The 62857-nt window shown below is 34.8% G+C and overlaps 4 protein-coding genes across 6 annotated transcripts in view; 2 read left to right on the forward strand and 2 right to left on the reverse strand.

Annotated features, from left to right (window-relative positions):
* Nucleotides 1-911: 911 nt before the first annotated feature.
* On the reverse strand, nt 912-3766 carry LOC110463956 (putative glycine-rich cell wall structural protein 1). Its single transcript, XM_021518923.1, has 3 exons — nt 3706-3766; nt 1494-2237; nt 912-1021 (listed from the first exon to the last, which is right to left on the reverse strand). The coding sequence occupies exons 2-3, from the start codon at nt 2224-2226 to the stop codon at nt 1002-1004; spliced, it is 753 nt and encodes a 250-aa protein (XP_021374598.1). The 5' UTR covers nt 2227-2237; nt 3706-3766; the 3' UTR covers nt 912-1001.
* Nucleotides 3767-13763: 9997 nt separating this feature from the next.
* Nucleotides 13764-47395, reverse strand: LOC110463957. 2 transcript variants are annotated; one of them, XM_021518924.1, is made up of 36 exons: nt 47298-47395; nt 46912-47007; nt 41372-41467; nt 40573-40754; nt 39426-39561; nt 38985-39083; nt 38786-38803; nt 38246-38362; nt 37798-38009; nt 37194-37341; nt 36475-36570; nt 35605-36252; nt 35227-35274; nt 32648-33286; nt 31972-32025; nt 30999-31649; nt 30157-30195; nt 27482-28339; nt 25861-25983; nt 25083-25465; nt 24716-24802; nt 24061-24480; nt 23710-23786; nt 23315-23378; nt 22284-22559; nt 22021-22123; nt 21487-21595; nt 21031-21167; nt 20364-20479; nt 19647-19790; nt 18829-18994; nt 17654-17856; nt 17240-17470; nt 16712-16832; nt 16086-16230; nt 13764-15298 (listed from the first exon to the last, which is right to left on the reverse strand). In XM_021518924.1, the coding sequence occupies exons 2-36, from the start codon at nt 46979-46981 to the stop codon at nt 15187-15189; spliced, it is 7128 nt and encodes a 2375-aa protein (XP_021374599.1). In that variant the 5' UTR covers nt 46982-47007; nt 47298-47395; the 3' UTR covers nt 13764-15186. The 2 variants fall into 2 exon arrangements, with proteins under 2 accessions (XP_021374599.1, XP_021374600.1); XM_021518925.1 differs by lacking the exons at nt 30999-31649; nt 31972-32025; nt 32648-33286.
* A 2269-nt stretch (nt 47396-49664) lies between these two features.
* LOC110463961 (perlucin-like) lies at nt 49665-54435 on the forward strand. Of its 2 annotated transcripts, XM_021518932.1 has the most exons (7): nt 49665-49788; nt 50575-50631; nt 52274-52398; nt 52681-52774; nt 53148-53397; nt 53717-53768; nt 54408-54435. In XM_021518932.1, exons 1-6 carry the CDS (start codon nt 49743-49745, stop codon nt 53730-53732), a joined length of 588 nt encoding a protein of 195 aa, XP_021374607.1. In that variant the 5' UTR covers nt 49665-49742; the 3' UTR covers nt 53733-53768; nt 54408-54435. The 2 variants fall into 2 exon arrangements, with proteins under 2 accessions (XP_021374607.1, XP_021374608.1); XM_021518933.1 differs by lacking the exon at nt 50575-50631.
* A 7068-nt stretch (nt 54436-61503) lies between these two features.
* The window catches only part of LOC110463960 (perlucin-like), an 8923-nt gene continuing 7569 nt past the window's right edge, over nt 61504-62857 (forward strand). The window contains exons 1-2 of the mRNA XM_021518931.1: nt 61504-61591; nt 62005-62008. Of these exons, the coding sequence (XP_021374606.1) occupies nt 61537-61591; nt 62005-62008 (59 nt within the window). The 5' untranslated portion in view covers nt 61504-61536. The remainder of the gene's footprint in view (nt 61592-62004; nt 62009-62857) is intronic.

The raw sequence follows: 62857 nt of genomic DNA on the forward strand, positions 1-62857 counted from the left end.
GTATAGAGTTATATGTATAGGTAATACTGTATAGGTAATACTGTAGTAATAGGGTGAACATGTCAGCAAATGTCCCAGTATATACATTATGTATGTAGTATTCCTCTTTAATTATTTTATTTTGTTTATATTTTATAGATGCTTGAAAAATAAACAAGATGTCTTCTATATTAATGCTGCGATTGTCATTACTTCCTTTTTAATTGTCATCTGGGTAATTAATAAAGACATTATTGATTGGTTATTTCTGTATTGGCCAAGTTATTGGTCCTTGGCCTGCTACATTGGCCTGAGGCGAGGCCTCGGACCAACAACTTGGCCGCTACAGAACTTAACCAATCAATAATACTATAGTGTTGAGAATATGATGATTTAAATTTATGTATTTTTATTTTTAACATCTCCATGTACCTTCTGTGATATCAATATCTATTTTAAAAAAGCACCCATTTTTTTCATTATGCTCGTAAATAAACCATGTGTTTTCATTATAAAATCCCCGGTTATTTCTTTTAGAACGCGGCAATAATTTGATTTGACCCAGATTTGACCCAGCCTGTTCCGCCTGACTCAGAAGACTTTTCCTATCCTGGAACACCTGCTTTTATACTTCTTCACCTTCCTTTTCTTAAGGTATTCGTGTAAATCCTTTTCTCGCTATAGTTTCGTCGATTTTGAGTTCAAATCTCAGTTATATTGACACCGCGGTGTTTTATCGTCTTATGACTGCCATTCAGATACCTAGAGTTTTAAGCCTATTTCGAAATCACCTGTTTGTAGTTTAATATCCAAAGAATGGGTACACATACCCAGCGTTCTGGTATTGACGAATCATGTATGAATTACTTTATGTTTTACAGTAAACGTGCATGATATCAGATTTACAGTACAAAAAAGCATAACTTGTAATAGACATTCTTCAAATCTGCTTTAATCATTCATAAACATAAAAAATAACAAAAACGGAACAGGACTATTCAGTTGAGGAGACGAGTAGTTGTTTAGTAGACGAGACCTCCCTCTGTAAGAAACAAGATGTATCATCAGTAATGAATAGCCTAAGAATCCTCATAATACCATTTAGTCTTCTAAATATAGAGACTTGGTTTTCATATTAATGTACTCATAAATTAAACCTCTAATAAATTCATCATGATAATCAAATACAGAAATATTCAACATAATACCCTTTTAAATGAAATCTCTAATAATTTAATCATGCTTATCAAATATAGATATATTCAACTTAGTAAACTAATAAAATAAACCTCTCATAAGATTAATCGTAGAAAGATATCACTAATAAATTAATCATAATAATAAAACATAAAAAAATATTCAACCAATACAGTTCAAAAAGCTAGTTGAAGTAGGTTTTGCATTAATTATCCTTTCCTGTATGATATCAATATTAACGTTTAGACGGATGCTTTTCTATTTCTATAATTCTTTCCGCATGTTCAGTTTTACTGATGCCAGGGAACCATACGTACTTCCTTTGCCAAATCCACGACCTCCCAACCTTATGCCGCCTCCGAATCCTTTACCACCACCGTATGATGGATATGCATATCCCACATTTCCATATCCGCCACCCATTCCTCCGTATCCTCCGCCTCCGATTCCGATCATGTTTCCACCATATCCCTTTCCGTAGGAGGATCCGACGAATCCGCCTTTTCCTCCCCAGTTGCCTCCCTTTCCATAACCATTTCCCCATCCGTTGCCGCTGCTGATGATAACATTTCCTCCTTTTCCGTATCCGCCATATCCCATGTTTCCTCCGTAGCCCATGCCTTTTCCACCTCCAATGATGAGTCCTCCTCCGTAGCCCATGCCTTTTCCTCCTCCAATGATGAGTCCTCCGTTTCCTCCCCCGTATCCACCATACATGTTTCCGTATCCCTGACCGCCATAGCCTTTGCCATAACCGCCATAACTGCTAATCATACCTCCATAGCCTTGACCTCCGTAGCCTTGACCGCCGTAGCCTTTACCATATCCGCTCTGGATGAAACCGCCGCCATAGCCTTTACCATAACCGCCATTTCCGAAGCCACCGCCAAAGCCACCGCCATTTCCAAAACCACCGAATCCTTTACCATATCCGCCACCGCCTCCTGATACGATAATGGTACCACCTTGGCCGCCGCCGCCGCCGCCATAGAAGGAGGCGCAGGCTACGCCCACCAAGGCAAAGAGGACTGCGATTGAGGCGTTCATCATGTAGATAATTTCTGAAACAGTACAATAGTTCACTTTATCATAAAGGATTGCACAGTACAATAGTCCATCCTCAACTTAATGACAAATAAAGGATTCATCCTGGTTTATATTCCTAATAGGGACTTCTGTCAAACATCCTTATATATATATAACAAATACAGTATTAAGTCAAACATCCTTGTCCGTATACTTAATAGAGACATCAGTCAAACATCCTTAATAGAGACTTCAATCAAACATCCTTGTACGTATACTTAATAGAGACTTCAGTCAAACATCCTTGTCCGTATACTAAATAGAGACTTCAGTCAAAAATACAGGTATATATAACTAAGAGATGATTCAGTTAGTCATACAGGACTTTAGCCCTAAACAGGAGGTGATCAAACATCCTTATCTATATAATCGAAATAAGACTCAGTCACCCATTCTCATCAACTAATACAATTGATCGCTATGTCACTTGTAATTCAAAAAAGGTTATACAAATTTTTTACCTATAACTATAGGTACCGATTTAGGAAAAACTTTGATTTGTACTAGAATCATTAATAATGCCCCTGTATTATGTTAATGTATGTAAAAATAGCGAAATAACAGCATGTGCGTCTGCACATTATGGTATTGACCATGCAGGATGAGTTATATATATATAAAAAATAAAGCTATTTAATCAGTTTTCTTTTGCATACGATTTTTATCAAAGAAATTCTATCATTTAATTGGCTAACACTGTGAATAAATCTTAGAAACAAAACCGATTATTAGATTTAAATAACAGGTACGTTAGTATTTCATTTAAACAAATTAAATACAAATTCATTTTATCATTCAATACAATTCGTCGAAATTTATACTGTAGTCAAAAATCTTAAAACAGAAAGTATATAGCCCAGCTTAATTAGTCGAACCCTTAACTTAAGTAATGTTATATCTACTTTAAGTAGTTTGAATTTTAACTTAATGAGTCCAAAACCTTACTTACTAAAGCAGCATAAACACTAATTTGTCAAGACCTTGCTTTAGTAGTCATATATCTAGTTAAATTAATCTTGAATCGAACGTTAGAAGTCACAAATTTAACGTTAGGATAACTGAAAGTAAGTAAATTCTGATATGAACAATATCTAACTCAATACCAAATTGTGAGTTTTACAGTAGAAGCTTTGATAAATAATCTCACTCTGAGACAGAATCAATGAAATAGTGGGTTTATAGTGTAGACATCGGTAATCTTAGTACACCATATTCATAAAATTGTTCTAGTGTATGTTGAATATAAAAATCTGTCAAAATGTGTCCTCTTAACAGAAATTTAACAACATTCTACTACAATTGAATTTCGAACGAAATAATTTGAACACAACCTTGATTTTTTTTAAATGAAGCCCAAAGTATACATTTTCCAACTAAGCTACTTAGGATTTACCGAAATATAGGAGTATGTTACCGACTACTGTTACAAATAAGTGTACTTACGTGCAGGATAGAACAGCTGGAGTGGAGTGCTACTACAGTGCGCACACACAGTATATATACAGGTCTTTGACGTTTTAATGGTTCAATCAAGATTCGTCTCACTGGACATCAGGATAACCTTCGCCGGAACACGGAAGGTGTGATGACTAACCGCAATCAACAATGACCGGTGACACTCCTATATGCTAATGCAGGTATCTGTGTCCAAATGTGCATTGACAATGCAACAATCAACATCAAGTGATGAGCAAGCGATGACAAGTTTATTGCTGACGTATGTGAAGCAGAACTCAAAAATATATCTGTCTGTCAATCAGTACCCAGGAAACTATATCGATTACATGCCATTCATCTTCACTATAGTTCTTTTTGCCTTGACAAGTTGTCACATAGATATTATTATTAGCGACATGCTTACTGACCGAGAGAAACATGATTACTCGTGGTGCAGTCGTCACTGGGGTGTTTGACAGAATTGTTGACAGCCGTAATTAGATTATTAATAAAACTCTGAGCCAAAGTTATATTGATGTACATTTTTGTTCTCTCGTACAAAAAGTTTGATATTTTATAGCTGAAAAAGATCATCCACGTTCTGGAATAAATGATCACCGTAATTTAATTTAAAATGAAAGCACTATAAAATCAGTCGCTCAGAAAAAGTTAGCAACAATGACAACCGGAAACGAAGACACACCAAAAAAACCCCGGGAGATGTCATTGTCCCTTCCCCAATTAAAAAAGTAGGAAGAAAAAAGGAAGTGATGTAAGGTGTCTAGAAGAAGAAATGAAGGTGCTTATACTACAATGTCTAATTCATTATCTACACTGTCAGTAAGTCATTTGATTTCTGTCGGATCATGATAGACATCAATTATCATTCTTTTCCATAATATGGAAAATGAAAATGTTTTTGGTGTATTTAACCTTGCCTAGACGGTCATCAACATGTTGTTAGCTGACCGAATATTGTATTCATTTGAAGAGTAAGAAGGTCGTCTCCGTTCATTTCTCCGGGATAATCATGTTAAAGACCTTTCAGAAGCACACGTGCTTTGAATTGGTGTCAGTCTGGATGTAGTATTTACAATGGGACAAGCCTTAAAATAACCCAAGTGTCAATAGAACCGTAATTCTAACACTAGGTCAAACTATGATGAACTGTTTTTAACAAAAACGGATGTACATAAGCTGTTACAATTTATTTTTTAAGACATTATCCATCAGAAATGGGATGTATGAGGTAGCTGTTAATCACAGTACATTAAGAGGGAGGTGTTAGTATGCGCTTAAACGATAGTGCCGTATGAATGTTGTATCAATAGCGTATTCATGTTAATCAGTGCAAACTTTTCAGCATCCAACATAACAATATTATCAATGGAACATAACCAATATAAAATGTTCAGCACCCGACATGACAATGTCATGCTTGGAAAATTACAACCCCTATAAACTGGACATAGATCAGCTTCTAATTGGCATACTAGGTATTAGTTCATCAGGAAAAGCTCGTAGCATTCCCTCTTTCATTTACAATTTTGATAATAAAAGTACCAGCTTTCCTTTTACATTAAGTTATATCATGCATAAAAACAACGTCAATGTAATTATGATGAAAAATTATTTCAGCTGAATGATACTAATCCCATATGATCTTATTTGACAAAATACAAATATCTCTTTTGTAATCTATTATATATTTTCAATTTTGTTGAGAAAATATTCTTAAGACTGATGGCAGTGACAACTAACGATTTATGACGGCATTAACCTGACAAATATTTTTTTCAATGTTGTTGGTATTTTTGTGTGCTTTCATACCTTTGAATCAACAAATAAACCAATATTCGTCCATCTATCATTAGATGTTACTAACCCATAAACTAAATTTAATCGTGAAATTTCCCTTTCTTGACAGTAAAATCCCTAGTTCCCCGACCTACGATGTTTGCCAGTCGCAGTTGATATGCTATTAACAAGTGCCCGAACATCCGTCATCCATGAAATATTTCAATGGTTTCGAACTTCCAAGACGTGCAGATTAATGAAGATTTTGGATTACTTTCATGGTCTCCATTGTAGTCTAATAACAAATAACTTTTATTCATTATACGATATGTTGACTATGTTCATTAGTTTGTCCTGTGGATTAGTTGTCAGAACCCTGGTTCTCAGTATGAAAATGTCATAGTAATTCATTTTACATAGATAGATATACAGGGCAATTGTTGTCGATGAAGCAAAACTGGCTCATCTTTCCGGAACACTTGGTTATACTCTCCTTTTACCTGTGGAAGGGGCTCCGTGTACATGTTCATTGATCAGTGACCTCTATTTACAGGTAACAACTCTTTGCTCTTGTTTTAGTTTGAGTTCGAATTACGTTTATTACACTACGCGATATCCTGACTTTTGTTTCATTTTGTTTTATTTTTTTTATTCAGAGCAAAAAAATCATTATAAAAAATTATCCAATGGAAGAATAGTACTTTTCAAACGTTTGTGGCATATTATTGACGGCGTTTGTTTATTTCGTTTTAAAACATCAATTGATGTAAGGAATATTTATCCTTTTTTGAAGAAATCTTTTACTACTTTGCACTGTCAAATGCTATGGTTTTATGTATATAACAAACAAATATACCAGTATACATCACGTATACATACGTTTGGAATGTTTTGGCAACCATTTGACTTTCTCCCCCTAACTATATAGGAGGAATTTTGTTGTTTCCTCGTAGAAGTAATTTGCTTTCTCTTGCCTTATTGTCGATATGGTTCCATTTATGCAAAACATCCCAAAGTTGAAATACCGCTTTTTTCGTGAACACTTTGTGATAATAATCACCGTCATGATGTGTGAATGATATTCTTTCTGTGAACTTCACATGAATTTGATAGAAAGACAAGAATAATTTACGGTACAAAAAATAATAAATGATTGGAACAATTTTGTTTCCTATTGTCTCGAAAAATAGTAGCTATTTGCAATTCTAGTTGTGTTTCAAGCTGTCCATCCTGCAGTTTTAGCAATATAAAGGACCAGATTATCATTCCTTTCTTATTCGCTTGAAAGCAATGAATTTTTGCAATAGTTGGAAATAGTGTAAGAACAGCAATGCGGTTTAATATATGCAGTGACATCTATATTTTACGTATGATGTGTGAGTTTCGCACCACATAAATATCAGGTCCGTTTCATCTCTGTGGTTTTTCCTAGTCATTGCTGGTCTTACATATGTCATCGCACATAAACGCGCGGCCTACTTACAGCTTTAGTGCCGCCATCAATCACAGCTGACCGACGAATACTGATGACGGAGCATTCAGAATCGTATATATATATAGCGATCGCACTACATGTAACTTTAAAGTGTTTGTCAAATGTTGAAGATTGCACGAAACGATTAAAGGATTTTAAATTGGTTTTACTTTTTCTAAAGCATACTTTAAATACCTATGCACTTATGCACTAAAACTTATCAATATTATAAAGAAATTTGACTGATTTCGTTTATTAAAATTACGATTGATTATCAACATTTCATTACTATATTTACGACCCAAAACTATGTAAGATAAGGAATAACAAACCTTAGCGTTTTTTATCTTTTGGGTTGAAAATTATTTGACGTGCAACCATGTCGTTTAAATTCGCAAAACATACACGTAAAAGGTAGATACCATAAAGGCACGAACGATAACTTTATAATTAATGATGCACCCCTTCACTTATGTTTAGATTAAATTTATTTGTTTATGAATCGTTATTGAAACATTTAAAACCGTAAAAGAAGAAACTTTGAGCCTAAAATGATATAATTAGATAGAATCGGTCCTATTTTATAATATATAAATAACCACTATAAGAATCCACATAGCTTACATGAAATTCAATTTGTCGAATAACTGCAGTTCGTTTAGCGTTTATCTATGTATCACTTCTCTAATTATATAAGGTTTCGTCGAATTATCGAAATAGTGACAGATTCATAATAACAGGTGGTTGAATCTGCTGGTCGACTACGAGTACCCGAGTTTTTTTCTTGCACAGTTTAAATGAAATATTGTTTCAAGAAAACATAATCAGTTGTATTCAAACGGTGTTGATTTGTTAGGTGACTAACTAATAAGTGGACAGCTCCCCCAGTTTGCTATATGAATTATAAGCTTATATATCGATGTGAATGTAGAACACGCTATCGGTTTTATTTTTGTTTCTTTCTTGATTCTGTTGTCATCCGTATTCTCTTGTCGCTCCTCTTTGAGAATTATGTAAACACCTGTTACCAGGTCATATCATGTACAGGAGTTAATTTAAAGCATTCCAATTATACGGAATGTCTCTGTCATACATAGAAGTTAATTCAAAGCATTCCAATTATACGGAATGTCTCTGTCATACATAGATATTAATTCAAATCATTCCAATTATACGGAATGTCTCTGTCATACACAGAAGTTAATTCAAATCATTCCAATTATACGGAATGTCTCTGTCATATATTCCTTGTCAATCGATCTATTGATAAAGGTACATGAAATTAAAATAAATATCCTACATTGCTTAGCTTATCCAGATATAATCTTTTTAATACAAAAAGTATAAAGAGTGAATAGTAGACGGCTCCATGTTCATACTATATGACAATGTCGACAGCCACCTTTCCACCGTTATTGGACTCTTATTGATAGTTTTGACTGAATTTTCACCAGAGCTAGGGTCAACAGTCAGGTTTTCGGGTGTTATATTTCATCGTGAAATTCACGCGTGCACAACGCTTACAGCATAATCATGACACAGGCATAAACATAGTCAAGAATACCTCTGCTCGCCGTTTCGAAAAAAACAACCTTTTTTAATTGTTGGAAGCAAAGCGCCTTTCATAAGTGTAAACGATTCACTGACCAAAACCTATTGATAAGTTCAGCACACCTGTTTTATAGCGTGCAGCATGTATTGCACGAAGGTAAATATTCTATTTACCCCTTCGTGGTCATGACGTTTTAACTATTGCGTCCATTAAAGTAACCTTTTTTGTAAAGCACAGACATTTGAGGTCTTTTTCATGTAACGTTGATTCCTTTTTGTCAGCTTTTTTATTCAAAAGCACCAACAGTTATAACATAAAATATTTAACTCTAAACAAAAAAATGCATTTTCTTACAGATCTATTGGAGTATTCTAAAACATTTGAGTCTTTTAATTTGAATGGAGGTCAATGTATCATTTTTTCCGGGGAAAAGCAATTATGTAATTCCAAAAACACCTTAAAAATGATTTGGAAGTGGTAAGGCATATACAATGTACAACAAAATAATGTACATAGATGCGCAGTGGCTATAAGGACGAGATTAATTGTATGCTACTCTTGAGATGTTTTGTCGTTATTCTACCTGACTCCAGTATAAAACGTACAAAACCCGACCCTACCGCCTTTCTCCCTCTCCTTGTATTGGCTTGACTATACTGTCAGACAAAATATATCAATTTGTTTATTAGAAAAGCAGTCATTTAATACCTACAGACCAATTATCAAGATCAAGATCTGGTGTCTTTTGTCTTCAAAAAGGAACTTAACAGAACAATTGAATAAAATTGGAGAAACATTGAATGTATTCCGTTTGTATTTACTCTTTTCTTTTACAACTTTACTTTTTTAACTCTTCATATTTTATGCTTCATGAAGCAAAAGAAGCTAACCCTTCCGAAACACCTGGTCTTATTATTCTTGTACTTGTACTTGTTCAAGGATATCCATTTAAAACTTTCTCCTGTTCATATTAAGCCCTAGTGTTTTCGATTTCGAGTTGTAATTCTTGATATTGTTTTAAAGATATAATTAGTTGCCAAGTTGTAGAAGTACGAAAAATCCACCACTGTTTAGAAATATACAAATCGACGTGTACAAATTCAGAATACTCTAATTGGTATAGAAAATTTCACATTATTTCCTGAACCAATCTCGAATAAATTTCTGTTTAGAGTATATGTAAGTCATTTTCACACTTTTTAATTTCAACATATAATATTTAGGCCTCCGATTCTATCGGTGTGTTTTTTCCAAAACAACATGAATGTCAAATGTTAAAATTTGGTCAATGTTTCATTAATTAAGGCCTCAAATATCGTTGTCCAATGCTAAAATTTGGTATTCCGTGTATTTCACTTCTTCTACTAGGTCGCTGTCGCTGCCAGTGGATCCTATGTCCCCGTGGGGATTATCAACATATAGTTTGATTTATCGACGTAATGAATATAAATACCATTATGATATTCGAAAGAGGCCCAGGCTATAGATAGAAACCTTTGGCACACTCTCGTACTTGAGTTGCTTGTTCCGTACAAACTCTCACATTTGAGTTGCTTGTTCCGTACAAACTTTCACATTTTATTTTTTTGTTCCGTACAAACTTAACTAATTATTAAGTTTTATTCTTCTACTTTATATAATGATAATTATAAACTTCATAACACTGACAAATCACTTATAATCACTAACGTTTTCCTTTCCAATGATTAGGATATGTATGTGGCTTTTATCTCAAGCCACATCTTCTTAGTCGAATTATAGATGGCCGGTGGTCACCTTCACTTATTGTTACAATTGTTTTATTAATGTTTTTGTTTAAAAGAGAACTTAAGCATACAAAATTAGCATTAAAATTTGGTTTTGATATCACGAAACCTCCTATATTTTGTGAATCTTTTACTGGAATGATAATGAAAGCTAATTTATACAGATATGCTTGTGGCAATCCCGAGGAACAATATAACAGAATATCGCTTGTTTGGTTACCTTGTAGTCTTAGATGATGCACGCCGATTTAATTAATGACATTGCAAATGTCCATGCTATACCTTTTCCGCATTACCTTCACCTCGGCCATCCATAGCTTAGGTATAACATTCTTACTGACAAACAACGGAGTGTCGGCCAGGTGACACGTAATGGCCTTCAGTATCACTGCTGTCACGGTGATTGTTCTCCCTTCGGACAATCGTTGTAATGGTCAGTATAGTGTTGGTCAAGGTAAGTTTAGTGTTACAACCTAACCGTCCAATATACATATTATGTTACTATCAATCAAGTAGGGGTTCACTGCCAGTAAATATATTTTCAGGGTTGTAACAATAAACACAACTGGCGTCAGGTCACTTGTATACGATACACATCTTTCCCGAGGCGACTTTACCGAGGACATATATTTGATGTTTGATAGGAGGCATGAATTAATAACACCGTACGTCATTATCACTGCTTATCGTGTTCAATATATGATATATATACTTTTTCATATTCAATATTGACATCGCCATAATTATAATTATAGAATAATAGATTAACATACTCTTAAAAACAATTAATCAATTATCCATGACAATGTTTCCACGAAACTTGCAAAGTGAATAGATAAGTTGCTTCTGTAGGTTCTTAAGTCTAAGACACATTTCTGTGTTTGAAACTTTTGATAAATATGATTTAAATGTAATAAATGACAACGATTGACACTTTATTCAATTGAAGTAAAATCGATCGGTCATTACATTCGAGTATCCTTGCTCTGGTACATCACAGACATTTTTGACTAACAATATTTACAACTGAATTTTTGAAAGTATGATATTTTTTTCTTTTAATGTAACAACATAATTATCGAATGTTATAGATTGTGTAAAACCAATATAAGGTATTATGTTTGAATGTTTTCCAGCGTTGCGGTTCATACAGATCTTTTGAAATTTTAAGCACATAAAAAGGCCACATGTCAAATCTATTTTTATGTTGATTCTGATGTTACCTGTTAGAAGTACCGTTTCCTGTATTGACAAATATGTTGTTCCAAGGACTATTTCCGGCCCGGGCCAACACGAAACCAAGACACCAAATAACCCGGCCAATACGAAAAAGGAAGTTACTGTTACTTCATTAGTTAAATATTGCCTTTATGTGTAAAAAATATCCTTTATTATTGTATTTCTATCTTTACTGTAACATTTGTGTGTAAAGTCAAATAGTATACACCTATCGAACGTGGAAATTATGCCAATATGACGCCCAATTGATGTACTTTTCTAAGTGAGCAGACCTCAAGCCTTATCGGTGAGCTTCCATTATAAGACAGTTGCAGACCTATTTAGTAGATAGGTATTTGCTAACCGTATGACTGTCAATAAACAGGTATTTAATTAATAATGGATTAGCGTACCACTGCGTTAACCTGAATCGCCCATGGTATATGTGTATTGTTAATGGGAGAGGGCAGATGTTGTATGTTTGAGCATAGAAAGCATGCCTTACACCGAATAATGTTTGCAAATGAACCACACTTGTTATACAAAGTAAAAAGTCATTTGATTGTTCATTAAGACTGGATTGTAAAATGCCTATATTTGCATTACGAACTTAACAGATGACAATCTAACTTATTTGAGTAGAGTTGATGAGATAAGCTTTATTTTGAATTTTAATTTGCTAATACAGCCAAAGGCGACACGATGTGAGCATCGTCTGACTGTCATCATCTAACTCCTATTTTTTTTCTCATAGTAGGGAGGGTCGTACAGTTTCAAAGCAACACTTTATTGCGTCCAACTTCCTTCCTACTTTGATGGAAACTATGTTGCCTTTATACTTATATAGGATACATACATGGGATTTCGTTTACTTTTTTTTGTTATTATGTTTTATTAGCAAATCGACTCTGGCTATGAAGTATGATTTTATATCATTTGGATGGAAGCATGCATTTCTAGAATGGACTTTTTATTGCTGCATTTTTTGTTGTGTTGTTGTGTACTATTTTAAGAATAGTTAGGCTACACATTATAAATAGAAATTAGGATGGTTCTTTTAAATGCTTTTTACGAGGACAATACAAGCATTAAAATGTTTTGAAAAAAACAGACGTGATTAACAAAGATAATGTTATACTTCACTGTGTAATTGCAGAATCTGCCCCAAGATATGTTTCTTCAAGTTTATAATTTACGATCTTTACGTACATCTGTGTTATGAAATGAAACACAATTTTGCCATCTGACGTTGAAGGATCCCATGAATAACAGAGAGTTACCATAGGAAATATATCAACTGATCTCTGGTTGTTTTCAGTCAAAATCCCGTTTCCTGAAGCTAATGTGACACCCATTATTACATCTCCAGTCAAACTCATGAAAGTATATAGGTCTCCAATAAACAAACCCACTCTACATGTGCATATATCAATTCATTAAACTGGAGATCCTGTAGTATAATTACTTCATGGTAGTTTTAAGTTTCTCGAGAAGAGAACTGTCTATATCAAATATGTTAACTCCATCAACAGACCGCTCCTATGAGGGGAAGTAAGTATGCTACTACTGATTAGGGAAAGCAGGTATGTTACATTCGACATATAGATGTGAAGCTGCAGAACATTTCGTGATGACACAAATTATATCATTACATCTCTAAACTTTCTGTGGTTTTCGCGCAAAACAGCCTCTATAATACGAATGTTAAGTTAGACTATTGGGATAGTGTCGTGTCTTTCTTTATCTTTCATATTCTGATGGTATACAAGCGGTATATTTTTGTATTGTTCATTATTTCTTTGATAAGCAAATTTATTCATAACGTTGTGTTCCATTCAAAAGCAAAGCATTATCGAAAATAAACGGGAATAAATACAAACTGTAATATTATATTGGCAAATAGATGCAACCTTTACTCAGATATGACTTCATAACTCCGCAAGCACCGTCACATATATCACAATCATGTAGTGTCATGTTGTCGAGCACAGAGGAACGTCATTAAAAAAATGTCGAGACAAATGATTCGATTCCACAATACCAGACTGAGCCACAATAAGATTGTAGACTGGAGATCAGAGTGAGATATCATGTTCTGTATAAATATGTCGTACTTGACATTGTTTTGATTAATGATATTGAATTAACAACGCAAAGAACCAACTGAATAAAACTATTGTTAAACAGGAATGTTAAACGCATATAGTATGAAGTTTATTTGTTTGAAGTTTAAATATAAAGAAAAAAAGGCATATACATTTCTCAAATTTTATTAATGAAATACATTGTTTTGCTTTACAAAGATCGTAAAGATAATTTAAATATCAATATGTGCATTTACCTTGATATTTCTATTGATTGATATTCTTGTATTGTCTTACTTACATGATGATCTATAAGAAAAAAAAAATGAAACTCTAAATATGTAATTTGGTTCTAGTAGTCGTTGACAGAACATGTATTGCAATACATTATTTGGAGGGATATTTAACACAAACGTGTATGGTCACTTTCGTAATTAATTGTAATATCACTTTAGTAATTAATTGTCTTTCATATAAAATCATGCTAACTAAAGAAAAATATAACAAGGCGGTATAAATGTATGATTGTGCTGATTAACACAATGTTAAATAAAACAGGAACGTAATTGCCATTGTCATATCATGTCAATGTTCTCTTTGTTATAAAACATTACAGAATGATATTGCCACATGTTACTGATGTCGTACACATGTTAAACACATCTGATTTAATAGTAATTACAAAGAGCGTATATTTGTCGAAATTTCTAAGATGGGTGCGGCGTCTTCATGTTGTAATAAGTATCCACGCGTGGTATACGATAGTGTTACATTATAAATGATCTAGCATTAGCCGAGTGTTGTCAAATTAAAATCGATAGGACAAATACGGATATGTATACTCCGGATCGTACTATTATATTATTGTTAAGAGGACGGATCGATATGTATATATCACTGTGTGTCACTAGCAAAGCACCCCTATATGTATGTGAGCACTATAACGTATTTTCTACAAAATATTTACGTGTTAGGATGAACCAACGTAGAGATAAGCATATGGGTGTCTGAAACCAATCCAAATGAATGAAGTGCATCTTTACATTGTTGAATATTGCATTATCTAACTATAATATCAAATTAAGATAAAATAAATTCATGCTCCTTAATCAAACACATATTTTTGAAGGTGTACATTAATTACTGGTCCTTTCTGCATGTTTACTGATAATCATATTTTTAGAAGATGAGGTATTACATTGATAAAAAAATGAACTTAAGACACACACTTGGGACTTCACCTATACAATTTGGTAATAGATACAGCATGGCACAAATGAATTACACAGAACCATACAGCTGTTTCGTCCTTCTACCACTCATCGTTGATACTAGGGTCAAACAATTGGAAATCCAAGTTGGTTTAAACAACTGTTGGAACAGAAGGAATGTGCGTAAAACCCCTTTATTTATGAGTTTCGAAAAGGAATACTGGTTAACATCAAAGAAAAGTGTACATACACAAAGAATATATTACTTACGTGAACTTAGAAAGGTAAAAGAAAATGTCTTTTACATAATACAAACGTTTATTAAAGGTTTACTTTCCATTTACATATTTTCCTTCGAAAATTACAAATGACAAATCTCGATTGACTACATTCTGTAAGTATTGTCCGCATACATTTTGTTATCGTAGGCTACTTCCGGTATATTCTCCGTTTTCTCTTCATGAACTGTGTACTTTTTGTGGTTCGGCTTCTTCGTTCTGTCGCCAAAGTAAGGAATACAACCAAATTAAAATTATTTTGAATTTCTTAATACTAGTCAAATGTATACAAAATACTACTACATGGCATTGGATAGTCCAAATGTGATTAAAACAAACATACATCTTAGCAGGTGTAGAAACCAATGATGATGTGAATATAAATTTAAGTTGTCCTAAAGGATTGTGAGAAACCATTTACACAAGCTGTTTACTTCAAAATTGGAAAAATGTTATATTTGTCCGTGATTTTTTATCCTTTATCTTTGACCGATGACCATCGATATCAAATCAGGTAAAGAACTCGATATTAACGTACTATGGAGTAAATAGGAACTAAAATATGTTCAGGGGTTCATGAGATTTCATTTCAACAAATTTTATTGGTTAGAAAACAAATGGATTGGACAACAGGCAAGCCTATATAAGTCCTCTCCAATAGGTACCACATATATACAAGTCAAAGTGAATAAAGTAAATAATAGATAGCATAGATAGTAATGTATATAATTTATATAAAGAGATTTTAACATGAAAGCATTGATGGTAGTATTACACAATATTCAGAGAGTAGAATGATTACTTCGGGTAATATATAATAATTAAATATGTAAACATCTACTCAAGCTTATACATACTTGTATACTTTCATGAGATATTATGTACACAAGCTTTTCACTACATACGGACACATGAACACACAAACCAACCATCGCATACACGCACAAACGGACGTACAGACAATTACTATATACCTCTCTCTCCGTACATATAGGGGTATAATTACCTGTTTTTCACAATGTATCCGATGGCCACGAGTAAACAGAATCCAAGGATTCCACACACTACTGCTAGGATAACGATTTCCGTCTGGTCGAAAGTGCTGTCCTCGTCCTGTTTTGAGGCCTGTACTGATGGACTACAGGCGGGGTCTGTAACACATACACGTCATAGCAGTGATGATGCTGAGAATATGTCAACTTTATTTTTACAAATATAGCAAACACAAAATCATTTCATAAATACAATTATTTATTGTACAGTATTTACAAAGACCGATATCAAGCTCTGACGTAAGCCGACGATACAGTTCACAGTTGCTTAAACAAAACGAACTGTTCAGGTACCGTTAAATTTCTTATTTAAGCGAACTCAGCTGTTAGTGTTTTATCGAATTTAAACATATAATCGCATTGATGAATTGGCGTAATCAAAATATATGCAATAGAAGCTTTATACAGAAATCTCAACTAGGGCAATCATAATTTAGCGCATTATTTAAAGCATGAAAAGCGGTAAAATAAGAATTGCGCAAAACATTATGATTTTGCAGTGTACTCATTAAGTTGTCGTAAAGTTTCGAAATTGTTTAAACAAATTAGCAAATTGAAAGATGGATAAACAAATAAATACCTGAATTACATGTATCAGTCCACGAGGATTCGCTCTTGTCAGGCTTGCAAACCTGATACTTCTCCCCGGGTTTAGTTTCGTCTTTACCATAACAGGCCTCGTCGATAACACAGCTATCACCCTAGAACATTATTTGAGAAAATGAATTTAGAAAGGGGTGAGGGAAAAACAACAAATCATTATATCAATACTACCACTTACGCTATCACGTGACTTTATAATATAGCAGGTAACTATTACAATTCTAAATATACTATTTTTTTCCAGTTGAAATAATCATTGTGACTAACCTTAAAGAAAAATATGAGATAATCTAAGTGTGAACGAAAATTTAAATGGAACTGAAAACAGATTTAATCAGAGCAGTAAAGCAAAAAGAATAAGACCATGTACTCCTGCAGGTTAAGTGACTTCTATAAGCATATTGCATTATTATATCAACTTCATTGCCTCGCTATAAAATCCTCTCATTCTGGATTTAAATAACTTTTATTCCACAACATTCAGTTCCTGAAGTTTGTAATTTACCTTTCGACTGCACGTGGATGCCGACGTATCATTAGCGATCGAACATTGGTAGCAGATTGAGTCGAACACAAGATGGAGGTACTGATTGGTGCTCTGTGTAGCACCATCATTGCTCACTCTTATCAAGGCTCCAGTATTAGCATCGGGCAGACGACATGATACTTGGTACATATTCGTGAAGTTTGCAGAAACTGTAGTCTCGAGTCCAATTGATTCTACTGAAGATGTTACCTGTGTCAAGGAAATTACGTTATAGATATAACTTTAAACATACATTGTAATTTTCATAAGTTTTGTGTTCAAATCGTTTTCTGTTTGCCCAATTTTCGAACAAGTCCAACAACTCCGCGAACTTTTTGCAGTATTTCCTTTGGTTATGTCACAATTGGATATATAATAATGTTAAAATAATACCTTGATATACGTGTAGTGACAAGTCAGGGTAGGTGATTCAACAAAGTTTTGTCCCAGGATCATGACTGTCTGACACCTGTCGCTAGAATGTCTCACATCACATCCGACATTGTTTACTGGCATGGCGTTTACCGTCGGTGTGGTGTTTCTGGCGGATACCGAGCAGTCAGTTCCGGCGAATCCAGGCTCGCACTGACACACTCCTTAATAAGTTAACGAAGGTTTGTAGTGGAGAACATTTCTACTGTTACTTCACAATGCGTGAAAACTTTGATATAACTCGACATCAACTACAAGGGCCACCAATATCTATACAAATAACATTATTATCGACTATGTATTAGGTAATAGCAAAATAGATAAGGTAAATGCTTTAATCAAATGTAAATATGTGTAATGTGTAATTTATTTTTTGTGCTGTACAACACGTGATAACAGTAACGTTAAATAACATAAAGTAAACATCATTAAGACATGTAAGGATCCTCGTACCACTGTCAATAACTGTAAATGAGTATTGGAAACTTAAATAATTTCTGGAAAGAAGTCCATACCTTGCAAGACGTTTATTAGAATTAATAAAAATGAAATAAACAAAATATCAATCAACAAGTGTTCTGAATATAAAACTTCAGCGGGGCTAGACCGGGAATCGAACCCTGGACTTCACTTTCTTATACAATCGCTCTAACTTAATAAGCTACCTTGTTGACAGAAGTGTCTTCGACAAACTATGCGAGAGTTATATCCAAACGGAGGAAGCTAATGAAGGTAACTGTATATAGGAAAACCACATTGCAGTTGGACAGGTATTCTTACACCACGACATAGAATGCTAGTATCATACGCCGCAGGTTTGACCAAATGTAACAAGAGAGGAAATATGCACCGCCTGACCGGGGTTCGAACCCCAGACCCTCCGAGTCCAGTTCCGCTACACTCAGTAAAACCGTTAGATATTTGGAAGGATGCTAAGTATTATTTTGTATCGGCACCGAATTATCTCTTCGAGCAAGAAGGATTACTCAACTCATATGTGATCGATATATTTAGACACATAATCAGTCGTTAGTTGCTACTTAGATGTTAATTAATCAATTGAGTAGATTAAGAATAAATATACTAAAACATATTAAATCACTCAATGAAAATGAGCACAGTCAATGACTGCTTACCTTGAGTACAGTTTCCATTTTGGCAGTCCTCACTACAAAGACTAGAGGTATCAATGACAGGTACACTGGAGTTCGACCCGTTCACTGGAGTCTTGTCCACCTCTCCCAAACATTCCTCCATGATGTCCTTGATTGAATCAAGTGCCCAGACGTCGTCACCAGTAGACTGCGAAAGGACACAATTATTTTTAAAGAACATGGTCATTTACAATGTTAACANGAGTAACGTCATCAATTTTTGAGAAAACGACGTAATTTTCTCACACAAACAAATGACGTAACAATCAATACCTGCTCCCAAGAGAAGATAACTCTGCAATACGCAAAGACGGAAAAGTAAACCTTTCACGAGACAAACATGGAGGAACGTATGTTAATATCATGTCCTCGTCAGATTTTGGAATATATTAAGTGTCTTCTTAAAACGTTTTTTAAAATACCAGGGACTTAAAGTATGGCATCATCATATATTATCAAATTGTCGGTACATTATGAACTATTTGATGGAGGAAAAGCAACATACAATGTAGCTATTTTCTGCATCAAATGAAATTCTGAACATTCATAAATACTACTGGTGAAATGAACTATAAATATAAAAAAGGAGACATAATGCATTTGCCGTATCCATGACAACGCAGTAAAGCTAACATTTTTAGTCAGGCTCATAAAAGTTAGCTGAATTATTATATATTCTGAAATATTTCGGTAGCTTACGATTGTGTGATAGTTAAGCTAAAAACCTTTTGGACATAAGAAGAAAATCTGTAAATCACCTTTAACCAAACAACAACATATATTATTAGTGTCAGACGTACGTATAAGTCGGCCGCACAGTTGTCTATCCTCTCTGAAATGTCGGAACCATTCACCACGCTGTCACACTGGACGGTCACCGAGTTGTTATAGATCGCATTAGAACATACATCTTTAGCTTCATCCAGTGTGTAGTTCAAAGTGTTCTGAGATCAATTTAAGAACACACGGGTAATCATGCAGTCAGACATGTTGACATTTTACTATTAAAGTATATAAGAACAAGAAATCCATTCTTTAATCCTTGCGTATGCTTCTGTTCTCGAAACACTTTTTTGAAATATTGATCAAGATGATGTCAAGATGATTTGTTTATACGTACACTTCGTTTGTTTATAGTTATTTATTGATTAAGCTTTTCCTTTCTTGCTCTTAATCGTCCAACGAAAATTGAAGTGAAAACGACCCAAACAATGCGATGTAAACAATTTGCAAATATGTTATCCCATTTAATTCTGATACTACTATATACAGATATTTTTTTATAATAGATACTGTAAATGAAATATATACTGTAATTGTTATATACTTTATGTTATATATACTGTGATTGTAATATACTTTATGAAGTACATACTATGATTGTAAAAATAAACTTTTGAATATGTACTGTAATTGTGTTATCCTTTATTACTGTATTATTTGCTGGTATTATACTTTATGTAATATATACTGTAATTGCGATATTTACTGTTTATATGATAAATACTATGGCATACCTGCGGCAACACCTCTGGTGTGACTGGGGTAATTGAGGCCTGACGTTTACCTCTGCCCCTACCACCAAGCTGAGGTAGTCTGGCCTGGGATTCTATCGTCCTAGTGATGTCGTAACCTGTATATTAGCAACTCGATCATTAACGTAAACGATGTTTCTGTTTATAAAAAAAATCAAAACTTGGACTTCCTCCTGGAACAGATAGGGTACAACTGCTATGATACAGAAAAAAAATACCATAGCGACAACAGAAAACGAAGTAAGAACACAACAAAGTAAATAGAAGATGAAACCAACTTGAGTTTGAAATAAGGTTATAATGGCGGCCATCAGATTTCTACTGTGTAGATTGTATTCAATCTTGGTCGTATCACACCGGTTAAAAGTATTGATAGGTCGCATTGAATCCCTACAAATCATATGTAGTTAGTTTCATTCCATCAATAATATCTAACTTCAACACAATTACCAGGCCCCAATTCTATCATACTGAATAAGCTTGACGATAAATAAGGGTAAAAGAAACCTTTTACACAAGAAATATATATGTATCTTATCTTCATCGAAAACTTTCATAAAATTAAAACTTTATTAAGTACTAGTTTCGCAATTTATCAAATCAATAATACATTTATGTCTTAATAAGACCAGGTTTAGCCAACACGTACGTGTTTCTAGACACCTCATGGTGCCGTGACTGTTAACACAAAACACCTGGCGACCCTGGACACAGCTACAGAAGCGAGTGATTCCAGGAACGGTGGCTGCTGGTACTCCAGTGAAAATACTCGCTCCCGAACTGACGCTGGAACAAATATAACAACATAAAAAGCCATTGTCAAGAAACCATTAGACACGCAAATATAATAGATAGAAAATAATTTCTAGATATCGTAAACCATTTAACATACTAATATAACCCCCGGTCCCCTAAAACATACTACTTCTGAATTTGTCAGGCCGTTGTATACAATTAAGCAAGGACAAAGTGGGTCAAATATAGACTTAAATATATTAATTATATCAATGTTTTGGCTGTTAGCATTTAGGGTATTGATTTGATAAAAGAGTGAAGTGTTGAATGGCTTCCCAGATCTCGATAACCAGGAATTAACAAGACTTACTGCCATTTCATCGAGAACTCATCTGGATGGCGGTTACTTTCAGGAATGGGTCTACCACGATTGTCGAGGACGTCATTTCCCCTATTTCGGTCGTAAACGCCACAAAGACCTGCGGAGTTGATAATTTGAATGCTGTTTAACATTGTCATATATAGTTATATTACAAAAGATACTGTTATACATGTCAGTAATTCCGACGTTCTTGCAAAACATAAGTTCGAATTTCGGGGCCTTCAGAAAATCAAAACTCTAAAATTGCATCTCTGTAACGATGATATAATCGTGTATATTACAGTATAAACCATGTTCCATGATCATAAAGTAATGATACATCATAAACCGACCTCTTCAAACATAGCTAGATTTTAAAACAGCACCTTCTCCTAATATAAAGCTTTCTCGTTTTAACCAGAGCATTTTGTGAAAAGCATTAACTATCTAACAGTCCAACTAGGAAATTGAAATATATATATACATATATTCTCTAACCACAGAAATAATCAGTATCTTGCTTGGTTATCGTGACAATCTTACCTTCCGTTTGTGAGTAATCCAAGCTGGAAGGTTTAACCCAGATGTTGAGGAAGGGTCGCGCGCTGGATTGGATTGTTACGACAGTGCCGGTAGGTAGATGTACCTAAGGTATATCAGTTGAGTTTAGTTAAGAGATAATTGGTAATAGTTTAAAACGATCAAGTTCTAGGTAATATCGCTTTAAAATTGTTTCAGTTTTCAAACGTGTTTAACATCATATGCGAAAGTAGTACGGATATTAGGTAGAAGTTAGTTTTGCTTACCTCATACTTTTGTCCGCATCCCAGTCGACGGATGACAGTGCCGGGAGTGAGTTTACCGTTCTTAAACATCTGTATCGTGATTGGAGTTGGTGCCGGTTGGTGGTGGTGGTGACGGTCATGACCATGGTGGCCATGTTGGGGTTGGGGTGCCATGACGCCATGACTTCCACAGCTCGAAAACGTTATTACATCGTCACCAGATTTTATCGCGACTGCGCAGTTACATGAGGGATTAGAATGTCTCCGAGTACTGCATTTTTGATACTGTGCTCGGACCTGTAAATAAGAGACATTTGTTACAAAGATAATTCACAGTGATTAAAATGGAATGCATTTAGTTAATGTTTGTTTTAACTTACTTTCGGGTTTGTTTTAAATACCTGATGATAAATAGAATGGAATTCGGAAAACAGGAATAATCGCTTAAGCAGACTACCATTCCATTTAACACCAATAACTTAAACAAAATAGAAAGACATCAATATATCGATATTGTATTTTTGTGTTTGTCAACACTTCTCTGTCACATAGCAATATTATTCCTCATTTACTTCCTTTGCAAAATAACATCTTCAATATTTGTTTTATGAACATCTAGTTGAAACAAGCGCAGAATTATCTTGCAATTTTATGCTTAAAAATCCGTCATTTTAAAAGGACTATTTCGCAGAAGGATCATGTAAACACTCTATGTACATATTACTACGCGCACGAGACTGTCTAGCATTGTCGAGTGACCGAAATAATGGGCAAGACAAAGGTTACAATTACACTTCACACTGTAAATATATACGATATTACCGTTTTATGTTACCGTAATGATATTGATAACGTTATTTACTGGCAAATTATAATGACATTACTGTTTAGTGATTTTTGTTGAGGAAATATTACGTGCTTGACAAGGTATATGAAATGAGAGTGTTCTGAATAAGTTCTAGAGGTTGTGACGAGCCAAATTTAATTGTTATTCACCAGTTAAATGTTATGATATAGAGCGGAAGCATAATTTTGTATTCATGAGAACCAACCTCATATGGAAGTGTCTTATGTCGGTACAAAACAAATTCTCCGGTGTTGAAATTGTCATATCGTCTGTAAAAAAAGGAAATAGATATCGTAAGAAATCATACATGCAACCTTGGATTTACGAATAAGTACTATTATGAAAAAAACATAATTTAATAAAAAATGAATTCCTAAATGTTGGCACTAACCATGCTTATCGTTGCTTTTGTTAAATATGAAACTGTTATTTTTGAAGAATTCATGTTGTAATACATAATTTTTGATAATGATGATTTGAATCCAACTTTAGTGTAATTCTTTCAGATATCGTATACCTTGTCGTAATTGGCTCATACGTATTAAATAGATATATGTCTGGATTTTAAATAAGCCTTTAATTAGGGGAAACAGTTCTTACCTGCCGTCAAACGTTGTGATATGAGGATCATTTAATGATGTACACATAGACTTGTGGTCGTTGTCCTTAGCAACCACCTAATGAAACATATCAGAAGTCACTCGTCAATATTCAATTTTATTCATGATATCTATACCAAAGTTAACCTTACAAGATGTAAATGCCCATCCTTTTTTTTATTTCCTATAGCATGTCCTACACTTAATTAATAATTATCTTAAGAATTGATTTATATTTTTCTATCTTAATTGTTAAATAATTAATTGAAAAAAATGACACAAAATCTTGAAATGCATCATGTTACATCTCTACATGATATTAAATTCATGCAATGGTTAGAAGGACCCTTACATCAATGCGACCGATATTGAGAGTAAGCGAAGTACTGGTCACTATCGGGGGTTGCCGGGGAAACGTCACTAGGGCCTGGACGGTCACGTGGGTATTGTGGTCGCGGTCGTACATGTTATCCACCATAGCGGTGATGGGGATCTGAATTAGGCCTTGCCAGTTGGATTGCGACAGAGAGGCTCCGCATGACTCCGCTTTTGTGGTCTGACTCGGACCTTTCCATCCGATAATAACTTGTGGTAGAACCAACTGTCCACACTTTTTGTCACGCCGATCGTAGTCAGTATGAGTCTGAATGACTATAGTACACTGTCCCTTACAACCTTGACAACAGAACATTTGTGGGGGAGCTGTGGAATTGATGGTGACATACTGGGGAGTCCGCCCCTCGGTCAATACTAGCTTGCCAGTAGTGATAAGCTAAAACAAAAACACAGGGTTGTGCTTGTTAATATAGATATTCTGTACAGAATGGAATGCATTTGCAAATAAATATTGATAATACATGTAATAATGCAATCATAAGACGTGTTTTAAAGGGGTTGATTGAAAAAGTGTCAATTTTATACCTGTCTTCGAGAACACTTCTTAGGTAAATGTACGGTTTAATGTTATAAGTGGCTGGGTCATTACAGTATCATAAACATGATCCTACCTTGATGGTGGGGATGAAGAGTGCACTGGTGAGTTTACTCGTCAGTCCACTTTGACCTTTGTACCGAGCCTGGATGGAACACGTCACCTGGAGAGATGCAATTCGTAAATAATTTATTCATAAATATTAAACAGGTAATTCATCTCTAAGGGACTGTAGTAACTTTGTTAGAAAATATTACAAATAATGTCACAAGAGTTATTTCACAAACTTGTCACCTTTTCCTTTACTTAATTTTGTCATACTGCAACTCCATTTCAGTTATTCAAAGTTCCGAAACCCTAGAATTGGTAAAGGTTACACAAGTATGTAAAAACGCTACTAACATGTACACACTTTATCATACCTAACCTGTTTGTAATTATACCTTTTTGTTGAACAGGTTGTCATTGATGCTGGCAACTGTAAACTTATAACTATCCGTCAATCCAGACACGATGTTCATTAGTTCACAATTCCCATTGATGTTCAGGCAGACAATAAATTCAACATTTTCCTGATATGACTTTTCGAAAGCACATGTGAAGAAAGCAGACCCCTGCCCGTCAACTCCAGGTCGGATATGAGGATGCACGTTGTAAATTGGCAGGCCGGGTTTAGTTGGGCGCGGTGTAGTTGTGCGAGGTGTAGTTGTACGAGGTGTTGTAGTTTTAGGTGTAGTGGTCGCCTCTGTTGTGGGTTTCGGAGTAGTTGTCGGCTTTGGTGTGGTAGGTTTCTTTGTTGTCGTTGGCTTAGGTGTTGTTATGTCGTCTGGTTAAAAGAGCAAACAAAAATATATTGAGGCGAAAAGTTGACTATTTTTTTTTTACATTACATGTTTGTCATAAAATGTTTATATACTTTAATACATTTCTTTAGAATGGCAGATAATCCAAGATTGACAGACAACATACGTAGAGTTCCCCCGCGCTTGTAATTTTGACCTAAAATGACTTAAAATATTGTAGGCAGTAAAAAGTAAAAACAATCATTTGTTGTACCTATTCACAAATTGATTGTATTTTGCAATTGTAGGGACAAAAAGAAAATCCCAAAAGAAAATTTACTTAATAAAATAAAATCAATAATAGATTATCTATTGTTCACATGTTTAAAATGTCTTATCCGGTATATATATGTATGAGGCGGAGATATTAGGTGTGTACCTTTACAGATCCAGCCTTTATTACAAACGTCTGTGGTACTGGCAGGGGGAGGTAATGTTGTCGGTGCCTTCGTTGTTGTTGGAGTTGTCGCCCTTGTCGTAACGGGTTTACGGGTTGTGGTCACTAATACAAAAAAAACATTAAGAAATGAACATGACAGGCTCGGTATATAGTTTCATTAGAGATAGTAGAAATGGTTTCATTTTGCAGGGGGACATAACGTTAACAAATGTATTTTTTACGCTATTCAGTTGACCAAAAAGTGGTATTTGAAATGCAAATCAAAATATCGAAACTGAACGAAACAGCAACATAAAATCGATACCCTTGTATATATTTCATACATTTCGAAATGCTACTCTTCCTGTAAGAAAAAGGTAATACTTATAGCGATAACTTCTTATTAAAAGAGTACCACGTCTGATTATTAGAGGATCTAGCTTCGTGGGTATTAAAGTGTATGTGTGTGATGTTGACGTTTGAATCATAAACAAACGTAAGTAACATTTTATAAAGGTTAAAAATGTTTCTTTTGAATCGAAAATAATAACTTACCTTAATTACAATGAAATACTGATAAGATCTTCCCCTTTTTTTAATGGAAAAAAATAACTTACCTTATTGAAAAAGATTCTCGTCTCAGATATATAGTGGAATGTTGCTTTATACCTAACCAGTTGATGTGCAGCCTTTTGCGTTTTCGTAGTGAGAATCAAAACCAGTGGGATTCAAGATACTTATATATGATCTTGCTATGCCTTTAATGTATCACGTGTATTTACATGAAGTCACTCGGTAAGAAAAACAGAGGAAGTGCATGCTGTAAGTCTTCTCTTAAATCACTGATTACCTACAAAAAGTCTACAACATTTCTTAAATCATTTTATAAGACGACAATCCATCCCAGAACAAAACTTTATAAGACAAGAGCACCGCAAACGGATGCATAATACGCCCGTCAGACCCTATCCAATGATTTTTTTTGTTTATTTGATATTCAAAGTACCTAGTAGCTAGTGTCATGTCTATGTGATAAAAATGCTTGCAGTGATGCTTTTGTTACCAAGGGTGATTGTCATCACTGTAATGTTCACATTTATGTAATTGGTTCTTTGTTAATGTACTGCCTCGTGCCTCTTAATCAGGGCATGATGTAGACCATTGAGAGTAAGTTTTTTACTCCCCTAAACTTTATTTGACTTATGGGTTTATAGGGACATGTGTACCATAATTGGCTACGATTATGCAATTTACAAAAATAGGAATTATTTTCCCAAATCAAATCCATTTTGTCCTTGTTAGACCCCACATAAACATCGATACCAAAGGTTAGGACAATAACACATGATCTGATTGAACTGTAGACCACTGAAGAAACTTGCATCCAAACTTTAACCGGACGGACGCAAACGCTAAACATAATACCCCCGTCGAATTTCGACGGGCGTATACAAATAATGCTTTTCATAGCATAAGACAGGACACATATAAGTATCGAAAAGTGGTATATATGTTGCAAAAACCGTAGAAAGAATGTATGATCATTTTTCTTCTTTAATGATCACGAACCACGTGAGACCGGTTGGGATCAGGAAGCACATAACACAATGTCCTTACTTACCTTTACTTGGCGGGAAACCGATGATTATGTCGATGTCAATAATGATGTCGATCCAGACTTGCCAGCAGTGGATGGACTTGAGGTAGAAGTCTACCTTTGTCGTGGACGAGACTGTTGGTGGCTGTCCTACGTAAAGATGCTGGTTCGAGCTGTTGACCAACTGATGGGATATTTGTGTCGTACTAAAATCTACAATCTGCTTGTCTACATACAAAATCAAACCCTTGTCAAGCGCCCAAGAGACTACGATGGAATTGAAGGACGAGATGGTAAGTTTGTCGCGGGGTACAGACACGTACCATGATACAGTTGAAGTGGAGACAACACACTGGATTTGGCCAAATCTATAGACGAGGGCAATTCCTGTTCCATCCGTTTTCTCTCCTCCACTTGACATGATTATAGTATTTTCCTGGAGTGATTCAAACGCCACTTCAACCTCAAACGTGATCCCAGACTGACACATATCAAGATTACCTAAACATGTGTTCTTGTGCATGCCGAAGTCAATGTAGTGGGTTGTTTGTGTGATGTGGAGGGCCATCTGTTTGGGGTCCACCGTAGCCCCACCGTATACATGTAGCGTAATGTTCTCAGACGTAATCAGATTCGTCTGGCTGATTTGTGTGAACGACCAGTTGTAGGAAACTATATTCTTGGCTGATGTAGTAGTCGGGGGCTTTGTTGGTGGCAGTGTTGTTGTTGGCGCCTTTGCTGTTGGTGGTGTTGTTGGCGCCTTTGTTGTTGGTGGTGGTGTTGTTGGCGCCTTTGTTGTTGGTGGTAGTGTCGTTGGCGTCTTTGTTGTTGGTGGTGTTGTTGGCGCCTTTGTCGTTTGTGTTGTTGGGGCTGCCGTTGGTGCTAAATAAATATCGAAACCGATCGTTATTTCTGATAATCAGTATTGTTCTGTAGATTAATATAATAATAATTAGAGTGCACTACATGTATCAATCATTGATATAATACATGTACTTAATGTAGTGATGACATTTCTTTCTTAATCAAACGAGCAATTCAGTTACACATACTATCAGTTGTTTATCAATATTTAGAATGACTGCAATAGTTGTACCAAGTGGAACTACAAAATGATGTCTAACATTGATATTTAGGGAGATAACATGTACTGAAGGCAGCATCAGTATTGAAGGTGATAATATTGTTTAACGATCAATTAATAAAGAATGAACGGATAAAGAATTGATGTTTAAACTACGGTGAGACATGTCGCTTTGTCGATATTCGATGCTGATGCATAATTTATATTAATAACAAGAATAGGCTGTGAAACTTTGAAAACAATCTGACAAAAGTTGGAGATAAACCTTTCACACAACACATTCACATTTAAATAGTTCAAACACACTCAATCATTATACAATTATACAACGGTTATAAAGTATCTTTATCTTAACGTATCACATGAAAAAGTCGCTGTGTATTTACTTTAATGGTTTTCGAGGATTCAAGGAACCAGAACTATTATTTTAAACTGAAAGCGACATCGAACATTTCTATTTAACTTAAAATAAATGTGTTCATTACAAATTGAAATGATTTAAAGACGAAATCTTAAGTCCAAATGTTTAATGAGTATTTTAGAGCGCCATTAGAACGGTTTTTTTCAATAAAAATGAAGCGCCTGCGCCGTCTGTAGGCCTTTTAGGATGTATTCAGTAAGCGCAAATCAAGCAATTATTGTGTGGTCTACCGCGCAGCTATTGATCACTATCACTATTTGCATATTAAGTTGATTGTGCAGTTATTAATATTTTCAGGATTTCCATCAATAAAACACAAACACGAATTCTTTCCATAATTGTTACAATACTGATCTGTTAAAAATGTTATGGACAAATATCACGTTTAACATACCATCAGAACGCAAACGTGTTTATCAACTCATTGGTTTGTAATTGTAAAACCAGCACACAGTAATATTATGTGATACTTAAAAGCGGGTTATATTTTATACAATATGTAGAAGTCTGTAATAATGATAATCAGATTTAGAAGTAATAATGTTATATAGTATTTTGAAGTACACAATATTTATTTGCAATACTTAAAGTATTCAATATTTCATACAGTAAGTAGCATGTCATCAGTATTAAAAGGTAATGATATTATATAGTGTTTAAAAACTTCAAAACAAATTGTAAATATTTATTTAAATGTAACATTGATATACACTAATTAAAAATATGTTATATTGTTAGTATGTGATATTCAGCATTGTTTTACAACTGTGTACAGTGTTTTCAGGATTTCAGGGTTTTTTAACCACTACGCAATAACCGATATTGTTAAACAGTTTTTAGAAGTATTTAAACTTGTTACACATTATTTAGAAACAATGTTATATATGTGATGGCACGAATTTTCCCAACATCGTCATCGGTTGATTCATATTCACGTGGAGGTCAGTCATTTTATATACTTACTCGATGTTTCTAGCTCCATCTTGTTTAATGGTAAAACGTTATAATTTCATATCTCCGTTAATGTCGCTTTCTCAGGTCCATATAACCATATTTTCACCTCAATAAAAGTCCATAATTGATGAAATAGTTTTTCAAATAATATTACAATTAACTCACATTGAAAATAATGCACACATTTCTCAAAAATGTTCACTAGAAAACCAAAGTTAGATAGCGATGATAAGTACTCACGTTTAGGTTTTGTTGACGTTGGCTTGATTGTGGTGTAATCTACAAAAACAAATGAAAATATGATCCAGATGCTAATAGGAAACATGCGTACGATTATAAAATGAAATAAAACCAGGTCCCGAACGTTTTCTCATTATTTTAAAAGATATCTTTCCATGCTGTTTAAGGTTACCTATGTATCCCTGTGTATTTGCGTGTTGCAGTTACTTCGGTATTCAAGAGCTAGCTCTGAATCTTATTGTTTCCGTGATAGATGTGGACTGCGGACGAGGTAAAAGAGAGATGAGGTAAAAGAAGATTATAGGCTATTTCAATGTTGCCAATACTATTTCATTGGAATATATTTTACTTCCCTGTGTGATATAAAGGTTAACTTTAGAGTATGCTAATCAGACTGCTTTGTTGTTTCGTTCTAACTACACCTGCTTAAATGTCACCTTAATGTTCAAGAAAGGTGTTATCTATAAAGCAGGGATCCTTACCCTTCAAAAACGCCTGGTCATGTGTCTAATTTGTATGTAAGTTATCAAAGGTTTGCAGGTGAGTATTTCCTTTGTTGATATTTTTCCTTACTTTTATCGATTACGAATTCGAATTACAGTTTTTGCGGCATTTAGTTGCCAGTTAAAATACTAAACCAAGAAGTAGGATGAAACATTTAACGGATATTTAGATCCATGTTATAAACAAATATTGTCTTTGGCAACAACACCATTAACATATTTGCATTATAATGCAATTCTCCGAAGAAAACACCAAATATCCTGATGCCATAAACTAGTAGGGTCATGAAATGGGCGGAACTCAGTGGAAAACAAAAGCTTAACTATTTATTCCTTCACCTTGAATAATATGTTCGTGTATGAGAACATCACGTGACGCTGTCCATGCAAACAAGTTTCTGATATCAAGGAATGAAGTGCTGGAGGATCCATGACCTTTCGCAATCAGTAAAGAATGAATATCCGGTTGTGTTGGGTTGGGGAATCTGAGTGTATGATTCATAAACAGCTGACCGTCAATGTATACTATAAATCCATCGACATCATTCCAGGACACTTGATAGGTATGCCACTCAGTATGACTGAAATGAATTTTGGATTTCGAAGCCCATAAGACTTTATTCCACTTCACAGAACAATACAACTCCCCCTTCCACAGGTACAGTGCAATACCGGAAGTGTTCAACTGGTCGCCTCCACTTGAGAAGATGTACTGTTTATCCGTGATTGAAGAGTTAAGAAATTTTATTTCTAAACTCAATGTAAAACCGTTGTCACATGTAGTTAGATCTTGCAAGCACTGCATGCCGGTATTTGGCAGTTCCACATACTGTCCAGTCGTATTGAGTACAAGTATGGCACCTCCGCTAATTTCCGGTACGATGCTAGGCTTCCCATACACGGTGAAGTTGTGCAGAGGTGTCACCAATAAGTTGTCCTTTATCAGTATGAATGTGAAGTTTAAAGACTGGATGGTTGATTTCGTTGTAACTGTGAAATCAGAATAGATTTGTTACATTGGCTTATAGCTTTTTTAAAGCGTCCTTTAATTCATCTAACTTTTATAACTTGTTTCGTGTCTTGTCTAGAAGAGTGAGACTGTACAGGTGTATGGTACATATATCGCTTAGCTAAAACATGGTTTGGATATAGATGTAGATTTATTTGTGCATCATAAGTTAGATACATTCAGTTCGTTAATATAGCCACAACCTATCAGGTTTACCCACTAATGAGTCGGTGAGCATAACTTTTCTTTTTATGTATCATAAGTTTATTATACATTAAAGGATTGTTGGTAGTGTGTCCATACCTGCAGTTGATGCTGGCGTTGACACAGCGATTGGGGTGGTACTGGGCTTTGTTGCTGAAAGGACATTGCACCGACATTAATCACGATATAGAAAAGAATAAAACATTACTTAAAATCAAACGTAGATTTGTTTTCGTTTCGGGGACATTTGATATTTAAATCAAAGAGAATTTATTAATGCGTCATGCTATATTGTTTTTTTGATAAAAGTTATTTTTTTTATCATCTTTGTGCTGAAAAATGTGTTTTTCATTATCCTTATTAAATAAATATTTTAGAATACCTAATGATATTTTCTACGCACACAGATCAGCTGAACATCCTAATATAGCATGTGCATTGTACGTGTTTCAATATAATTTTGTTTAAACCTGAAACCTAAAAATTAACTTTTATTAACTAGCAGTTTCTAATAACATGCAACCACACTGACAGGCCCAATAAATACATGTATCAACGTATATGTAAATATGAACATATTGTAGATAGTACATTTTAATTTGTTTTATTTATGATGTTAAAATGTTAAAAATGTATTATACATTTACTACAATACAAAATTTACTCGTTAGTCCTTCTTTTGAATGCATACAGGCTGCCTAGGCTCAAATGCAAAATGGTATGAAGCATAAATATATCAGAAACATGGAATTGATATTAAATTGGGCGGACTCACTTGTCCAAATGCCTTGTTGTACAAGATACGAGCGTTCGTAATCTATTACCAACAGACTGTATATCTCCATGGAAACGGTCGTGTGTACCGATGAGAAACCGTAGCCAATCGAAAGTGCGTTAATCGAATTCCCCGGTGTTACCCGGATGGACTCCATTGCTTCCCCCACCAGCAAACCGTTAATGTACAGCTTTGATCCTAAAGTTTTGCTCCAGGATATTTCCATTCGGTATATGACATTCGTTTTAAGAGAACTCTTGACCTCGAAGTTCCAGATCTGTGAACTCGTACTGATGACCAGTTTAATTTTATTGTTAATATATAGCAACGCTACGCCCATACCACGATCCAGATCACCGCCATTAGAAAGGAAATAGGTGTTGTTTTCAAGCTGTTTGGTTAAGACAACAATGGCTAGGCTGAATCCGTGGGAGCATGTATCAATAGCTTGCAGACATGATTGGAATGTTTTGTTGACAATAGTTATGTAGGAATCAGTCCCATTCAACATCACCGCCTTCCCTCCTGATTGGGAGGTTGATAGTGTCACGTGACCATGTATATTAAGCGTCAAGTTCGAAGTGGTTTGAATGACGTTTCCAACAATACTTTGAAACTCAAATGTTTCTTGAATCAACCCTGCAAATACGATTTGATTATTAATTAAACGTATTTCCGCCTTTCCCAAAACATTTAAGGTATGACACTTACAAATAAGCAAATTTCTCACATATTTTCCATAAGACATTTTTGCAGATAGTACGAGTATGCAGTACGAAAGACAACATCAATACATGTGCATTAACACGTCCGCATGATCGACAAGCGATATGTCCAAGTCAGGTCAACAAACATCTAGGGTAAGATTGTGTTTAGTAACCTAAAACGGGAGCTAAACAATCATAACTCTCAAAGAGTCACGTGACCATGGATGTTTTGCTTCAGTAATGAAGTGGTCTGCATGATGTTTCCAACAAGCTGTAATATTTATTGAAACACCCTGCAAATGCAGTATCATTTATTACTTAATGAAACGTATGTTTATTTCTAAAACATGAAGCAATATTCCATATGACGCCTACATTTTTTTTTTTTTTTACATCCACGTTTGCGAGTACGTGCGAGTATATTTACACATCCCCATATTCAAGGAGTGAATTCTCCGACGTAAAATGAACACATATTGGCGGTAAGTATTGTTATCATAAGACCACGGTAGCATGATGTTAAATACACACCCACAAAAAGGGATCCGAAAACAATTGCGCTCAAATCGCGAACCGAACAGTTCCGGTCATTGAAAAGTCACAAATCAGCATTTATCACAAATGTATTAAGTTAATGCAAAAAAGCCAAATAAAGGAAAACCTTTACCTGCACCCGTGGCCATTCCGTCTATTTAAGAAACGGCGGTGGTTCTTAAGGTCAAACTATTTCTAAATTGGTCTGAGTTATATATAGAAAATGGAACAAATGGAAACGGGTTTTTAAAACCTTTTATAACTTTGCATTTAACGGCTGGAGGAGATTATCTATCGTTTAACTAGCATTTTTATATAAATCTTGCCACAATTGAATGCATAAATATATAAAGTAGTTGTATAATTTATAAGTACAGTGAGAAGCTTTGGAGTATGAAATATATTTCGCAAAGTGAAATAACATGGGTATATAAAACAGTTTTTAGTAAGGTGGGATGAAGAAAGATAGAAATGCAGGTGTATGCGTGTATTAGTAACGACAATTCTAGACCATTAATCATGTTCTATCGCATTTTCTAGAAAAGGTGAACTTCAAACATAAATGGTTTTGATACAAATGTATACTGTCTATATTTCTAGAATAAATATCAGATACAGTAAAGCTTTGTAAAACTAGCCACAACTTATTATGCTGTCCATCTATCGAGTTTGGTTACTTATCCCCCTCCCTTTATATATGAGTGTGTCTTATTTGTCATCATTGGAATGATATCTTATAGTTCTTCACCTAGTTTTCATAAATCCACATTTTACCAAAGACTAAATTTAGTGTCGAGATTAACGAGGTTCTACGAAACAAGTGTGTCAATACACTGGCGTTTTGCATAATATACTAACTAGGTCAATTGACTTATCTACTTAGTAAGTGTCAAACCCAAAAAGGAATTCGCATACTATAGAATAGTGTAGATTCAAATTATTTTTATCGCAGATGCATACATTTTGTAGTACATCGTTAACAGAACTATAATATTATTTACAGACGGACGACCAATACCATGCTTCAGTATGATACGAGAATGCGTCTGGTCGGAAAATCAAACCTGATGAATATTTCTTATTTTAACACAATTTATAACAAAAAATCGTTTTAAAAGGCATTCTTTAAAAATAACTTATTTTAACATATGTTAAATATTAGGAATAACTACACCGTTTTCTGTATGTAACCAATAAGATATAATTACATTTCAGGTTATCGCAATCTCTATTCTGGCATGCCTAACTGATGACAAACAAATAAAATCATTTATGACATTAGTCAGTTTATAGAATAGGAATAATGTTTATAGCTCAGATAATCAAACAAACATTTACCTGACGATGGTTTCGTTGGCTTAGCAGTACTTGTTGTTGTGGTTGGTACTGAAATGAAATGAAACTTGCACTTAAAGACGAGTGAACGAGAAAGTGAGAGATATTTAGTATGTAAGTTACAATAATAAATTTGACATGGATACACTGATTGTTCGATTTCAAGAAAAGATCACAGAGAATGTCAAACGAAAACGCTGTATTTAAAGACAGTAAGGTATGGATATACATTAAGAATAGTACATAAGGACAGAAACATACATACTATATTAACTTTTAAATTAGGCAATTTCGGAATTGCTTTATACATATATAACGAAAATCGATGAAAAGGACGAAAAAATAAATCAATAATATAAACATCACTTTAGTTCTGCTTACCGGTGATGACACCTTGGGTCACTAAATCTGTCCTCTTAGCGTCGTATGTTTTCAGACCGTTGAATGTCACTGATACCTCAGAAGACGTGCTAACGTAGCCATAACCCAAAGTTAATTCCCTTGGTTTTATCTTAAGCGCCGTTGGGCGGGGCTGTGGTCGGGTAATGCTACCGATCAGCTTGCCGTTGTTAAGGAGTTCGATTCCGAGAGAAGAACTCCAGGAGATCTCGAGGTGCTGCCAAACGCCTGTGACCAGACTAGTGGTTGTTGTGAGGCTCCATATGAGGGTCTCAGTCGTCACTATATAGTGTAGCTGTTTGGAAGCGTAATACAGCGTTAAACCCATGCCGTCAGGACGATCACCACCATTAGAAATTATATAGGTATTCTCCTCCAGTTTGTTGAACATGACATTCAGGTTGATTGTAAACCCAGAGCTACACGATCTTATATCTCTAAGACAAGACGGAAACACAGCATTACTGACTGTTACGTAACTATTGGCGCCGGTCACGTGCATTGCCTGTCCGAGAGATGAATTAACCAGACTCACGTGGCCTTGGATGTTAAAAGTCAGGGCTGTCGTCGTATGGATCACGTGCTTGATGATAGTTGTTATTTCAAAAACAGTCGTTGTAAGTGTCGTAACTGTTAACAGAAGATATGAATAAAAAGTAATTATATTGTACAAAGCTACTCAAAGGGTACATCATTACGATTCTTTTAATAATTTCCACATTTATTCTGGATATTTCGTTTTAAATTTGTGGAATAACTTAAATTTCTTTAATTGATACCCTTCTGTTTAAAAAGCAGGAATTCAAAAAGTATCGTTAGAATTATATATAAACAAAGCTTTAAAGTACTCACCACTGCAGTCCGATCCGTAAAACCCACGTGTACACGCACACTGTTGCTGGCCGACACATGTTCCGCCATTCTTACAAAAACCCGAGGAGCACAGCTCTGTCAAGTTCAAAAGATTCATTATTACTAGTGACATGCCAAAAACATGCAATGGATAATCCATATGAAGAAAAAAAGCCACATGTTTGGCTGGAGATGAAAATAGGGGAACCACACACAGAATTGATTGACCAAACTGTGCAATGCTACTAATTCCTCTATGTTAATGAACGTTCGCTTTGTGTTCCTACATGTTACCACTGACAGGCAATAAGTAACTTTTTAAAAGATGAAATATCATAAAATGAAACAAACTAACAAAACCTACAAATTACACATTTGAAGGAATTTGCAATGCCATTGTACACTATCATAAAAACTTCAGCAAAATTGAGATGTAGATAGGAACCATTGCCATAATGTGTAAAAAGAAAAAATAGATGTCACGACGTCCATCTTCGATGACTGAACGATAATTCAATCACGTTACTCCTATCTACATATGCCCATCAAACCTATTGTATACGTTCATGTTATAGTATCTTACAAGTAGACTCTGAAGAAACGTCAGGAAGCCATTTAGCAGAAGGAAAATAAATAGAAGAATAAGAAAAAAGAAGGATTAGAAGAAAGAGACGTAAAACAGGTGGGGGGGGGGGATATTTGTGAAATATGTAGATTACCTGAAGGTTCACAGCCCAGGACGTCGAACCGAAAGCAGGGATTTATCTCACTGGTGAGAGGATATATCCTCAGGGCATCTATGGCAACGTGGGGGTTAACACTCAACCAGGACTTGCGGATGGTACTGTTGGATATTGCGTCAATCGTCTACAGCAGAGGTAAGCTTATTTATAGACTTTTCGCCTTAAGCTTTAATTCATTATCTTAAAGTTCACTTTTATAAATTTAAATGGCCTTCCCTTACGACAGTTTTGTATTCTTAGTATTTTTGATTTTTCTGGGGATGACATTTTACCATGTGTATTTTAGCAAATGCCAATTTCCTCCTTGCATATCACTTTAGCATGTATTATATGAAATAAATGCTTTCGTAACTTGCAAAACGTTGTAAAGTACACTTTTTTTCTGTGTAAAATCCTTTATGACTAGACCATGTATTCAACATTCCATACATATAAGTGTACCTCTATGAAAACATAATCAACGACATCACAATTTTCCGATATGAGTTATTACTCTTGATAATTACATATCCCGTGAAATGTGTACAGGAGTAAGGACACATATCTTTTGGTTCTTTTTTTTCCAAAATGTAATACCTACTGGTGCTACAACCCTCCATTGCTTGAGAGAATCTTCTGATAAGATGATCTCCAGGCGAAAGGTCTTCATAAAGAAGGTCGGTGGGATGAGAACTCCCAGCATAGACGGAGGCTGGATCTCAAGTCCACCAAAGGCCACAGGTGATGGAAACATGACCTCGTACCACGGAGTGAGATCAGCGTGAGCAGGGCACCAGCCGCCGATAACATCACCTGTCAATAGGTGTACATCGTCTATACGGTCTAGTTATCTAGATATAGCTATATGTGGTTAACATTGAGATTATGTATTTTAGATGTAATGAAACTATATACAAACTATCTAAAAATAAGCTTTCAAATAATTTTAAATTTTGAAATTTAGTTTTATGTATCGTGCGATGTATGTACATTTGTCACGTTTTCTTAACATGATTTGGATGTTACATCTTGACCACACACATTCTTACCTTTGCAACAGTAGTTCAGCCTCCCCATATCCTTGGATTGGTTTTTGGCAGACGTGGACACTCGTAGATGATCCGACGATAATGTGTTATCACCTAACCCTTGCCTAGCCATGCACGCTAAAATATAAACCAGACACTTGGTCAAATACTGTATCGGATTTTCAAGTTTGTTTATATAACTTGGCAGGTTCTATCAAAATATTTCTAAAATCCACCAAACGAAGTAATGATGACAGTTCACCACCGATCAATAGCTTTATTCATTTTGTTTAGATATTGACTTGTCTCTTAACTCGACCTTTATACCTGCCTAGAGTTATGGAGTTAGGACAAAATTCCGAAATTAAAATATTAATTTTGTTATCAAAATAAAGCTAAATAATCTCATGAGAGACAGTTACTTTGACATATCCAGTCCTCTTCACGCGTAATAAATAAGTTATATTTTGTGATATGTTAAGCAATCAAGATTGTATCTCAGAGATAGCGACAATGTTACATGCAACTCGGTGAAATAAACGTATGAGTGGTGATACATACCGTTTGCAGGTGGTTTACCTGAGATAAAACATAAAAGGCAATGATAAGTTCAGTGCAAAGATGTCATTGGAAAGTTGAATTAAAAATGTAATTATAAAAGAGTACCATGTTCACCATTGATATTGTTGTTATTTAACAAATGAATTTAAGAAAATGATTATAATGAAAACATATCCATACAAAAAGTTAAAGCACGTACTCGTTTCAGTTTCACAGAGATTACCACTGAAGCCGTAGGGACATTTACATACTGCATTCTGTAAACATTGTCCTCCATTCTGACAGTCAGGGCAGATGTCTGGACAAACAAAATAACACAAAAGTTTACTAATTTGGTCTAACTTAAAATGGCCTCCATCAGACATGACAATATTGCATTCTACTTGTTCTACGTGTATGGCAAAAACCGTTATAATGGCATATCTAACATTTTTGTTTTCACATACAATGATAAAGTTTACATAACTAGATTTTTATTTTTATTTAGAGTTGTTTGTAAAATATCACTGTTTCTCATAGTTGTCTTCATCGTTTATTCGTTGACAATTGCTTTATTATGATGTAAGTTTGGCCTATCCCCTCTTGATATACCTTTTTTTCAAAATTTTTGCATTTTGTCACAGTGCTATAGTATTTATACCTTTAGGAGAACATCCAAAGAGTTGTAGCCGCATGCATGGACTGTGGTCAAAAGATACTATGTTTATCCTCATCTTGATAAGGTTACTGCCTCCTGCATCCATAACAGTTGCTGAATGATTATTAAGCTGTGTATCCTGATAAAAGAAAATGGATAATTGATAGATTAGAATTGATGTAGAAACAAACATTTTAAAAACAGAATGATTATGATTAACGGTATATGTACTTAAATGATTAATTGCTTACTTTATTAGCTCAAAAACCTAATCTATGTGTATAGTATGTAATTTGAAATATTAATTTGTTGGAGAACAATATGAAAATATGTACCATGTGCATAAGAAAATTATGGATAATAGTTAGAACTGATACTATACCATATTCACAACAATTCGTTAATAATGATCCTATGGTCACGTCCAAGCAATTTATAACCGTTTTGCAATGCCTTTTGGAAGACAACCGAGTTCTCACAGACATACCGGTATTTTCATCACGCACGTTCATTAAAAAACCCTTTTACTTTTATATATTTCAAAACGAATATATTTTTTTCTTTTTTACAAATACATAAACAGTCTTTATGACATTAATCTTGCTCACAGCTTTTTGCGCTTCCCATTTTGAATTTTCCTTTGAAGAATTTGTGTTGGTTTCAATCAATTTCATGCTCATTTTTACATATAGCCACTGTGATAACATTATTATAAAGTAATCATATGATACAGATGGATAAATTTGTTTTTCCTATTAACATACGTAAATGTAGAAAGAAAAAAAATGACTGCACACGCTAGACTAGCTATCAGTCTCTATGATTATCCCTTATTTCTTATTCATGTAAACTAACTTAAACCAGTCTACATGCTCCTGACGATCAGAAACACACACTCGAGTCCATCAACAAGACATTTTACACGTGCATGTAATTATCAGTAAAGTATCAAAGTAGATTGTCTCAGGAAGATAGTCATTCCAACACATACAACGTAGAATTGTTTATTGAATTATATTCCTAAAGTTTCATCTTTACGCTTACAATAGCAGATGTCTTACTCGTTCAAGTATTATCTATCCAATGGTTTACAACAATATGCGGTTATTTTGATCATGTGATTGAGTATCATCATAATAAAACATCTTACAAAGGTTGCTACGAGTTGGTCCCAGGCAGAATGTTTATCAAATGTTGTCAAGAGCTGTATCTGTCTAACGTTGCCTTTACCAACACTGCTCATTATCTGGATCTGATGCACGACGGTCGGTTCAGCAAAGACGATTTCGATTCTGTTGTTGTTAGTTGTGTTGTCACCACACCATCCCTGTCCTTTTGGGTAACATAGGAACATGATTACCAGTTGTGTATTTATCAGCCGGACAGTCAATAAAACGATAAAAAACAATGGAGATTAAAGAGAAAAATACATTCGCTAAACTATGTGATTTTGATGAGATAATCATATATCTGATATTTTCGTTCTCCTTATTGCATCATAAAAACATTCTCAAATCTCTAACGCATGACGTCATCATTATTTGGACATTGGCACTAAGTTGTCACACATGTGCGATTTGAACCTCTTAGATTCTTATTCGAGCGTAAAGATGAAGGAGAAAATGAACTTAAAGTATATTCATAGTACGTTCCGTTTTGAATGTACAGAGCAACTGATCCCATACTCGTATAGATGTACGTATTTCCGTGAAGGTTTGATGAGAACAATGATACATTAAAACTTTATAAAGTACAATGAAGTGGAACCGCACCAGCATTATGGACAATTGATGTCTTCCAAAATGTAAATAAATAGTTGCCACGTTTGTTTGCTATACAACCGACGACATATCAACAGCTTCCTGATCCTATTAACAGAAAACGTTATCAAAGATAAATGAAAAGATGCAGAATAATTGAGTTTTTCCGGAAATCATCTATGTACTTACCATCAGGTGTGATTTGTGCTTTGTCGGCGTTATGTGAAGACACTGATATCATGGCCAGAGAGAGTTTCCCCTCCTTCCATAGGTCGTCCATACAGTCTGTAAGAATGAATATCAATTAGTGAATAGGACATAACATCTTCTTTTAGAACACATAGACAGATGAATGCAACATGAACGATTCAGTTGCAACAAAGCAGAACAGCTACTATGGGGGGGGGGGGGGGGGGGGGTTCTTATAACAACTAGTTTTTAAATTCACCCAACCATGATGAAAGATTATATTATAATATGAATAGTTTCAATAAATCAGTAGATATGGTTCGATTAATTAATAGTTATTAATTAATTCTGTTCCCAAGTGGTATTATAAATTAGTTTTGGCAGTTTCCCCAATGATGGTCTTTATCAGAACGATTTCTCAGAAAAAAATGACCTTGTTTACCACAGTGTTTAGCTGCAATGTTTCAATATAATTGTGATTTCTGCAAGACTTGAAGTGAGCCTAGATAAAATTGTCCCGGTCCATATTAATTATTAGTACTTTAGTATTGTGTTTAATTTGGAACATACTTATAAGTTATGACACATTGTCAACTGAATGTAATAGTGTGATGTACATAAACGGCGTATTTAATATTCAATTAACTTTTTTTAAAGAGTGTATATACTTTTGACTTGTTTTTATGTATTTTAAGTCGCATGGCTATAACAATGAAATGATCTGTTTTAATGAATGGGAAATTATTTTGAATTGTTTGGAAAAGGTGACATTAGCACAATACTTCTAATATTTACACATGTCAAAATAAGAATAAACCACTGTAGAGCATCATTAATTTATCTAACACTAAAACAGTTATCCCACTGACCAGACCTCGTTTAGGGACATATTGAAATTTTCCTATACAAAATTGCCCTAGTTATACAGTCGTGTTAATGTCGGGCCGGGTAACAACAAAGCATCTCTTGCTTGAAATTAAGACGACCGGATTTTCAAGGCTCCAAATAACGTGAGGTGTCTGTGTGTAAACAATAATATACGGATCTGGCTGTTGCATGTATTCTAATAGAGGAATCGCAACTGTGTAACCATATAGGATAACACATTTCATCTCCGTGCATCGTATCTGAGCAACCAGTAATCTGTTTTATTCGAATCCCTTTCAGTCATTTTGATATTCAAACCCATTTATCTTCCATGATGAAATGATTCGTTTGTAGATACCTACAATGGTTCCTTTATACAAAGAGCCGGGTCTTATCAGTATCAACACACCTATAGATAAGAATATCTCACATGACACATATTGGTATTTAGCAGTGAGGTCATACATATTTGTACCATTCATACAATTATCACGCTGTTTACAAATTATTTTTCGTATATCAAATCTCTAAAAGAATTGTTTCATTTTGATCAGTATCAATGTTAAAAATGATGGTTAACAATTATATACTGTACAGAGGATAGCATGTAATAACTGGCAATTATTTGACGAAAATAAAAGGATTAAAGAACACGAAAAAAATACTTTTAAATTGAATTTTAAATTGAATGATAACAAACGTAGAGATAACTTTGTTATTGGCCAGTAATATTTCTTCTTGTTCACGTGATCCATATGATTATATCATCAATATAATTTATATGATTCATGATGTCGTCACTCCGTCATAATAACGTTTGATATCAATCTCTAATGCCTTATAATAAATCGTTGTCCCAGCATGCGATGTATGCACCACGTACACGCTTATCTGTTGATGTGAATTGTTTTAAATAGTCTCTTTTTCTGTAGTATACTTTACTGTGTGCTTACTGCCAACATCGATAGCCTAACCTACCAACCGTTATTAGAGGTTACTATTTACAGGTAGCATTCCATAGTGTCAGATGAAAGGCGGATATTTTGTTTACGATCTACATAACTACATGCGTGGGAGGTGCAACGACGTCTATGATCCCCCGTTACCTATTGGTGGCAAAGGTTGGACTACCCGTCGGACACACAACCAATAATGGAACTGCAATCTTAAATGTATGTTAACCATACATTTCATTACAAAGAATAATTATAATGTGGTGCAGGAAACGCCTACCCTTACAGAACACCTGGTTCCGTTTCCGGTTTGTGAGATTTTCTGATGACATTTCCTTTGTTTCTGTGGTTCCCTGTCACCGATTATTTTCTATTTCCGTCTATATTGTAGACTGCCCTTGTGTATCGAAATGATAATAATGACATGTCTTTAAACAGCGGATGTTTTGCAGGTATTTACCCCTCAACTGATCACTTCCGTCTTCATAACACTATCTAACTCCGATACATGCGAGAAATCCTAATAACCTCATCAGTCTTAAATCCTACGACATGTCCTAGTCGGTTCCCATCATTGTGCCCCAACTCGTGAAAGGCGTACCTCACCTTTGGGTATACAGGTCTGGGTTGCTTGGATTCCTGTACATGTGACGCATCACGTTTTCTGTTACGAAGCATTATATATATTTTTGATATTCTACTACCACTGCCGCGAACAATATTACATGTTCTTCATAGTTGATGTGACAATAATACCCCACTGCCAATCAACTCCTGTACAAATCAGCTATGTAACTCCACAGTGGTTAATCAATTGGTAAACAAACATGTATTGGGCGTTGCTTTACCTTTAAACAGCCGACTTTGGACAAATCTGCCTTAGCATTCTTTTAAAGCAGGTCAAAAGACGAAAATGTTATCAACACTCAAATCGATGCTTATAATGTTACTACCAAACACTGTGAAATACCACAACGATTCTGAAAAAAATGAAAATAACAAGTTGTTTTTCATAAAAACACACTGAAAAGTCGTGAAATGTAAATGATCAAAATGATGCGAAACCACCAACACAGAAGACACAGTTGATTAGAAAGAGCAGAAAACGTGGAAAACAGTTAAAACAACCGTAAGAAAAGCTTGTTGCTTATTTTCGGATATAACCCAACAACTGACTTTCACAACCAAGCAAAAATTAACACCGGATGCTATAATCCCATCAAACTGAAGATGTATGATCCCGTGCTCTGTTCCATTTTGACCTTGACACTTGTATATATTGATGGTGCATACATATTCATTACATACCGCACAACTTGTCTTATACAATTATGCAATCAATGTACTGACATCGATATCACATATTTTGTATCGGTACACAGTTTGTTTATATCTCATTCTGAAACATTTACGTAATACTATCCTTTTTATGAAAGATGGACTTTACACACACACAGGATTTAAACCTTTAAGATTTAGCTATAGATACAGCATGCAAAAAACCGAATTACACTCTGTCTCTGTAGAACTCTTAGGTGATCCTAATTACCTGAACATACTAAGACAAAATAAGACATCAGTAGGGAAGTAAAACTTGAACTAAAAGCTGCATACTATGGACAGAAAGATTTATATATCGTCCTTGAAAACTTATGGGTGGATAAGAGCAGGTCTTTTGAATATATCCGTCATGCAACTCTTGGTCAATTCAAGAGATGTCACATCATGAGCATCATTAAAAAGAAGATGTTGATATATGAAACGAATTCGGATGAGGTCATGATGACGGCAAGACAACTTGCCCTAACACTAAATCAGCCTGCATGTCTCGAAAAAAAACGTATTGTAAGGTTGTCTTTCATCCTCTTTCATGGAAATGTAAATAATTATCGCATACTAAATACTGCAGGAATTTATCACATATTCTGGAAAAGAAATTGAATGACTTGTAAACTGTTCTGTTAAGCTTTTTGAAAATTTAAGCCTCGTGTGAAAACAAACGACAAGGCGACTAACAAATGGGCATAGACTTTTGGCCTTTTCCAAAACACAAGATATCCCCCTTAATTGTTCAAAACCATTGATTTATTTTGTCGATTGCATTTTACTGAAACGAAATCTCCAACAATAAAAGAACGAAGGTATTCCTTTAGTTTTGTATAAGATGCATTAGTGTAGAGAAATGAAAGATCAAATGGATATTGGCTGGTCGGGTGACACAGTGGTTAGCACAGGTGCCTTTCGCAAAGGCGACCTGGGTTTGATTCCCGAAAAGGTGAGGGGTCACCTTCCAGATAACCAGGGTTTTCTCGAGGAACTCCAGGTCCCTCCTACATTAAGACCCCTCGGGCGCTAGCATGAGAGCTATCAAGAGTAAGTGATATAAGTTAAGATGATTTGTTTTATAATTGTTGTAAAATAGATTTACAGGTTAAAGGAAAGGACTTCATCAAATTAAACTGCGTGTTTGGAAACCCTGTGTCGTAAGTGTATCTGTCGACAGTTGACATCCTTGCATTTTTTTTAACAAGAACATTTTAACACCGCATGTCGGGGAAACAGGGACTTTACTATTAAGAAAAGAATATTTCACGATCGTAAAATCGAAGTAGCCAACCGTCCTTGACGGACATTTTGTTAGTAAAGATCGAGGAAAGCAGCTGAAAGTTGTCCTTGGGTATATCGTTTATGATCGACGCTTTTAATATTTCTTTTCCATTAAAAGAAACCCAAACGCCCATATAGTTTAAGGTGCAATTTAAGGACTAGCAAGGTTTTTGTCATAAGCTCTGATATACGCTCAAGAAATTATCAAGATTGATTGAAATATCCGTTGAGATCATCAACTCCGAAATCTGTTTTATTCCGCTGGACTAAACAGTGTCATAATACAACTGTAGCCAAGACTAAATAATAGTAAGTATGATTGTAAGGGGTTTGGATAATAGTTTGGTTGAGCAAATGTCAGAGCTAGTAAGCAAATGCTCCTTGCATGGATTCTTGTGAAGATTCGGGATATATTACACACGGGACATGCCCGAATCCTTATCATTAACAAACAGTTGGAAATGATTGTAACATAGAAACATAATCTGTTGATAAAAATGGGAAATATTGAAGTAGGACTACCTTTGTTTTCCAGCAAGTTTGTTTACATAATATAAATGTGTTTGCAACCAAAGATAATGTTATTAGACTTTGTTTGCCGACACAGCCAAATACTTATCTTGCAGATCGGTCAGTGTGGTTCATACATACCGACTTGTGTGTGGTTTAGATTTCTGATTTCAAGCTACTTAATCAATTAAGAATGACGACCTTGATATAACTGAACCCACGTTGAGAGTGAATCGATTTAAGAATGCTTTCAGTTTGCCCATTGTCTAGCGTAGTCTTCAACAAAATGCATAAGTACTTTGAAATCATTTTCGAATTGATGGCAAAAGTCTCTCAATACTTTGAATACATACGATTATTATTATTATATGGTTATAGCATACCGATAAACTAAAGCCCTGCTGAATATGTGATTGTAAAGTCAAAAGGATTCCACATCATTGCATAATTCATTTGAAATGTTAATTTTATCATTTTGCTCTTTTCCCCGATTTATTGTGCATAGAAATAACGAAAATGCCTGTATAAAACACTTGTCAATAACAACCACTAAAACTGCGTTTGTATATCCAAACATTAATTATACAAACTAATTGGACTCACCTGTTTTTTCCATCTGGCAGGCCGCCAATCCAATAATGGCGAGGAAGAGCAACGGTCGTGTTGCAAACATGTTGCTATTCTTTTTAATAAATCCTCCTTTTGGGCATCAAAACGAACACAAATTATAACCTTAACACGAAACAATTATTTTTCGGCGAATATAGTTAGAAGAATATCAAATGTCAAACTATGTTCAAGCAATCAAATAACCGTATGCTAAATTATAAACCTATAGTTTATTACTGTGTCTTATCCACGCTCTTGGTATTCAGTTCGAAAAAAGAAATCTAGTTAACATTCTGGATTCTAAAGGAACATATTCTCATAACTGATATGTAACGAAAGGATGATGAAAAGATATGAGACATTTTTTTTGTGATACCTACATCAAAACATTTAATTCCAACCGTTTCTTCAAAGCCACATGTACCCACAAGGATATTTGTTCCTATTCTTTCTTTTATATAGACTTTATATTATTACCACACCCATATCTACTATTTCAATTTTGATTTGGGTACGTCATACCAAAGATATATGTCTTAGCAGGTCGTTTAAAGTTCAGAGGGGACCCAATCCCCACTGAGACGTTGCCTCTATCAGAGAGTACAGGTACCTTTTGTAGCCGGGTGATTTATAAAGATGCCCCCTTTCACGGTAAATATTAGCTGTGTGGGTGCCTGTCGCTTGGAGTAGATAACGTCTCAACTTAGCGTATGAATTCCTGTGCCGAATTTATCCATCTGTAATCGTACGCTCGACACAGCCGAATCAATAAGGTCGATAAAATCCAACCCTGTACATCGCTAGTCATATATTAAGGATCTAGTGTAACCAGTCTTATCGATGATAAAACCATTCGTAAACATTTAGATGTGTCAAGATTGGAAAAAGTTTAGCCGCATCGGTTACGCCCAAATCCTCCTTATAGGAATATTACTTTCGTCAAAATTAACAATTGTATGTAAAAGAAATTTCTATTAAGCTTATTCCATTATACAGCCGCACTATTTACTTTCATATATAATAAGATTTACGGATCCCATTATATTCATTTTAAATTTATTTGCTGGTGACATTTGACAATGTTTCAGTGGCTACCCTTAAGGCTAGAATCTTGTAAAAACCTAATAAGGTTTCTCCAAACTGTAGTGCTTCAAATTGAAATGATATTTCCCTATCATACACCAATATATTACACTTCAATTTTTAAAGACATTTTAAAAGGGTACAGAGGCATAATTACGTGATCAGTTCAAAATAATTCCTATGGATGTTATCACAAAATGGTATCATATTATTGCTGGTTACAAAGTCTACATCTCAGTTGGTTAGCAACTCCAGATTATTTTCAAAATATTCAGGAGTAAAGTGTTATATGTGCAACAAGAAGTAAAGATAAACAAAATGCTACAATTTGAGACATTAAGATTTCAAACTCGTGAGTACTGAAAACAATATGTTTTGAATCCAAATTTGGAAATGACAATTTGTGATATATATATAATTACATGCTGTTATAGTGCTTGAAAACCTGTTTACTGTTTACTGTGTGAAACAAATTATCAATTTAAAATCCTACATCTCTTGTTACTCGTGTTATAAGATATGCAAAACTAAAACCTCCCTGGTAAGTTGAACTTTATAAAAAAAACTCTCAGAACAGTATCAGCAAAGGGGCAACGCAAACACTCCCATCGTGACGGGATTAACAGATTAATAATAAAACATTTTAAACAAGTTTGAAACTAGGCAGTTTTTAAACATATCCCTTTCCCCAAACCCAAACCATTATTAGTAGGGTTTATTGCATTGAATGTAATTATTAACGGCTTTCAAACTATCTAATTAAATTAAAATTCATACCCTTTTCATATCATGAATAAGAACAGTTACAAGTATATGCCAATACATAACGAGACTACCAAGATATATTAGCCATTGTCATTTTCAGCAGGTAGCAAAATATCTTATTTGTGAGGTAGTTTAGACTGAGTCAGGCTGGTAAGATAACCCTCGCCCACTCAAGGTGATATTGCCACAGGTGCAATATCCTCACGTCTTACGATAATCTGTCAATTCATTGTATAAAGTTCCGGAAACAGATCCGTTTTCCGTATATGTGTTTTATAATTTTACGATTACGTCTGTCCCATCCTGTCTGACAACTGGTTTATTTTCACTCCGTGCTGGATCTCACTTGACATGAAATTATCCAAACATATTATATCCGTTATAAATTGTCGGTTTGAACATTTAATGAAGTAAAACAACATTGGGAATTTCTAAAGTATGATGTCGATCATAAGTAAGTGGAACCTGTGCTTGGTGACTGACGTGCTGTCCTAGATTTGACAAGAGATACCATGCTGAGTGTCATGTGTGGTATAGGAACAGCAGAAAGAAATCCTGGCCTAACTTTAAACGTTGTTCATTATAGTTCATTGTTCTTTATTTTATATCTCCTCACTTCGTTTTCAGTCTTTTATATCCTCTTAGATGTTGTAGTGTGTGGGTGTTTTTTGGTGTTTTTTTATAAACAAAATAAAGTCATTCATTATATTTTAATAAAATGGTTACTTCATCAAATACATTTATTGTTACAGTGTTTTGTGGTCCACATAAGTTTACCTAAATTTAATCAAAACCCGATACATTGGTATTTAGATATTATTATTTCATTCTCAAAACAATCCAACTATCAACTTTAAGCCAAATATTTACCTTGGATGTGAACAGACATATGTAGATAACGCACCACGTAGTGTCAGCTATTCATATGAACAACATTCAGACAGAATTCATTAAGGGGACAAATTAAGACCACAATAATGACTTGGATGATGAAGAGTGTGTTGGCAGTAATTCTGATATTGGGTAAGAACTCACGGCACACATCTAATACCACCCGTGTCTCCTCATTAACATTTGTCATAGGAAACTTATGACTTCTTATCAAATTCATCCATGAAACAAACGAAGATGTAACAATACGTGTTTCGTTGGTTAATAATATGTATTACTGTATCAATTAATAAGCTTTGCACGTTCATCTTGCTCTGTAAATATTTGAAAATGTTGCGATTCAACCATGAGTGACTTTAGTGTATTGCATTGGCGTTGTCGATTAAGAGTATGGGAGCACGTGTTCATGTACATAGATATCCATTTACACATACGTCTGCGTTGAACACAACCATTTTTTGCAGCGGGACGAATTATGACATCATATGAACGCTGTTTTTTTTTATTGAAATAAAGACAAAAAACACGCGTATCAGGACAATATTATTTAAATAAAATGTCACCCTACCTTAAAGACACTGAAGTTACGATAACCCGGTCGTAGAATAAATGTAATCAGCGTTAGTTTGTATGTAAAGGTGGAATATTAAACCCCGGATTAGAATAAGCTGGAAAAATAATAAACTCCGGCAAAAGCAGGTTTTAATTTTTCCGATATTTTTTTCTACCTAACTATTTATTCCACTATTGTAAATGTACAAATGTTTATATTTTATATAATCAAGGGATTGATCATTGTTCACCTAAGAAATACTTTCATGAAGCAAAAACAAATACTATGTGAATAACATCAATTTCAGGGAAAGGCAAAATTTTCTGAGGCATTAAAGTATGTTTTTTCTTCTTCAAATGTATAAGCAAGAGGTAAAGCACAAGCCCTTGGGAACAATTTCACCATCGACATGGGAACACCAGGTAAACATTGCTTGATAGTTCGTAGATATAATTATTAACGGCTTTCAAACTATCTAATTAAATTAAAATTCATACCCTTTTCATATCATGAATAAGTACAGTTACAAGTATATGCCAATACATAACGAGATTACAAAGAAATATTAGCCATTGTCATTTTCAGCAGGTAGCAAAATATCTTATGTGTGAGGTAGTTTAGACTGAGTCAGGCTGGTAAGATAACCCTTGCCCACTCAAGGTGATATTGCCACAGGTGCAATATCCTCATCTCTTACGATAATCTGTCAACTCATTGTATAAAGTTCCGGAAAACAGATCCGTTTTCCGTATATGTGTTTTATAATGTTACGATTACGTCTGTCCCATCCTGTCTGACAACTGGTTTATTTACACTCCGTCCATTACATATGTAAACTCTTTTTAAAATTTCGTTAGTTTTGTAATTATGGAATTTTTACATATTTCTGCTATACCAGTAAGGTTAATGTTAAGGCGATGATAAGGCGGGCCTCTTTTCCACAGAAAAATATTTGTGCACGAGAATGAACACATTACAAACTTTGTTGCATCAGTAGTAGCGGTTAAACACACTGATACACAATAGCATTGAGTAACTGATATGTATTTAAAATCTTCTAATGGTCCTGTCGTTGAGTTTTCCTTCTTATACTGTAATCAAATTACATTTTTTTTGTTTTTTTTGCGGCATACATTTTGTCAACAAGGCTCATTATATTTAAATCGTCTATTTTTATGACGATATTTCATATTGGAGCATATATTCAATTTGATCGCGAGGCCTTTATCTAAACAAACGATAAATACCCATTCTTGTTGTAGTGTTATTTCGCATCAATAGTATTTGGCCAGATAATCAAGTCCTGGTCAGTAAAACAAATAAATACATTTGTAACAACATGAAGGACGACCGACTTTATATATCAATGTCTTGATCAGACTTTAGAGTTTATCATTTTTAATTCCATACCCCACTCAATAGCAGCTTGAGACCCCGTGTCTGCCGTAAATCCCGAAGGATACTGTATACGGGAAAGTTTTGCTCAGTCAAATCGCCTGCGAAGGTAAAATCCATTTTCACCCAATATTAAATTCACACCTCACATTTGATCACTGTTTATGATGTTTGTTTACAAATGTTCGCTGTAATAATGGTTTAGCCTTCATTTCGAAGAGCAAACAAGTGTAATTAAAACTGCAGCGAAACTTTAACGGGATTCAGTTATACCGGTAGAAAGTTGATATAATAAGAATATGGAATGTCCATGTGATATCTTTTTCATAGATGTACCAAATTTTGTACCACTCACGGCACGTAGTCGAAAGATTCGTATCAGGCCAGAATTAAATTAAATATCAGGTGATAAAGTAAAGTTAGGACTATCGAGCGAGCAGAGAGGTGTAGCATGACGGATTGGGCTGACATATAGCGTGTACTAAGGTACCGGTATTGCAGATGAAAATTTATTCGTATCGCAGACAAGTTGATGAACACACATTTTGCCTATGGATTGTCATTATTGATTTATTTCAGTCATTGGTGATACCCTAGTATACCTCCAATAAGAGAAGTTGCAAAACAGTATGCATGTTGCTTGATACATGTACCTTTTCTCGTTTTTAGTAACCCCAATGCCTGTTGTGCCTAGTACAACACTGCCTCCGCCTACTTGCACCCACTCATTCGTTCTCCTAGACGGATCCTGCTACAAAGGCATCAAGGTGTCCGCAACATGGCCTGAGGCACTGGTACGGCAAATCAGTGTAGTTGAATATTGTTTATTTTTCAACATTCAATCAAAATGAGCTACAATTTGTAAGTCAGTGTAGGTTTGAAGAAAAACATATCAATCTCTTCAATCCCAATAACACAAACATGTGCATACATTTCATTGATTGATCTCACAACGTTGTTTTGACAGGACTTAGACAATGATTTAGCAATAAAAGGATGCCTCTGTAGCCTTACATCGCAAAAAACTAACGTGCCAAATGAAATATGACGTGTTGTCTTTGTTGTGGTGGTTGTAGGCTTATTGTGAGGTATTCGGGGCCGAGCTAGCTATCATTAAATCCCAGCAGGAGCAGACAGCTGTGGAAGGATACCTAAAGACTTTACATGATCGTAAGTATGCGGACGACCATAGCGGGTGGATCAACTTATGCAATGGCTTTGTTTTAGTTGGCATATATTGCGATCTGGTTCGGTTTCTAGATAATTCTAGCATTAAATGCAAAAATGTTTTTGTACCTATGAACATTGCTACATGGCATACATATTTTTTTATTTATATATAGTATATTTGCATAGTTTTCTCACTTTTTGTGTTGTACATATAAATCATGTGTTTGTGTTTATTCTGTGCAATCCATGTGGAATGCTGTCAGGACAACACATGTCCTGCAAACCAGTTTAAGAAAAAGGACAATAACTTGTAGATGGTTTTGATCAATGTCACTCGCTCATTAACTATTAAGTGAGCAACCTCTCTTTGCAGCTGAGTATGGTAGTACCGATCATCATCAGTACTGGTTCGGAGCTAACGACTTTGTAACTGAGGGGGACTGGAAGTGGGCAGTTACCACGGAGACGATCAACTATACCAACTGGCGGCCCGGCAATCCAGACAATGGCGGCGACGACAAGGACTACGACGAGGAACACTGCGCGGAAATGTCAGAAGAACACAGCTGGCAGTGGAACGACAATGGGTGTGAGGAGGAGAAGCACTTCCTGTGTGAAATGATGTAAGCGACAAAGACACGTGCAGAATAGAACTGGTTCAACCGGTCAAACGTTTGATTTTTTAGAAAAAATATATTTGTTTATCACCATGTCGCACATCTATCGATAGTTCATATAAAGAAAGCTCCACTTTTAATGATGTCCTTGTTGACATCACATGGACCATTTCATAACAGCATGATTCAGGAACGAACGTCCATGGTATAACAATTAGTCCTATTGAATATAAAGAGTGACAATGGCTTACAGCCACCATAGGCTAACATGTCATTTACCTTATCGTTAGTAAATGTTATAACATGATGCTGACTTCTGTTTCAGTAATGAAGAAAACTAGTTCACAGCCATTGCACTGGTGCCTAATTATTTGAAGGTAAATTAACAATATTAGGTATTTAGTAATGATACTAAAATAATTTGTATTTATTTACTGTTACAGTTTTTAGAAGTTTTACGATAATACCCACAAAGGGTTTATAGAATAATATATATTTTTATCTCTACAATTACGTGATTTATATCATATACCCACAAAGGGTTTATAGAATAGTATATATTTTTATCTCTACGATTACGTGATTTATATCAGATCTTTAAATTCTTATTAAAACACAGAGTAAATACAGTTATTGTTGCTGCTGTCATGGTATTTTCTATCATGATTTTTTTATTTATTATCACAAACTTTTATTCTACGCCGTGTCAAAATTTCCTACTTCATAATATCAATATATGACACAATGTGTTCCCTAATTATCATCAATATATGACACACATATGTTCCTTAAATAATTTATCAGATCAAAAAATGTAAATGTTCCCGTGAAATACATAGTGAAGTAAAGATGGGACATACTTGTATAATGTGCAAAACACGTGTGTCCAACTTAATTAGATCAATATAATACACAAGTGTGTACCCTACATTATCATTACAGTAGTAACATGTGTCTTCTCCCTGCTTTATCATATAAACATGTTTGTTTCAAGAATTTTCTTCTTTATTTTACAGGATGGAAAATTGATAATGAAGATTAAAATGAAGTTTTCATTTTTTTTACAATTGATATTTAAAAATAAAAAAAAACAGATATTGTTCTCTGAGTTTTATTTTGTTTGATTACGTTAATTGATTCAGTCACAATTTTAATTCTCCGTTGATATACTATTAACTCTAAAACTCATACATTGTAGACATTCGGAACATCTCGCCCCGATTACAGTTCCTTCCATCGAAGATGACCAAATCGGCCGAGGAGATCCGCGTGACATTGTAGATAGTTATGGGTATAAGACACCTGTTAATCTGCATTATTATGTATGTAATGTGTTAAATTGACTCCCCCTCTCCCCCCTCCCCCACCCAAGAGGTTTAACTCCTCATTAGCTCCCAAAAGTACCTATCCAAATCTATATGAAATTTTTGTTTTACATGCATACATTTAACATTAACAAATTGTTTTGGGGGTTAAACTAGATAAGAGTAATAAAAATCGAAGATATATGTCGTGAACACTATGATAATATCCTTTTAAATATGAGATGACTTTCTCCAAGCAAACCAGCTAGCCCCTTGAAGATAAATATTTACCTTCGATGTGAGCAGGCATATGTAGATAACGCATCACTATTGTTAGCTATTCAAATGATTAATATTCAGAAAGAATTTATTAAGGAGAAAAAATCAAGCAGCAACTATGACATGGCTAATGAGAAGTTTGCTGGCAGTTGCTTTGTTCGTGGGTAAGTATTCACGACATATATCAAATGACGTCCGTGTAAACATGTCTTCCCATTTCCATTTGTCACAGAAAAATTGTCTTCTTATCAGTTTGAAAATCATGCATGAAACTGATTTCAATTTTCCGATAAGGATGTATATCTATTGTTAAATCTACCACGTTGACAAAATAACGATATGAGGTATTAGTTGATATCCATGTAGTATTGGTATAATATACCAAGCATTTGCATGCATGTTTGCTTGCCCTGAACACCATGAGTGTACAATGCGTTTACAAATCTCTTGTGTACTGAAAATGCAAATAAGGGGCCCGTGAGAGACTTGTTTTGTTTTCTTTCCTTTTTTAGGAAGGGGACACGCGTGCATGTGCACACCATACATCAGTTTCCTCATTTGACAAATGTTTTCACGCGCAGAAGATATGCACAATTTAAGCAAAAGGATGCTCTTGGTCACAATTTCTGAAGAAAAGAACGTACGTTTAATTTACGTTAATTTAATTTTCACATGGTAGAATAGATGCAATCAATACATGTTTGTATACTATGGTGGGATATATAAATCAGGATTAGAAAACATTTGTAAAATAATGAAATCAGGCTGAAGCAGTCTTCATTTACTTTTGTCAACATTTTCTCACACATTTAAAATATTGCACCGTAATACATTCACGTATCTTGATAAAACAAAAATTATTGTAACCAACAGGTTGATTATTGATTGTCACGATTTAAAACTTAACTAAGTAACTCTATGCAAAAAATATGTGTTTGTCATGATATATAAAATAAACTCCACCTTTGAATGCAAATGCCGAAATTCCAGTGAGAGACTATATTTGCAAACTTATGAAAATATATTCTATCCATTACAACTGCAATAGCAGCAGGTAAAGCACAAACACGTGGAAACAACTTCACCCTCGATTTTGGACCATCAGGTAAAACACCATATCATACTTTTCTGATCTTAGAATTGTGCATAAAGTGAATAAACACATAAATGTTGAATATACAGGTGTGTTTTTTACATCCATACATTTCTTATGCGTTTATGTGAATGTTGCTTTTGGTAACCTCAATGCCTAGTGTGCCTAGTTCAACACTGCCTCTGCCTACTTGCACACATTAATTTGTATACCTGGCCGGATACTGCTACAAAGGGCATCAAGGAATCAGCTACAACATGGTCCGAGGCATTGGTATGTTATCTTAATGTTGCACAATATCGTTTATTTTATTTTATTATTTTCCTTTTGTCGTTATTTTTGCATACTTTGTCAGCGAATATGTAAGACAATTGTTTTGAAGAAGTGTTCGATAACAATTCCACAAAATATAATATCCATTTCGCAGTCTTTTAATTGATTTCAAAACAGTTTATTCGCGAGCTCTTGCTTATGATGTCATATTGAAATGATGCCCTTTTGTCGTTACGCCACAATTAATCGACATTTCAAATGATGCATGACGTCCTGTCATTGAAGTTATTGTTCGAAATATTTGTAGGCGAGGTGTTTGGTGCTGAGCTAGCTAATATTGGATCCTAGGAGGAGCAGACAGCCGTGGAGGGATACCTAGCTTCTATACATGATCGTTAGTATGTGTCCAATATCAGCGTCCAGATACGTGTTTACTGCAGTGCAGATTTGATTTCGGTTTTAACTCATTTTAGCATCATATTCAACATTAATAACCGATCACCAGTGAAGTTATTAAGAACACAGGACTTGTTTGTTTCTTTTCTTTTAATGGTGTCCTGACTTCTTGAGTTTGGATAAAAAACATTTTGACAAAAACGAAGTGAACCAGATTTACGCTTTCGATTAAGTGAGTTATAGCTGGTCAGCGTATTAATCTTTCTATGTAGTAGTATGGCAGTAGAAAACATCACGAGTACTGGGTCGTAGCTAACGACATTGTAACTGAGGGGTACTGGAAGTGGGCAGTTACCACGGAGACCATCAACTATACCAACTGGTACAACAGTAATCCAGACAATGGCGGCGACGACAGTATCCACGACGAAGAACACTGCGCTGAAATGTCATAGAAACGCAACTGGCAGTGTAACGACAACGGATGTGAAGAGGAGAAGCACTTCCTGTGTGAGATGATGTAAGTTATGGAACGGAACAGGCTCCGGGTTATTGATTGCATTGTTTATCAGAGTATCAGTTTTCATTGACATGTTTTGTACCCATCGTTTTTCTTTTAAAGGGTGATTTTACTTTCTATGTCACACATCGATGTTGACATCACGTGGACTTTTGTATGTCTGTAAGGTCTGTAAATTATTTAAAAAAGAGATATCCAGCGTACATTCGTATGGTGGAATAAACATCCTGCTTTGCCGAGGGTTTTGCCCAATTTAAAAAACCCGATGGTGGAATTTCCCTATCCTACACCCTTGTCCATGATGGAGTATTTTTCCCTTATTCCAACCAGCAGAATAAGCTCAGAAACCATGAAAATGCGTTTGGACTGGTCACCATTTTAAAAAAATATCAATTTTTCCCCTTTAGACAAAAATGAATCAGCCAGCCAGATTTAGCATATATCGTATTTGCAAGCAATGTTTCCGCAGAAAAATCTTTCTATCGTGTACGGTAAATATATCGTAAAATGTTTTAATTTCATCACGTCGCCGGTTCTGCATTGCGGCATAGGAGAGTTATAAATTCGTGATGTCATGTTATTGTTGAGGCCTTGTGACGTCACGTCACTTGAAATGGGGTGTAAGAGAGAAATTTCCTAAACCCCTCTCTTACCCTTAACAGCTGTATCTTACACACAGGGAAATGAGAGAAAACATTGTACCTGTTTGTGTTTCAGCATCGAAGACCATTGAGTGACGGCCATTGTACTAGTGCCGCCCTACTCAATATGATATTTAGTAATGATAACAAAATGCTTATATTAATCAGCCTGATACTTTTTTTACACAATACCAATTGAAGATGTATCGAATACTACATGTCTAATGGTTCCTTCGATAAGTTAATATCTTTCTTTAAAATTCGATTTGTTTCCGTTGATACATTATTTTGTTTCCCGTGTCAAAGTATGTACCATCAAACGTCTTTAAGACAAACTTTAGATCTTTTCACCACGTCATATATATCATTTTAACAGTTGATACAAGTATTTTCGCTACTTTATCATATAAGTATGTGACACGTGTGTGTCAATGTAGCTTTCTAAATCATATCAACGTGTGACACATCTGAGGTACCTTTTTGATCCGATCAGTATATTACACACGTTTGTTGTTTTTTTCTCGATTTTTACAGGACGAAATCGGATTATTAAAAATTAGAACGAAAGGCACTGAAATTGATGTTACTGATAATATTGAAAATAAAATCATTGTTCCTTTGATTTCTGGTTTGTTTGGTGCATTTTGTGATTCTTTTGACAAACCTTTTTGCTTTCACTGTATATATAACAGTTTTAGATAATGACAATAATAGTATTAGAAATGATATCCTAACGTCAGAAAAATCCTTTTGACAAACATATGCTACAATAATTACACAGCTATTTCAACCGTTAAGTCATAACGTGATTTAAAAATATATAAGCGGCTGTCCAAAGATACCTCTCTAATCTAGCGCTACCATTCTATCTCCCATTGTTTGACAATGATGACTGCCCAAAAGACCTTAAATAACTTCTTCTGAATTATTTTTGTAAGTATTGTTAAACTTTGGTGGCTGTGCAAGAGGAACCTCTTTGCTCAACATTCCCATTGAAAGCTACCAAAGCTTATCCCTTTGGTGCCCGTTATACATTTTCAAATGTTATTGTATGTAATGAGTTTTTTGCACGCAAACAGTTATCTTTATGGCGACACATATATGGTATAGGGATATGCTTACCATGTGTGCCCTTGAAAACAATCAATTACTCTGAAACCTTATCGAGAAATCTGACACAAAAAGGGACAATAACTACCACCAGAGTAAGGTCCAAACACTATTAAAAGTAGGTCACCTAGAATAGCATAGATTACTATTTCTGTGTTTAGTCGACATGTGTAGATACTAGTTATGTTAAAACTGGGACATGGGTCATGATCTTAGATTACAAACATTTATAAACGAAACCGGAAACAAAGCATGTGTGTGGAAACGCAAATGCATACATTGGCTATATATTGCTATGTATATTGCTATGTCATGTCCGACAGTCTGGCAACGTTATCGCTGTACCATACGCTGTATAATTCATTTTTAACTGTAGCATAATGTTCATAAGACAATACAACGGACATATTGACAAACTACACAATATCAAAGTTTATTTGTATACTTGAAAAATAAAAATAAAACATTGCTCTATAAAAAAAACGAGATCCTGATAATCGTTTCTATTCTGTAGGTGCTGTATTTGTTTTTTGTACATGTTTCAGCGTGTTTAATTCTAACGATAGGCCTGGGCCACTAGGGGCATGTACAACAGACATATGTACATTCTACGACAAAGGGTCTAAATCATGGGAGACACAGAACTCATAATAAGACTTATTATATATGTTATTAAAGAGGAATAGAAATATCGTAAATTAGAAATCGTCACGTTCTTCATAAAGCGTTGTAATGAGAAGACGTTTATTGTCATACTGTAAGAAAATGTCCAAAAATGCTATTGACGAAAAGGAGATTAACGAATAAAGTCTTTACGTGGTTGCCATGTACAAAATATCACTTTTGTTTTTGAAATTCCTTCCACAAGGAGTCGCATCCGATATTACATATAATTATTTGAGCACTACTGACAGCGCAAAATGATAATTGACCTAGGCGAGCCAGTAATGACCGAGTAGGTAGGGTGTATAATTTGCATAAAGAAGTTATTTGTGTCTGTGCAAGATGGTATGATAAAGTTCATTGTTGTTAGCAAATATTTCAAACCTTCGGCAATGCATCTTCATAAAGTACATATACCGTTGATTGCTTCTTGTTGCAAAGTCATGCTAGCAGATTTAATTATAGTTTTGGCGTTAATTGCTTCATATTGCAACCTTCAAAATATTTTTTTTTCTTTCTCAAACATGTACTATGTCTTCGCAATAACAGGGGTCTTGTTGTGTTTTATATAGTATACTATGGTGTTACTGTGTATAAACCGTCAGTAAAGACCTGAGAAGTCATATATATATAACATTCATCACGTTTCTCCTATAAATGTACTATACTGTAAGTTATATTACCTGACGTAGATAGTCCTAGGTCACGTGACGCGACCAATCAAACCTCGACAGATCCGTTACAGGTCAAGGATGATGTGTGGCCGCTCACACGTGTGTTGACCAACTTAAGTGGCCCTCGTATTAAAAGTCAACTAAACCAAATCGATGCATAATCCTTTCAAATAAACAATCGTTTATATCCGTTTAGCTGCCATTTTTATCATAAATAAAGCACTTCAAAAGTAGGTTAGCAAGATGACCATTAAATCATATGTGTTTTGTTCAAAAACCAGCATATAATATTTGTATGAGCAGTCAATGAGTATTTACCAATACAAATATATATAACAAAAAAGTATGTGCCGTTAAAACGAATGAATGTATGAAATAATCAAATTAGGGTTTGTCGCTAGATGGTTGATAACACTAGCAGATTCCTATAGCATATTTGTTCTGCTGTCATTAGTCCATACTGCAAGGTTTCTTTTATTCCAGAATATAGTAAATCTGTTTTGTCTAAATGTCAAATTAAATGTCAACATGCACAATTTATAATATTAATAATATCCAATATTAATATAGCGCCCTTTAAAACTTGCAAAATTACTCGTAGGTGCTTTATATTAATAATGGTATTCCTTCAGTGACAGTTATCGGATATTGGAGAAAAAACTGACACACAAATCTTCATTGTACATTTCATTACAATTTACAAAAACAAAAATAAAAAAACGAAAAGCTGTTAAGCACGTCAACTGACACAGCTGTAAATTCGAAGCACACATGTGTTTATAAATATTTAGATTATACGATTAGGCCTTTATATAGCTATTTTATATAGGTATATTGTTTACATGTATTATTTGAACTTATGTAGAACTGTAAATGTATAATGATCATATCTTGATCCTAGTTTAATTGATTTTGAGTACGATATAGATGACACTTTTATATTCTCTTGGCACTTTTTGTAAAACAAAATAATAACAACGAACTAGAAAAAAATAATGTGAACACATAGTACAAATGTTTCACTAAATTCAAATGTCAATACAGTGTACCAGAAACCCAAGGTAGCCCCAGATAACAAAGACTAGAGTCATATACGAATATTCTATTTAAAGTAATGAAACTTTGATGGAATATGTCATAATATGATTGTACTGAGGTGCCCTACTTGAGGCGTACAAGATAAGGATTAAACATGGCGGCACCAGCACAGTTTTGTATTTTCATTCTGCTCGTAAAACTTGTTGCAGGTAATATACCATTGTTTTATGGCTATTTTCTCAAACACACTGGCAATATATCAATGTACCAATTGCCTGCCTCCTTTATTTTTTTGTTGTAATTTGTTTTGTTTACATAAATGTGGAACTATCAGACATTTTCAATAATGGTTAAAACGCGATTTCTCCTGTGTTGTTTAATAAGCTGTATTTTCTACATATAGATTAAAGTATCGTCCCATATGTTCTATGTTCCACTTTTTTCCCATCCATTTATTCATATTTAGTTTAATAGCTTGACATCACATGTATGAAAATAAGGGTCGTCGATCTAACAAACTATATAACAAACGGGACGACGTATATTTCCCGATCATATATTTCATTTCCTGAGCAGAAACATACCGCCCCTTTCTAAACTTACCCCTACCAAAATAGGTCAGTGTGCTTATCATTATTTCCTAGGTTGTTGTTGACCTACTTTCATTATATGTGGGTAGCGCACAGTTTAACTGAATGTTTTACAGCAAACACTTACTGTTCAGACGGTTTCACACTAAATGAGGGTAATAAAGGCCTACAACTTTGACTGTTACATTGAACACTAATTATTCAGACGGTCTAAGTTAATTTGGATGGCAAAAACCTATAATTAGTGTGCTTCCGTGACTGACTATCCAGACGAGTTCCAACTAAATGGGGAAAGCACAGACCTGTAATCAGCGATGTTACAGGAAAACACTTATTGTTAATACCGGCTCAAATTAAAGGAGGTAATACAAATCTAAAATCAGCGTTGTAACACTGATCGCTTATTGTTCAGAAAGTTATAATTAGGTTGTGTCGTTACGGATAACGCTGAATGTCCGGACGGGTTCATGTTATATAACAGTAGTGTACAGTTGTAATCAAGGTTGTGTTGTTACAGTGTGCGCTAAATGTCCGGACGGGTTCATGAATACCGGCTCAAATTAAAGGAGGTAATACAAATCTAAAATCAGCGTTGTAACTCTGATCGCTTATTGTTCAGAAAGTTATAATTAGGTTGTGTCGTTACGGATAACGCTGAATGTCCGGACGGGGTCATGTTATATAACAGTAGTGTATAGATGTAATCAAGGTTGTGTTGTTACAGTGTGCGCTGAATGTCCAGACGGGTTCATGTTATATATTAGAAGTGTAAAGTTGTAATCAAGATTGTGTTGTTACAATGTGCGCTAAATGTCCGGACGGGTTCAGGTTAAATACATGTAACAGTAGTGTACAGTTGTTATCAAGGTTGTGTTGTTACAGTGT

Source organism: Mizuhopecten yessoensis, unplaced genomic scaffold (genome assembly GCF_002113885.1).
Source record: "Mizuhopecten yessoensis strain PY_sf001 unplaced genomic scaffold, ASM211388v2 scaffold10947, whole genome shotgun sequence".
Taxonomy (NCBI): Eukaryota; Metazoa; Mollusca; class Bivalvia; order Pectinida; family Pectinidae; genus Mizuhopecten; species Mizuhopecten yessoensis.

Coding starts and splice junctions, on each gene's coding strand:
- LOC110463957 (XM_021518924.1), bottom strand. CDS start 46,981: ATGTTTGCAACACGACCGTTGCTCTTCCTCGCCATTATTGGATTGGCG. Junction 25,466..25,860: donor TAAAGGCTGGATCTGTAAAG/GTACACACCTAA, acceptor TCTTTTAACCAG/ACGACATAACAACACCTAAG. Junction 24,481..24,715: donor TCTTCATCCCCACCATCAAG/GTAGGATCATGT, acceptor TTTTTGTTTTAG/CTTATCACTACTGGCAAGCT.
- LOC110463961 (XM_021518932.1), top strand. CDS start 49,743: ATGACTTGGATGATGAAGAGTGTGTTGGCAGTAATTCTGATATTGG. Junction 49,789..50,574: donor GGCAGTAATTCTGATATTGG/GTAAGAACTCAC, acceptor CAAATGTATAAG/CAAGAGGTAAAGCACAAGCC. Junction 52,399..52,680: donor CAACATGGCCTGAGGCACTG/GTACGGCAAATC, acceptor TGGTGGTTGTAG/GCTTATTGTGAGGTATTCGG.
- LOC110463956 (XM_021518923.1), bottom strand. CDS start 2,226: ATGATGAACGCCTCAATCGCAGTCCTCTTTGCCTTGGTGGGCGTAGCC. Junction 1,022..1,493: donor TCGTGGATTTGGCAAAGGAA/GTACGTATGGTT, acceptor TGTTTCTTACAG/AGGGAGGTCTCGTCTACTAA.